The sequence below is a fragment of the Alligator mississippiensis genome, chromosome 10 (assembly GCF_030867095.1).
Source record: "Alligator mississippiensis isolate rAllMis1 chromosome 10, rAllMis1, whole genome shotgun sequence".
Taxonomy (NCBI): Eukaryota; Metazoa; Chordata; order Crocodylia; family Alligatoridae; genus Alligator; species Alligator mississippiensis.
The window spans coordinates 70,510,002-70,576,588 of NC_081833.1; the positions used below are offsets into that span (position 1 = coordinate 70,510,002).

General features: G+C 43.9%; 1 protein-coding gene and 1 pseudogene across 6 annotated transcripts; both read left to right on the forward strand.

The window, feature by feature from the left end:
* The first annotated feature begins 12,801 nt into the window (after positions 1–12,801).
* HSD17B2 (hydroxysteroid 17-beta dehydrogenase 2) lies at positions 12,802–29,129 on the forward strand. Of its 6 annotated transcripts, none has more exons than XM_019488223.2 (5): positions 12,804–13,305; positions 17,121–17,333; positions 17,632–17,817; positions 23,337–23,478; positions 25,548–25,696. In XM_019488223.2, exons 1-5 carry the CDS (start codon positions 13,020–13,022, stop codon positions 25,606–25,608), a joined length of 888 nt encoding a protein of 295 aa, XP_019343768.1. In that variant the 5' UTR covers positions 12,804–13,019; the 3' UTR covers positions 25,609–25,696. The 6 variants fall into 6 exon arrangements, with proteins under 6 accessions (XP_019343771.1, XP_019343768.1, XP_019343770.1 ...); XM_019488225.2 differs by having other exon boundaries at positions 12,805–13,305; positions 25,561–25,685; XM_019488224.2 differs by having other exon boundaries at positions 12,805–13,305; positions 23,337–23,474; positions 25,548–25,685.
* Positions 29,130–58,875: 29,746 nt separating this feature from the next.
* On the forward strand, positions 58,876–65,996 carry LOC109283375 (arylamine N-acetyltransferase, pineal gland isozyme NAT-3-like; annotated as a pseudogene).
* Positions 65,997–66,587: the final 591 nt, after the last annotated feature.

The following is a 66,587-nucleotide window of genomic DNA, read 5'->3' on the forward strand; positions in this document are numbered from 1 at the left end:
AACAATTACAGGTAGGCTGTTTTGGAGGGGTGGGGGGTTAATTTTACTATGTGCTCTGAGCAGAAAGGAAAATGCGGATAGCTATCATCTCGTATCAGTGATAGAAACCAAGAGGGAAGCTCTGCTCCTGGGTGTCTATGCTGCTTCCGCTGAAGCTAACAGGATATACACACATGTGAAAGAGAGTTTTGTTTCCCCCTAAAACCATTGGTGACTTTCTGGAATAGTTATTAGAAACATGCCAACTAGTTCTGTCTCTTTAGGATTTATCTCCTGCACTGGGAGCAGAGAGTTTGCAATATAACCTCCAGGGTGATTCAGTGGTTCAGGGAAGTGATAATGAGCTAAAGGGCTTTTAGGTGACCAGCAAGAATCAAGGTCAACGGCAATGAGTGAAAGTGTCTGCTTGCCTACGTGAAATAACTTGGGTAGTGTCTGTCCAAGAGACATTTATTTTCACCAGAACGGATACCCTTGTGTAATAAGTAGCCCTGAATCCCACACCTAAAAATGAGACGGCCTTGTTTGCAGGTCCAGCATGGAGCCTAAGAATTGGCCTAATTGTGGAGAAGGAACTTCCCGACAGACTTTCCCCATGTGAAGGACTGAGGTTGTGGGCTGCAACTAGCATTAAGAACTGATGCTTCCTACAGCATTTATGCAGCAAAGGTAGCAGGGCCACCTAAACATTTTGCACAGAGTCAGGTATAAAACGTATGACTTTGTTTTGCTACTTTGGGCTAACCAGATTCCTTAAAACGTGCCTGTACTTGAGAGCCTATGTACAGTGCCAACATGGCTTTTGTGGGTTAATTCAGTCCCAGTTAAGATTAAAGCAGAGCTTCTTTGCATCCAACGCCCAAATGGAGACGAGACGCAGAACGGGTATGTCATCTGACATTCCTGACAAGCTCTCCAGATTTAATCTGCCTCAGAGCTGCTGTGCTGAGTTTAATTATGGCAAGGCTGCATCTGTGTTCAAAGCTGTTGAGAGAAAAAGAAGAAAGTAAAAATGTCCACTAGGCTGGAGTAACTGCTTTTAGCTTGATGGATCAAGACAGATGGTTGGTTAATCAAGTATTTTTTAAACGCGTTTTGGAGCTTTGTTCTGTGGCTAAGTTAAAACTATAGGACTTGAACCTGCCTATGGAGATGCATGTGTGCCGTCCTTATTGAGGCCAGTAAGCGTTGCCTGTGAGCAACCTGTGGCTGCAGCACAATTTGTTAAAAAGAGTTGAAATGCAAGTTAAAAGGGAAGTGATATTCAAAGCATTTGCAAAACAGGTCACGACACAGTTCATTCACAGTTATGAAGGACTCTTCCAAGATCCTTTCTGTTCCAAGTGTATGCAGATACAGATATACACGTGATAAGAATGGCCTCTCCCCACTGAGCTCAGCAATTTTTTTTCTACCTATCTTACACACATGTAAAACCTCGTGGAATCTGTATGTCTTAAGTGAATATCTCCTGTTAAAATCAGAGCTTTAAGTACTGGTTAGATAAACACGAACCTTCCTTGAGCAAGGGGTTGAAACTGGGGGCCTCCTGAGGTCCCTTCTAACCCTATTTTTCTATGTTAGAGATGAACAGGAAAAATAGATGAAGGAATCCAGTTGCAGGATGGAGTGGCCTTTACTCAGGCTCCAACCTTCAACCATAAAAGCACTTATGACAACTTTGGGCTATGCTTTGGAGGCACATAAGGCTGCCCATTGAGGGAATGGGGGATCTATAGGATCATAATTCTTTTACCAAGTGATACTGTAGGCTTAGACGTCCAGTATGTAGAATAAGGATGCCTGATTAAGTGACTCTTTAACAATCAGCATACACAAAATGCTGCACAAATCAATATGGACGTGAATCAGCAGTTGTACAAAATACATCAATTAAATCAGCAAGCTGTAAACGTGAACTTTAATATTATTCACAGCCAGCATATTTCCTACAAAAAAGTATTATTTAACCAAAGAGCTACTTATTCTCATTGGCAGAGGTGGAATCAGATTGAAGGAGTCTAGCGGGGGTTTGTACTTCTAGTAAAAATACAGAAGATGCTCTTTAAATCAACATCAGTAAAGGATAAATGGGTGACGTGTTATAGTCAATCCACTTCTCGCACCATCAGGTGCATAAGGTATTTCACCAATCGACACTGTCCCAGGTTTAACTAGTTCAGGAGGATCACCTGTAAGGTTGCTGCTTTAGACCTTAATCCTCTAGATGGATCTTCTCCCTTGTTTGGCCTGACAAAAACAGGACTAAGAGAGGAGCCTGTTGTCTGGCAGTCTCAGGACCAAATTAAATTCACCTTCTCGTCTGTACTATTTGTGCAGCTGTTGGTGGCTCTAAGATCTCAACGTTCTTTATCGTATCTGATGGCTTTACTCCAAATATTTGGCACAGGCATCCACGCTGGAACTTGTTTAATTCCCCTCGCGTAGATGTGTTTATCTTCCATGACTACAGTCTGTACAGGCATGTGCATAGTACATAGCTGGATTTCAGGACCGGGGTAAGCAGCCGAAAAGCAGCGTTTGCCTTACTGAGAAAAGTTTAAAATGATAAATAGATAATTTTGAACAATAAATTAAACCATCCCTAGATTTTTCAGAGGCGCTGCCTGGGAAAGTAAAAACTCTAACTCTGCCTCCTCGAAGCGGTGAATTTTATTTCCATTCCTTCTAGCAACAGAGTTATCCATGCTTGTTTGTAATTTTGTGTTTTGACTTGCTGAGTGGAAGACCTAGTTGTTTAGCAGTTTTAACTAGGGTTTTGGTCTTCTGCTGTATTTTGCTCAGCAGTGCGTTCATCAGGAAGATTACGTCAAGAAAATACGGCTCAAAAAGGAACTTGGCATATCCATTGAATTCCAGTTTCCAAACGTCTTTCACATAGCAGAGTCAATAGTGACACCAAACAAAAAAAGGGAGAGAACACACTCTTATCTCATGCCAGAATAACATAAAGCTGGTTTGTACATTCCTGATTGGCGACCACAACACATCTGCTGTTGTGATAAAGATGCTGGAAGATTTGAATAATTTTACATGGGACTCCATTGATTTCCAGGATCTGCTACAACAGATCCTTGGTTGGTGCTTGTCAAAGTTTTCTTAGAGCTAATGACATTTCAAACAAGTTTGGTTGCTTGGTTAAATGGTATACTCTAGCCTGAAGATACGATTGATACAAGACCGGGCAGGATGAAAATCAACTTTCGTTCACTTTAAAATACACTTTTGAAGGTGCTGCAGATTCTATAATAATAATCGTATCAAAAAGCTTACCTAGGACTGATAGTAGGGTGATTTTGCACCAGGTTAACACTTGCTTAAATCCTTTTTCTTAGGCAGTTTTAGGATGCTTCTTTTCCCCCCATTCTTCGGGAGTGGATTCTGGAGTTAAAGCAGCATTTTCAAATTCCCTCTGCCACTTGCTTTGAGCACATCTGCAGTTTCTCTATCTATAGCTGGCACCTTAGAGTTTTGTAGTTTGTTGGCAGCTGCTTTAGCTTCCTCAAGGTGATCTCCTTGCTTCCAGCTTATGTTTTTGAAATTGAATTTTGTTTCAGGTGCAGTCCTGCGTATTACACAGATTTAATTAAAATAATGAAGTCAGTCATTGAATATACACAAGGTAAGATCAAGATCCGTTAATAAGCTACGTCATTTTACTTACCCCCTAGCTAATAACCAGATGACTTGCCTTTCAAGTGAAAGGCAGCCTAAGAGGTATCAGATCATTTCTGTTTTGTTATGGCTGATCATATAGGGATGGATGCTGATGGGGGGGGAGCTTTGCAAAGAAGAATAATGGTCCAAAGAAGAATGATGAGTTCTGGTCTTTGTATACATTAAACCTGTTTTGATTTCTCCCAATACCACTGACATCCTGTGGTATCTTCTGCCAGAGCTTGGGTTGGCTTGATATGGTACACAGTGGCATGGCGAAACCCTCTGTCAATTCACTATGCAGTTCTTTTGTAATGGACTGCAATGGCAGCCAGTCTCCATTTCCTAGCAGGCTGCTGGGGAAAGGGGAAGGAAGCCAGGGGGTAGCTGGGGTTTGCAGGTGTGAATCAATGGTCTGGGGAGAGAGAGCGTGGGAGCAGCGGGCTGCAGTTGGCAAGTCATGTGGCAGAGGCACAGGCTGCTGCAGAACTGATCCTGCATGGCTGCAGCTGGTGAAATGAGCAGCAGAGACTTAGGCACTGCAGTGGCACTATTCCTGTTACCTGCAGTTGGCAAGACATGCAGGAGGATCTGAGAGCTGTAACGGGGATGATACAGTGAACCAAAGCAGCGGGGTTCGAGTGGGGAGCCCATGCGTGCAGCAGTCGGGGCTCAGGCATAGCGCTGGGTGCATGGTAACTGGGTGCGGGGATCGGAGGCTGATTGGAGAGCCTCTTAGAGTTGAGAAAAAAATCCTTTAGTGTAAATACTGCATTGTTAGAGTCCCTACTTGTTATTTTGCTATCTGCTGCTGAAAGATTTTTACCACTGGGCAACTATTTACTGCCTGCTATCTAAGGGTACGTACCTCAATGCCTATTAGCCCGTTATATTTATCTCAAGTGTATGTATCCTAATGTATTCACCTGTGTGTTTCCAATCTCCTAAGCCCATTGGCCTGTGATCCTAAACCCCCAGTACCTCCCACACAAATCTTGAGAGTGGCTTCCGGGGCACGCTACACTTTAAACTCTCGGGTTGCATTCATACAGCAAGATGCCAGCTGTCTTGATAAGGGTGAGGAAAGGTCACAAATCTGCAAAAATGTAACAACATGGGCAGATATCTGGAGATGCCACCATTGATTTTTTTTTTCCCTTCAATGAAGGAGGGGAAGGAATGCAGCAAAGCCCAGAGATATGCAAGCCCCGCTAAGGGGAGTCAAGTGGAGGTCAGAGAACCACACGATCTATTTTGAATCTCTGGCCTATCAACTATGAATGACTCAGTAGGTGGAGGCCAGAATATACCTCCAGACTTGTAGTTTCAAGCAGTTAGGTCTGTACCTATGATGCAGTTGAAAGCGGAGAGCAGCAAAGGCGAGAATACCAGCATGATCAACCTAACACTGATACCCATAACAAACTTCACAAACTAGTAGTCCGAGGAATTGTGTTTGGTAAGCTTCCTGTAGTCTTTTTGCTGCTAATGGTATCTGTGTGAGTTAGTAGGGGTATGCTTACCTGCTTCAATGAAACCTCCAATTGCCTGGTTGACCTGCCTTTATAATCTCTTGTGCCTTAGTTCTCCATCTCTCTATGAGCTCTGCTGGGCTGCTTGGCCTGTGCTTCTTCAGAGGGGAAAAGGACATTTCCCTTTTCCCAGGGCAGTCGTGAGTATAATGTTCTTAGGACACTCAGATGCTACATTGATGGGAGTCATCTGAGAATATAATGCCATGAGACTGTGCCGCCTTCTGCTACCATTGCTAAAAGGGTTGAAGGTGAAACAGGTGTTTGATCTGGTCCTCTGTGCTTCCAGACTTTGAATAAATGTGGATGAAAGTTGAAGAAATAAGATGTTGAAGAACACCGTTACCGATTTGTATGTGGTCTGTACAAGGCGGCATAGTGGGGAAAAATGGGATGAAAAGAAAATTAAACTACATTTTGGGAAGTACTTAGTACTGGAACGAATTTGACTCTGTAAGGGGAAAGTGATGCGATTCCCATGGTCTGGGACATTTAAATGCAGCCATTAACCTAGGTAGCACTAGGATTTCCTTTTGAATGTACATACTTTAGGAAAAACTTTGCTGTTGCCAGGAGAAGGGGACAAGGATGAACTAAGCTGCTTTTTTCTTTCTCTAACTGACAGCTCTGTGAAAGCCATTTCACATTATCAGATGCCAGGGAAAAGGCAGCGGGATGTAATTTCTCATGAGAATAACCCAGAGCTGATTCCTGGCTTCATTCTTAAATGGCACCTAACCGCCTTTGGGTTTCTTGAGCCTATCCTCTTGTTGCTGGAAGAGAGTGATAATTGGGCTGATAAAAAATGAATTTGTTGTAAAAGAGTGCAATAGCTTTTCAACCATTCTCTAGAGCCCCGGGAAGGACAGGAAGCTACAATGCAAGAGGGAGTGAAACCTCCTTTGGAAATGTGAAGGAGTTTTCATATCCTTATAGACTTCGCTGCTTCAGGATGTTTTGTCTATCGCAGAACATTTGCCGAGGATGATCAGAGGTCACCTAAGAGCTAAGCAATTGACAGGAAGCTTGCTTGGATGGGCTTGAAATAGAAGGGGAATTTTTTTTCCTTTGAAATGTTAGCGCTGACGATATCAAAAGTGAGCAGCCACAGCTGCCATTCTTTGTAAAGAGATCCTCCGTAATGGCTGCCTACCTCTCAATTTAAAACTTCTTAATGCATTTCTGAAGATAAACTGTTAAATGACTGACCAAAGAGGGCCTTTTTTGTCCTTGAGTAGAAGGTCTAGTAGCACACAGTTCTCAACCTTTTAATTGATCGGTACCCAGCACTATAAAAGATTATAAGTGAACGTTAGCAGTAGAAGGTCAAGAAAAAGAAAAGGGCACTAAGCCATGTTTTCAGCTATGTATGCCTGTACTTGTGCCCACTTTTTCAACAGCTTAACATCCATGTACTTAGAGGCTTTGACGCAGCAAAGTGCTTAGGCACATATAACTTAGGCACTTGAGCAGTCTCATTGACTCCAATGGGGCTATTCTTGTTCTCTAAAGTTAAGCATGTGCTTCAGTACCTAGCTGAAGGGACTGATCTGAGCACTTGCAGGCAACGCCAGTTATAGATTTTATGTGCAAAATCTATTTGTCCAAATAAGCGTTGTGCATGCAGATTTAATAACCTGGTCTAGGAGGTGTGTGTCTCCTTTGAGTTTGGACACTTCACTTCACAACAGAACACGATCCAGTTTGTGTCGCGCTGGGCCACAGAGAGAACAGCAGAAGATGAACAGCTAGTCATAAACGTGCGTCTCCATGAAAGGTTGGGGGGAAGAAGGGTTTCAATATCTGATGATAATGGTTGGTTATTGATAAGCGTTTCAGGCCTGGGCCTTGGTGAAGTCATACACTTTTGCCCTTTCATCTTTTGTTTTTAATGTTCTTATAATAAAAATCTTTAAGAGGTAAGTAAGTAAATAAATACAAAAAGTAAGTCCTTCTGTGCACAGACGTTTTAGCTTTTCAGGTCCTCAGGCAACTACTGATTCACCAACATGTAAATGTATGAAGTTAGTTCTCCACAGATAGAAGCTGTGGAGAGGTCCGAATGAAAATCAGACTCAGTGGGTGCGTCTACAGGAGACATTAAATGCACAGTAGATGAATGCTGCGCATTAGTGTGTCACGGCAAAAGCTGTGCTAATGCGCAGTAGAATTAGTCTACTGTACATTAGCATCACCAAAAAAATAAAGGGTGTGCCAGTGCTGCTGCACAGTAGCACAGGTTACTTACTGCACATTCAATTTAGTACCTGTCATCTGCAAACTTGCTGAGGGTGCACTTTGTGCCATCTTCCAGGTTGTTGATGAAGACATTGAACAAAACTGGCCCCAGGACCGACCCCTGGGGCACTCCACTTGATACCGGCTGCCAGCTAGACATTGAGCCATTGATTACTACCCATTGAGCCTGATGCTCCAGCCAGTTTTCTATCCACCTTACAGCCCATTCATCTAGCCCGTCCTTCCTGAGCTTGCCTGCAAGAATGTTGTGGGAGACTGTATCAAAAGCCTTGCTAAAATCAAGGAATCATCTGGGACCTCTCTTGATTGCCTTGAGTTTTCAAATATGATGGCCAAAGGCTCTGCAGTCGCATCAGTCAACTCCCTTAGCACCCTTAGGTGCATCCCACTGGCCCCATGGACTTCTACACATTCAGCTTTTCTAAAAAGTCCCTAACCTGTTCTTCATATTCGGGCTCTGAGCAATCGTCTGGCTCTTTTACATAAAGTGCATCTCCTCCTCTTCTCCCCTGCCTGTCCTTCCTGAACGGTTTGTACCCATCCATGACAGTGCTCCAGTCATGAGAACTATCCCACGAGGTCCCTGTTATTGCAATCGCATCATTTAATATATTTTTTTTCTTTGCACTCATGGATATGTTCTAACTAACTGCACTAATAATACGTTCAGTGGAACAAGTTTCAATGCAATCCCTGACGATTTTCTTATCCAAAAAAAATACTATAGTCAAGAACCTTGGCTAGAACACAAAATTCAGATCCCCGGTCCAAGATGCACGGCATACTGAGCAGCAGATGTCAGCAGTGACCACAAATGTTGCATTACCAAACAAAAAAAGAAAACTAAGAATGACTTTAAACAGAAACTGGCAAAGAAAATCAACGGCGGCAAACTGAATCTGGAAGAGTACTGTGAGAAATTCCAGTCTGGACCGAGGACAGTGTCAGCTGACGAAGGCGTGGGACAATGTAACAGACTGGAAATTAAGGGAACAGGCAGTGCTCAGAGATGATACAGTTCAAACTGCAGTATTTACAGCTGGATGTCAACAGAAGCAGAGCCAAAATTGGATAAACCAAGCTCAGTGTGAGAAGAAAAAACTCCTGAATACAAAGCCTCACCTCAACACCAGAGTTTGACTCACTTTACAAACCCAAATGATTTGACATGAACACCAGTCCAGAATAGGTATCAGAAGGTTGCAACTAAAAAGCTGGAAAACACCATGGCAGTGGGAGCTGATCCAATCACAGCAAAAATGCTATAAGCATCTGACACTATCCAGCCAATGAAACTGATGGAGCAGGTCTGTGAATTCTGGGAAAAGAGATCCTCCCAAACGCTGGAAACATGGGATCATTGGCACAATATCCAAAACAGGAAACCTCACTGTAGCCTCGGCCCCTCATTTTTACAAGTACCTCTAGGCTCCTGAAAGATATGTCAAAGCCTAAAGGCATTTTCAAAGAGCCCTTTTTTTTTAACTTCTATTTTTGCAGAGGCAGTCACCTTCAAATAACCCTTTAAGACTGTGAACCAATATAAGAATAACCTTTTATCACAAAGACTACTGTTAACTATAGGGTTAACAGACTTTTAGACCACAGTATATTAAAAATAGCTGTATGATACCAGTGGAGCTTGAGTCAGCCTTGAGTAGTAAAACAAGCAGGAGATATCTGGGCCTAACCGCAACAAGGAAGAGAAGGGAAAACATATATAGAAGAAATTATAATGCCACGGTTAAGATTGATCATAGACTAATATGATGGCTGAAGCAGCAGAAGTTAAGGTCATGTTAGGGATCACGTGGAGGTCTAGGCTGGACACCAAACAAGGAAATATCTGTATGTGAAATAGAACAAATCTAGATGCAGGTTATTTGATCTGCAAATAACCTGCATGTGATTGTTATAAGCTTCCTAATTTGCTGACTATGCTTAAGGGCAGGTGAGCAAGGGGGAAAAAGAAGAAATAAAAGGAGGCACCTGGAAGACATGGAGAGATTGGACATGAACAGGGATCAACAACTGAAGAGATGGTAGACTGATTGGAGAGCAGCAAGTAAAGGAACCGTGAGGTATAAAAGAAGAGGTTACATGAAAAGTAACTTGGGTACACGACACCAAAGACACCACCATGCAGGTGTGCAAAAGTCCCCTTGCCTGGCAGCTTAGCTGGCCAGTGACGTTGCCGAGCAAGACTACTCATCCTCTATGTAATGTATCTGATCATTTTATTTTTGCTTTATTTAATCTGTCAATAAATCTGTTTCCTGTATGACTGGAATGGTCTGAGGTCTCATTTATTGTTGCTGCCCCAGCCCCCTCAAATCTACCTGCAGTTCAGGTGCAATACAACTAACTGGGACATCTGAAGAAAGCACAGCGTGGCCGTGTACTACTATACTGGATGAGATAAGCAGTGGAATATCAAGCTAAGAAAAGAAAAGACTGGATTTAAGCCTAAGAAATCCTATGTAGACCAGAGATTCAAACTATTGGCCTTCAGAGAAGAATCAAGTATTGTCAGACTTCTCTCATTAGTTTCTTTGCCTCTGAAAAGGCCCATGACAGATGTGCGGAGACACACGGCATGACACATTGTAGAACATCCTTCATTCCTATGGACTTCCAGCAGCAGCAGCAGGGCCATGCACAGAAAAGTAAAGTGCTATGTAAGGATGAGCAACAAACTATGTAGTGGTTCCACATGGACGGTGGCATGAAACGTGCCTGCATTTGCTTTCCATGGTTGCTTGGCATTGCCATACATTTGATAACAAGGAAGTGTGGTGATACAGTGGTTAGGTATCAAATGCCTAGAAGACCTAGATTTTACTGATGACTTTACACTACTGAGAGATGCCTCCAAAAACATAAAACAAAAAAGCAGATATTTTGGCCAAAATGGGGGGCTCATAAATCCACACAACAATGTTACGTCAGAAGGTAAAAACATTAGGAAAGTTGAACAATTCACTTCACCAAGCAGCACTACCCAAGAGAGACTTGCACAAAGCAAGTTTATGTCAAGCGTCGGCAAGGTATCCACAACATCCATTAAACCGAATGGATGGAAATCCAAGACATAACTAAGAACCAGAGCCAGAACCAGAACTAACTGAGCATTTTTAGCTTGGACAATCTTACCGCTAAAATATGGTTGCGAGAGCTGGAGATCTATCTAGGAAGCCAAACACCTTTGTAAAAAGCATTGCATAAGAGTGGATGGAAGGGTTTAATTGCCAACAAAGAGACATCAGAAAGCATCAGCCTGAAGAAGGACTCTGGCGGGGTGTGAAGCGGACACCAGTGAAACCACAGAGCGACAGCAAATGAAGGAAAAGGCTGAGACTAATTCCAGGCCATGCACCAGTGCTGGCACAGGAAGGAGAGATGGATGAACGGGCAGAGACAGTTCAACGCATTAACAGATTAAAACACATCTCTAGACTCATATTTGTGCAGGAATTACGACCCCCACCTATGACTTAACTGCATCTGCACTATGCTGTCCTTTCACAGCAGCTGTTGAGGTGAACTTGGGTTCATGAAGGTTTGTGCTCTCGTTATGGATCTTATTAAGTCTATAAAGGTGTATGTCTACCCTGCCTTGTGATTAACTGGTAATGGCTAATCAGAAGGCATTTTTATTAACTTTAAAAAGAATATGTAACAAATAGAACTGCTGTATCGTAAATCCAAATATGGATGAATGGTGGCAATTTTTTGCATCTGGTGTTGGACTTTGTCAGCGTCCCATGGAGCGGGGGTATATGCTCAGGACCGCTGCGGCCGTGTCTGGTGTCTGGGAGTGCCTCCCAAAAGCCAGCCCAGGCACGGCTTATGGAGTAGAGGGGGAGCTCTGGCTCCTTCCTGCTCTACGACCCTGGCCTTTTGGTCCTCAACCCTCCTTGGTTGCTCTGCGGCCCTGACTCAAGGAGACAGCTTCCATTTTGGCTCTTGAGAGAAGAATTTGATCTCTTTTGGGGAAGTTTCAAGCAGCAAAACAATAAATAAAGGCATTTGCTGGGGCAAAGGCCAGCCTGTTTGTCCATCCCTCCATATCCATTGTCATAGTTATCTCCCCCTGGATATCTCCTGGGTATTACCTGCAATCTCCGTCTTTGATGAACTGTCATCACAGCTATTCCAGTCTCTGTAGACGGATGCATCTTCTCTCACGTAGGCCACACACGCAAGCTGCATTGTCTCTGCAACCCATTTGTTCCTCCCTGCATAGGTTAGCTGGGGGGAAGACTGAGGCATATGCCACATCATGACAATATGAACAGTCAACACAGAAATATTGCAATAAACACCGTAGTCCATCACAGACCTAAATCCTGCCAATGGTAATTATCTGCTAGTCTCTCAGCTTCTCTCTAGACAAGAAACCGATGTGTTTTAAAATCAAATTACTTAAATGGATGGAAATACCACTTAGCTACAAGTTTAATGGTTTTTAAAATCATATTAGCCGGTCATGCGGCATGCTAGTCTCATCCCTCAGTCCACCTAACCTGATTTTAAATTGGATGAAATGTATGTCTCAGTGGTACTTCAACCCTGCTAGCTAATTTGATTTTAAAGCACACTTTCTTTCCCCTGAGTTTAAAAAGGCCCCACAGAGGCATTACATATTTCTGATCTAATTGATCGATTGGAGATTGCTTTTTCATTTTGCTAAATGCAGTTTTGAGCAGGCAACTCCTGCCCAAACTCAAGCTTGCTGGAAATTTTAAAGTAGTGCAGATCTGAGCTCAGGTGTGGTGCATTAAATACTGCTCCTTTGGGAAGACAGGCTCCAGAGAGCGAGAAGAAGGAGGCGAAGGAATAGGGCAAAATTCCTTGAATTCAAATCAACTCTAAACACAGTGGGTTGTAATCAGGGAATCGTCCCCAGAAGCATTCATTAAGCACTGGCAAGGCAAGCTTGTTTAGCTTTGGCATTTCATTGAGATAAAGAGGGTGGCAGCGGTAGGTTAGGCGCATAGATAACATGCTGGTTTTGTACTAGGAAGAGTAAACATCATGGGCCTGATTCTCACCGTGTGCCTGTGTAAATCAGAAGTACGTCTGCTGATATCAGCACACATTTCCCATCCACCCTAAGGAGGAAATGCCCAGACCTGAGTATCATGGAAATGATTTGTCTATTTGGTAAAAGATCATTGAAGGATGATAAAACATATAGCATGTAAAGTTTCTTTTAGGCCAGGGCTTGCTACATCATGCCCCTTCCCCGCTGTCAATCATTATCCAACAGGTTCATGGTTCAGAAGGTGGAGCTGCCAGGCAATAAAAATAGGAGGTCAGAAGAGGAAGTGTTCTAGTATTTATCCCATTGTCAGGGATGATTCAGATAATTCAGCTGTATGTTTTGTGATCTTTCACCATGCAATTTATTTATTCCACTCTCCTAAAGGGAGCCCCCTTTCTCTGCCCCACCCCCTTACCCTGTTCATATAACACACACTGCCTTTAGCAACACCTGCTTGCTATAGTGCTGGCTGTGTCGTGCATGTGTCTGCCTTCTCCAGGAAAATGGGCACTTCTATCTCTAAAGCTGACACTTCTGCTGCATTGCTCTACTTGAGTGTGACGGCAGTTTTTGGAGGAACAGTTTTTTACAAAGCCAGGAAGAAGAAGATGGAGAAAGCAAATACATTTGTCTGTGGTCTCCTGCTACTCTCATTGGAAATTCTCTGTTTTGCTATGCTGAGAAGTTATGCAGGTTTGCTCCTGTTCTCTGGGGCATGTCTCATCTCTTACATTTGCTTACCTGTGCGATCCATGTTACCTGTGGACAACAAAGCTGTGCTGATCACAGGTAAGGGGGAATGGGCAAAATTTGGGAAGTACAAACTGGCACTTCTGTCTGACAGATAAGCTGTGAAAGTTCCTATTGTCAGCTCTTCATCACCTGTGCAGTGCCAGTATTTGGGCAGGTGTGTGGTTTTTGTTTTCTTTTGCAAACTCACATATCTTTTAGCTGCTTTCATTCCTTTTCTCAGATTTTTTTTTCCAGGTTATAAAGTGTTCTGCAGTCATTTAGGAAAACATCCTTTGTGCTATTTCTTTTAGTGCTTTATATTTTGAAAAGAAATTATACAAATAGTTTTCTGTGCTACATTGAAAAATCTACTTCTGGTCTCATCTGGTTTCACTAGTGTTTACTGTTGAAATATGTAGATTAATAACCCTGACTTTAATAATTTAAAACTGAGCTTTCAAGTGGCAGGCATATTATATTATTGCAACGTTTTCAATACATTGTAGGTCAAAACATAACTAACTCTTTAATTACACATTTAAGCTGTACATGGTTTCAAAAAGTAGACACTAGATTGATACAATATAGTAAAATATAGACACATGCTATATGCATTATCTATTAACACTATTCATAGATGTTCTTAACTAACACAGGTTAAATGCAATGATACTAAAGAGTTTTGTTAATTTATAAAAGAAACTATGACCTGGTTTCTCTCTTCTATTTTTTGTGAAATTTTTTTTTAGCACATTTTTAGTGTAAGCCATCCCGGGCATTGCTAATCTTAGCTTATTTTTTCATCCAGAACGTTGGATTGAATTGTTTGGAGTTGTCCATGTAGCTTATCGCTCTGAGAGTTTATACAGAACGTGGAGTAGTCATTTTAATTTGGATTGACAGATGTCCACACTAGGGCTTCAAAGAAAAAGTTAAGTGATAGCGTCCGCAGAAAGTTTGCCTCCCCCATTTTAGCAGCTCAGCTGAGTTCTGCCCGCTGCATCCAGTCCTTGTTTGTCTGCTCTGATGTACCAAATGAGGATGGATGTAAGCCAGGGGTAGCTAGAAAATGCATGCCTGTGGCAGAAGGCAGAAACTTGAATCTGATCAGGCAAAGCAACAGCCTGTGCTTGCACTGAGACAAGTCTCTTGGGAGTTGTTTTTCTTTTCTGAAACTACCTTTTGCAAGATGCTGGAAGGTAATGTATCTTTAACAGCTAGCTTTCAGTGTCCCAGGAATCAGCCGTGCTTCACTCCCTTTAGGTGCTCCCATGCCAGTGCTTGATTGTCTTTACCCATAACTGGCTCAACCAGGATCTGCCCCACCTGTTGCCCCAGCTCCTCTCTGCTAATTTGAATCACTTGTATGATGATGCGGGGTCTCTTGCCACTCAGTTTTTAGCCTGTCTATCTAGTGCAGGCGAGGCCTGAGGCAGAGACTCAATTACCATTGTATTTCTTTTCCCTTTCTAAAACCACTGAGGAAAGTGGCTGGGTGCTGCTGGGTTTCCATGGAGGATGATGTTGGCTATGCACACCTTGTTTTTCAGTTTTTATAAAATGCTTTGCTGTTTCTTTTGGGATGGATGATGACCTTAATGGCAGCACACACTTCCTTATGATTAGTTTAGCACAGCAATAGGTGTGAATGCTCCAGTATGTATGTGAAGGATACTGTCTTTAGCACGGTCATGCGAGTAACTCATGCGAGTAACTGCAGTCATATGAATGGCTCCAATTGATCCACATCTCTCTATTGCTCTGGCTGCAGGATGGGGCCCTTTTGCTGTATTTAAATAGAAAGTCCTATGTGCACAGAGGATTGTATCACTTTCCTTTTTTGCCCCCATTTTGCCACTGGAGAAACTTTTCTATAGATTCAAAGACCCACATGGTCTGAAGTGAGTGGCAAAAATACTTAAACTGGGGGAAAGCTCTAAAACAGCAAAAGAAGAGAAGAGTTTTGTATTCTGGCATCTGGCCTTCCTTTCAGCATCAGAATTTCTGATGATAAGTAGGAGTTAATGATGCCAGTAGTGGGATTAGTGGTACATTTTCCATCTCTTGATGTACTGAAGACTGTCTTGGATGCCTTTGCGGAAAATCTGTTTTTGTCAAACACGAGTTTTAGGGCTTGCTAGAGGCACAACTGGAACAAACGCTGTGCTCTGGTAGGCAGCTAGCTCAGATGATCTAATGATCCCTTCTGGCCTTCACATCTATGGAGCAAGGGGCAAAACTTCTTTTGAGGTCAGAGGCCTGGATGTAGGTGAAAGGAATGGTGTATTTCCCCCTCGTTGTTACAATCTCTGTCCATCTTTCCTTTGCACGCTCCTTTTCCTTCCTTCAAGGTATGTAGTAAAGGTCAGCTAATAATTAAGATAAGCATAGAGCCATGCACTGCATGTTTATACTTGCACAACAGGCTGGATAGGGCGAGAGGGGATGTGAAAGATGGCACAAAGATGAGGTTTTACCCTCCCCCCACAAAAAAATCCCTGTTTGCCCAAAAGCTTGCAATTAAAGACCCAGTGAAGGGTGTTTGTGCCCAAAAGCTGGCAATTAAAGACCCAACAAAGGGTGTTTGTGCCCAAAAGCTGGCAATTAAAGAATTGCCTTTGCCTCTAGACCAATGCGGCTACAACCTGGATACCTGTTTGCCCTACTGACATTTGCAGAGTTTGTTTCCTTTGGGAATCCCAAGAATGTGTGTGCGTGTTGTGGGGCAGGGGTGAGGGAGGGAGATTGTTTGTCTAAGAGATATGGAAATCAGGTGTTACTTGAAGAGCTCTGATGCATCTTCAGCAAACCAGGGATTTCAGAGGCCAAAAAGCATTTTGCAAAGGGCTAATTCAGCAGGGGATGTTACCTTCTCGGAGCAGTTGACAGCAGGATTCAGTACACACCCCCAGTTTATTTCAGCTTGCAATTCACTTCCTGTCCATCCTGAAGGAACACTGCCTAATATAAAGTACCTCGGAGTCATAAAACTAAAAACATACATGTTGAATTATGTTGCTCTGCAGGAACTGACTTGGGGTCTTTGCTATTGTGGAGATGTTAGAATCATGGCCATTGATAATAATGATGCACTTGCTATTTATATACCACTTGACATAGATGAATTTCCTCAAGCCTCCAGTGAGGTTGATAAGCAAGGAACACTATTTCCATTTTACAATGGCAGAAGCAGAGGAGTTAAGTAATTTCTCCAAGGCCACTGTATGGATTGATGCCAGGACCAAAACTAGGGAATTTTTAGTTCCTTGGACTGTCTTTAGATTTCTAGATCATACTGCATGCTGTTTTTGAAGCCTTTTATCTAATAGATTTCCATTACAGGCAACAGCCTGGCATAACCCATTGATTTCAAAGTACATCATTTCTTTGGAGCAGATACAGCGTGCACAAATAGCGCAGATTTATAATGTGAAACATCCGTGGTCACTTCTCAGGCTGAGCTTGCCATTCAGCACGCAAAGGCTGACTTTCAACCCGTTTAGTACATGTCCTACCAGCACAGCCTATTTGGCCTCACTTCCTTCTCCAGGTTCTTGTCCTTAAGGTAGTGTTTAACAAGGAAAGAAACGTCTTAGTTTCTCTTTGGCACCAAATTGCTGCTTCTCTTCCTTCCAAAGTCAGTGGAAGTTACTTCAAACACTTTTTCCTTGTTGCCTACTGCAATGCTCAAGTCCAAGAGGTGATGGAATATGAGAGAGAAGGAAGGGTGGGAGTGGTGAACCCATTCGTGTTTTCTCCAATAAAGTATTTCTTGTCTTATGAATGAGTGGGACTGCACAGCTATAACAACAAACGGAAATTAAGGAAGCTGTATTTTGCCTAATGTGTCTTTCCAATTCTGGTGCTTTCAGGAAGCGATTCCGGGATTGGACATGCATTGGCGAAGCACCTGGATAATTTAGGTTTTGTTGTGTTTGCTGGGGTTTTGAACAAAGAAGGACCCGGGGCTGAAGCATTAAAAAGGAGCTGTTCCCAGAGACTTTCTGTCCTGCAGATGGATATAACCAATCCCACACAAATAAGGGAAGCTTATCTTGCAGTTTCAGAGAAGGTACAAAATGCAGGTATGGTTTCTGTGCCGTTTTCTGCAGGTGGTGCACAGGCATCTGTTTGCAAGGTGCATCCATTGTCTTGGTTGCAGCGTGGTCTGCATGGGATGTGTTACATATTTCCTTTTCTAAGCCTCTGAGCCATCAGGGCCTGCCTATAATAACATAGCTCCCCGGCTTTGTTTTGGGTGGGCCATCCAAACCAAATTTGGGATATACAGTCTATACATATTTAAAACAATCCTGTGTCCCCCTTGTAACAGAGCAATTTACTTACCTTGTTTAATGATGGGCATTTCCTTGTCTTCTTCAGGATTATGGGGCATTATTAACAATGCTGGAGTCCTGGGGTTTACTGCAGACAGTGAACTGCTTCCCATGAGCGTCTACAGGCAGTGTATGGATGTGAATTTCTTTGGGGCTGTAGAGGTATCCAAAATGTTCCTACCTCTACTTCGGAAATCCCAAGGGAGGCTCGTTAATATGTCCAGCATGGCAGGTGAGTTGAACTGAAGCTGCAGATCAAGTCCATTTACGGTGCAGTGCAAATGATGAATAGTGACTTGGACCAGGTTTTGGTCACTATATTGCTTAGCAAAATAATCCTCTGAAATCAATATTTGCTCGTTATATCATTATCTCCTGTAATGAACTGTCTCTTTTGTTCAGGTGACTGCCTATGGTAGCTAGTCATTGAAGAGTTCAATAAAGATCACTTCTCTAGAAAGCTCTTGTTTTTCTCTCTCGTCCCGAGAGAGACTCGTACCACAATGTAACGTGCTCAGGTCCAGAGTTGCAGATCTGAACTTGATAGTTTCCCCAAGAGACTTAAGTTTTCAAATGGATTGCTAAAACGTGTGCCAGCAGAATCGGAAACAGCTCCTGCTGTGTGTGCAGATCCTGTATTTGTGCATAGAGTTGCCTGTGTTGTCCTTTCATGCACATGTTTGAAATGGCAGCTTTGCATCAGCGGTGGTTATGACTCAGGCCTCTATATCTCTAGGGTAATAATGGAGTATGAATGACTTTCAGATGAGTGTGAGAGATCTGTCCAAGAAAATTAAAGGAGAGGATGTTTGGTTAACACTTAACTTTAGAGCAGAAAAAGCAAATGTTGCAAGTGTTATCTACCTCTAGTAAACTTGTTAGATAAGTATTTAAGCTGCTGTGGTGTAACCCTTCTTTCCTAGGACTTAGAACAGATTGAGCAAAGTATAGCGATAAAACATTTACATCTTAATTGGTAGGACACCTTCTACCCTTCCTAAGGAATGGATGCCCGTTTCAGTCTGTACACTTTTCTGCAGTGCTTTCCAGAAAGCCTGCCCTGCCTTCTGGCACAATGAACAGAGGCAGAAAGACAGTGCCATTAAAGTAGTCTAAACTCGCATGTGAAATAGACCTTTATGTCATACCCTGAATCAGCGTAGCCAGCTGGAAGAGTCACTAAAGATGGAACCAAAGTTTGGAAATGTCGTCTGTCCGTGTGATTTCAGCTGCTTGGATGTAGACTGGCCCCTGTGCTCCAGAGCAGGCCAAGCAGAGGCACGATGCATTTTATGATCTTTGTTTTTCCTTACAGCTTTGCAGGAGACAAATACTTTGATTCACAGTTATGAAAAATTAAAAAAGCACCAGCAATGAGAGAGAGAAATTCTGAATACAGCTAAACAAAGTATTTTACTTCCCAACACCTTAAGTTCACAGTTTTGTGTCTCTTCTGTGATGAAAAAAAGACAGGGTTTGGAGTCTAGAACTCTGCCCACGGACGGGAAAGGAAACTTAATTTTCAGCAGTCTTGATGTCAGACTAAAAGTGGACGCTTTGTTTGTGCACGTTCTGGACGTACATCCTGCCGAATCTGAATTTAAGCTTCTAAGTCTACTTGCATGAAAGATGGAGCTAACAGTCACCTTTAGTTTAAACTGCAAGCTGTTTCAAGAATCTTGGCTTTAATATTTTTGTCTCTTTATGCAGAATGGGCGATTAAAATATATCATGTCCTCAACTGTTGTTTAAAAAGAAGAAGGAAAAAAATGTCCTGTGGGAAAGTTATCTGCTACAGGTCCCCCCTAACTCATGTGTGCAGCTGTACTCCAATAGTCATGTTGAGACAAACATTACCCTGCCTAGCTTGAGCAACTGCTGTTGGCTTTTGCATTTTGTATGCATACATTTGGAAACTGGGTGACAAAGGTGATATATATGTAAATGCTGAGGTACATGGTGAAATCCTGATCAACTTTAGCTGGGTTTGGTTCAGGTACATAATCTGATTGCAATTCTGGCCTCACCGGAGCCCGTAGGAATTTTTGCCACTGATTTCAATTAAACCCATTTTTTATTCTCTGTTTTTGAGGGTGTCTCCACAAGCGGGATCATGTTTTTTCTCAGGGATAAGTAGCAGCGGCACATATTTGTGCTGTTGCTAGTTGTCCCTGGGCACGCCTCTGCACGCACACTGGTGCATGGCAAATTGCCCCAGGTGGGGTAGGGAAGGCTGGGGCCAGCACCTGGGCGGCCCCAGCAGCCTTACTGGGAGCTCTGGGGCCTCCTGGGGCTGCAACAGTGGTGATTTTGGGTGTGCAGAGCCTACTGCTAGTGGGTGTGCAGAGCCTAGTGCTGCCACGTGCACAGATCGCCTAGTGTAAAAAAAAAACAACTGCTGCACTGCTAAGAGATGCACTCGTGGAGATGTGCCCTTTTTGTCCAGCTTTTTTAGCAGATGCACTAAACTCCTCGACAGCTGGTGAATAAGTCTTACCAGACTTTTTTTTCCAGGCCATAATTTCACAAATTTGAACTATTATGGTTTTCCAATGAAAGAGACCAGCGCTTTGGGAACGGTAAGACCGTCTGTTCTTTCATGTGAATGATCACCTAAGATATGCTGGGAAATGAGAACAGGAGTGGAAATAGGGTCCAGCAGCTACTAACTCAGGATTTAGGACTCCTTCAACACATTGACTGCCTGATGGAGGATCCCTAAAGACCAGTTAAAGGCTTGCCATAATGGTTGGTTTAAAAATGTTCACCTTTACCTTGTGTTGGCTGATCTGACCTCCGTTTTCAATGTAACAGCCATAAGATTTATGACAAGAAGGGTTAAGGAAGTCACCGAAGTACAATGCGTGACAAACTGATATCATCATATCTATCTGTGATAACCACAAAGCAAGTTGCCTAGCTGGTTTATTGTTTTAAGCAGCAAGGAGCCATGCACACAACCCGTTTGCAGTTGTGTAAGTTAAAACAGTGTACAAAAGCTGAGGTAAGTTACTCCAAAACCTGAAGCGGACAGTCTACTGGTTATCTGAGAGTAGCCATGGCAGTAGGTGATATTATAGTACTTTGCCACTAGGGCTACGTACAGACATTCAAAAAGCCCGAGGCAAAATTGATCTAAGTTACGTGGTTTTCTGTAAGTGGTGTCGTTTAGATAGGTAGTGAACAAAACACACATTTGCCATTTGGTGGCGAGGGGCAGCAAATCTTAGACCTGGTTCTGCCATTTTTAAACCAGTCTACGTGTGACACACTTCTCTTCTGCTATGGGTACAGACTGGTTTTGTGTGCTGAACTTCTGTACAGACTGGCTGCCAATCAATTATACCAGTGAAAGTGTAATGTCTGCACCTGGCCAAGGTGGCAGGGGAACTGCTAAAGCTTATTTGTATTGAGCAAATGGCTATTTTAGGGAAAATCCATACTGGATTCTAGTTAGTTGCACTAGTGTAGGGCTGTGCATTGTGTGTTCACTCTTTATGTATGTGCCCAGGCCCTAAGCAAAGAGCTGGGGTCTTTTAGTTCATTCAAATATACTCTTCTCCCTACTTCACCTCAACAGAAATGTTATTACAGCCTTAATTTTGCTCTACAATCTTCAGCGTTTGTCACCACGGTGTATACTTTACTTTACGGTTTTTAGTGCCTCCGTTTACTGGAATCTGAAGTATTCTGTTGGCAACAGAAACCTCACAAATCAGTTTTACACTTTCAAATCTGACATCCAGTTTGGTGTTCTCCGTGTATTACAGACTCAAATGATAGAAAGCAGGCACCAACATATTTTATGAGCACAATGTTTGCACTGCACGCGTGCTCAGGTAGATGTCAGGATCCTTATCGCTTACGCCCAGAATTGATTTCTGGCAGAAAATGAAAAGGTTCCCAACCTCTAGTAATTTGACTTTGCTGGGGTTTTTAAACACGCCTGCTTTTACACATGGCCAGTTTTAGTAAATGTCTTTCCTTTTATTGCAGGGTGTGACTGTTAGTAAAATATTAGCTGAGGAGCTGGTGAAATCTCATTTTGCATGGCTTCCTCCTGTGTTCCTTGTGGTAATTTAACTAGATTTGAGGTTAGCCTGACCTCAAAGGAAAAGAATAATCGGTTTAAATGAGGATGACTTAGAATGAATTCACATCATGAAAGAAGAACGTGTAATTGGCTGGACTCATTTTAAAAGAACATTTTCCCCCCTCTCCCCTCGCCTCCCTTGAGGCTAACGTGATTCTGGTCATCGCAGTAAGGAACTGCGTAGATGACTTGACTTGAGCAGTTTATATTAAACCTGTTTTGAATCAGTATATTTTCCTTCCAACGATTGAATTGGCCCTTTAATAACATAATACATAGGAATATCATAATTGAATGGACTGAATGTACCAGCAAGAGTAATTATACAAATTAGGAGAGGGCTGACCTCGATGGCTTTATAGGAAGGTAGCTACCCTGTCAGCTTCTGCTCGCCGACCCGCTCCTTTCCACTATGGAAAGACTGGCCTGTGGAGACGGAAGTCTTTGAGTGAAGGAAGTTGACAATTTTCTACCAAAATGTTTTTTGACCAAAGGAGAGTCCCATTTCTTCCTAAAGGAAACCTGTACAAACTGTTCTCCCCCCTCCAAAACCTCCAGTATTTTGGTTTAATATTTATTCTTTGGTTTTCAGAACCGTAATACTTTGTAACAGGTTAGCTTCTTCAAGCTTCCATACACATGAACATTTGCATTTCTTTAGATATTTTTTCTACAGAATACACGTGTCCTTTCCCTCTTGCACACGCAATACTCCGTTTTGTTCAACGGATCCATTCCTATGGCCAGGTCAAACTGAAAGACTGCCTTCTGGGGCCGGCAGCCTGGTTCACGTAGTCAATCTTTTGTCTTTCAGACTTCTGGTGTATTGGGGGAACGGTTTCCAACTGAGCTAAGTTTGGTTTGGCCTAAAAGCGTTGGCGTACCTCCCATCTCCCCATCAATTCTCTCTTTGTTTGTCTTCATACAACTGGAACTGAGACTGTGTAACTTGTGGTAGCTGTTATTAGGGGCCTACCTAAATTGTGGTTTGATGAATTTCATGGAAACTGCCCCAAATAGCGTTGTGCTCAATCACTGGAAAATCCAGCGCTGTCTGTGATTTCCTGCAAAATCAACCAAAAAAAAAAGGGTAGATAGGCTGAGTGAAGGCGCCTTCTGCCAATCAGCAGCAAGGGGCACAGCTGCTGGGTCCCTCCGCCAATCAGCAGAGGGGCAGGACCACTGTGAAACGCTCATGAAATCGGCTCTACCTGCTGCAAACGGACCATGCAAAACCCGTTGTCTCGCCATGACTTAGGTATGTCCCTAGGTATTATAGATGAGAGGGATTTCAAATCTCTCTTCTGATTTTAAGCTGTTCTGCTTTTCCCAGCAACAGCTGCAGAACAAAACTCCATGACTTAATTCTTTACATCATGTAACATGTTACCTGCATGACTCCTGTTTCTGAACCCCAGAAATGCAATACAATTGAGCTTCTTTTTGCAGTTAAAAAGTGACTTCCGAGCAGATGTTACTGACTTCAGTATTTTTCAGTTATTGCTAACTTTGCTAAGTGTGGTGTGTGTGTTTTTGGAAAATACCATATGATTTCTTTGACTACTTGTGCTTTGCTGCACTGAGATCAGCATAATAAAGCCTCAGTAGCCTGGGAAGAGCTTGAGTCCAACTTTATCATGTTTATATTACTCCTGCAGGAGGTGTCCCAATGCCAAGGCTCTCTGCATACGGTGCATCCAAAGCAGCTCTGTCCATGTTTTCTGGAGTTATGAGGCAGGAGCTTTCCAAATGGGGAATTAAAGTGGCGGTAGTTCATCCATCAGGCTTCAGGACATGTAGGTATCTGACATTTCAGCTAGTTCTCCTCCCTCCCCAAGACTTTTCCCTATAGACCAATCTTCTCAAGCAGGAGTTCGAATGATTCTCAGCTGTCATGGTTCCTTCCCATCCTTCACTTTTATTACTCAAATTAAGTCTTAGATTGCAAAAGTGAACAAGAAACTGTAAACGCCCCCTCCATTGGTAGTGCCTGACTCTTTTGCTCCTAGAGCAGTGGTTTCCAGCCTGTGCTCTGCGTACCCCTGTGGGCGACGGACTATGCCTGAGGGGTCAAAAGTCTGTGAATACTCACACTTACAATTCAAAGGGGGCTGCACCTTCATGTGACATTTTTTAGGGATCTGGCGATGGAAAAAGGTTGAGAACCATTGGTCTAGATGGAGAGTATTTAAGCAAAGATCCTTATTGAGGAATGAGTGAAAGCCTTGGTTTCCCTTTCACAGTAGTGGGCACCGTTTCTCTTTGAAATCAGTCAGCCAGTCATTCTGATTGATTCTGATGGTTCTTCTCTCTTGTTTCAACTGCCTTGCCAAAAGTGAAAACCAGACTTCACTATCAGCTTGACTTTAGTAGAGCTTTATGGTTTCCTGACTTGAGAACATTAAAACTTACCCCGCACAATACCCGCTCCACCCTGTCAAACTGCTTTCCAGGGGCCCTGGTGCTGTGCCATCCGGCATTGTCCTCAGGTGGTACTCATTTTTATTAAGCAACTGAAGCTTTGTGTCTCCCAATACCCCTTTCAACGCTGAATTCTTTTCCTCATAAAGAATAAATACTATTTTCTACAGAAGTTTCCATTGCTAATTGATAACCAGTCTGGCTAGAAATCTTTAACATTTAAACACTGTAGAGAATTGGCTCTCCAGAGCACAGTGGAAAGACATCCTGAGGAGGCTGGTATTCCCATTCCCTAGATAGTCCTATTCTGGCAGTGAGCTGAAAGCATTCATCCCCAGCACCTTCTCATAGCACAATTGTGTCTACAGTCTTTTAAAAAAAAAAAAGCTTTCTATACAAACCTGACTTAGCCAGCTCCATGTAAAACAACTTATTGGAAATGTTCTTAAAAGACTTCATTCCAAAATATCTACCATACTTCCCTGTCTTTGTCTATGGTTTGTTAGGAAAGTATAGTTTAAAACAGAATGAACTCCTTCCTCCTTCAACCTGTCCTGTGCAGTAGGACACTCTTACTTCATGGTATCATGTTGTCTTGGGAGTGTAACTTCTGCTGTCATGATAAAGGTTATGAGTAAAGTTTTGAAGACCTCTAAGGAGCTGAGATCCCACACCTGGGGGACCAAATGTCGACATTTGAATGGTATTTGGGCACTTAAAAATGCAAATGGTGCCCAACTCCCAGTAAGTTTGTCTTATGCCTATCCACGCTGAGAATCCCAGTCATTGCCTATCTGCACCTTTAGGTACCTAACGACATTTAGTTGTCTTCCATGACAGGCAAAGGGAATTAGGCTTCTGAGTGTTTACATCATTTCTGAGAGCAGAGTTTGGCACTTCTCTAATGGACAATGATTGTGTTAGTAAACAGGTTTCCCGATTTGGTCCTTTGGTCCTGGTTTTAAACAAAAAGGTGTCCACTTCACCACCCCGTTACCTTAGTCGATTTTGTTAGGCATCGTAACATCCTTGTTAATCTCAGCGGAAAGGGCAAGGGCAGACCAGGCCATGGAGAATGAACTAATCTCTGCACATAGAGGCAGTCTCTTCAGGTCATGGCTGATATCAGAAATGTTTATATAACCTTGAGGCTTGCACATATTTGAGTCTGTTGGGGTTTTTTTTCCCCTCCTCCAAGAATGTGTATAGTGTATCTTGTCTCCTCTTAAGATAGGCATGACAAACTAGCTGGAATGTAGCCAGATGTTTTTTGTGCAGTTTAATCATTTCAATCATCATCAGCTTTTTTTTTTTTTTTGAGATGCACTTAGGCACATAGAGAACAACTGTGTAAAATGGAGAGGGGGGAGGGGGAAGACACCGTTTGTATTCACCGGTTGGACTGGATTATCAAAGTAATGTACAATGCTGCGTTACTCACCTCCCAGGTTGTTGTTCCAGGCATACAAGGCACACCCGAGCTGTGGGATAAGCAAGAAAAGCACCTGATGGAGAATCTCATGCCAGACGTGAAGACGGATTATGGTGAAGACTACATTCTAGCACTGAAAAATTTCCTGCTGCACATGCCTAGCTCTTGCAGCTCCGATCTCTCCCCACTACTAGATGATGTTCTCGATGCTTTATTGGCAAAGAGTCCACACGGTTTATATACTCCGGGCAAAAATGCCTACTTAGCTCTGTGTATCTTTTGCTACTTTCCTCTCTGGTTTTATGACTTTTTCATCGGTAAATCACTGTGTGTCAAGATTTTACCTAGAGCTCTGAGGGGACCGGACTCTAAAAGCAAGAACACGTAGGCACTTGGAAACACGGTCGGTATTTTAAATTCTACTGTGAGTTAATGAAGTGCTGTGTTAGGAAGTTACTTAACATGGCCCTTTGCTTATTAAATTACATTTACGCTGCTGAATGAATGGGAGTGAAGTGTAGTTTTGAAGATTTAAATTTATTTTAATATTCATGAAAAGCAGTGGACGGACAGCACTAGGAAATAAATGCCTCCAAATAGGCACTGCCTTGACACTAGCAATGCAAGCTTCACCCACACTGCCTGCCTTTTCCAGGTTTCTCTCTGGGGAAACAAGGGGCGACTTCAGTCTCCATGTGCATTCAGTCCATCACCCTTTGGCTGGGGCTAGGTACAGACATTCAAAAAGCCCACAGCAGAATTAATCTAAGCTGCACGGTTTTCTGTAAGTGGCGTAGTTTAGATAGGTAGCGAACAGAGCACACCTTTGCCGTCTGGTGGGGGTGCAAATCTTAGGCCGGGTTTTGCCATTTTTAACCAATCTATGTGCGCCGAACTTCTGTTCTGCGGTGGGTATAGACCGGTGTCTGATCACTTAGTGGTAAAAGTGTCATGTCTGTACCTGGCTTGAGTGTCCTTCATCCTACCAGCAAAAGCAGAACATTGCAAAGTGGATTAAGGATCCACAAAATATTCCAAAGTACTATTGGTATGTCGCGATCCATCCTGACATTCCCAGACGGGAATAAAACCCCACCTCATACATTAGCAGTCTCTCAATGTGGCTTCTGAAACGGTGAAGCCCGTAGAGGTGGACCACCTACTTGGTACTGCCCTGTGCTCTGACACAGCTGAGTGGAGAGAGGCTCCGATTTTCGAAGGAACCCATGCGATGGGCATGTTTATCATGAGAGTCAAACATTTCAGTCTGTCTAACCCAATGGCTGGTTTTGGGTGAACAAAGCTTAGAATTGGAGCATGCATAAAAGCGGGTGTAAATCTATATCATAGAATCATAAAAGTCAGGTTGGAAGAGACCTTGTAGATCTTCAGATCCAACCCCCTGCCTGGGCAGGAGGAAAACTGGGCTCAAGTGACCCCAGCCAGGTAGGCATCGAGCCGCTTCTTAAAGACCCCCAGGGTAGGAGCCAGCACCACTTCCCTTGGAAGTTGGTTCCAGATCCTAGCCGCCCTGACTGTGAAGTAGTTCCTACGGATGTCTAATCTGAACCTACTCTCCAACAACTTGTGGCCGTTATTCCTTGTTATCCCGGGGGGTGCTAGGGGAATCAAGGTCTCCCCCAAACCCTTCTGGGCCCCCCTAGTGAGTTTATAGACGGTCACAGGGTCCCTCCTCAGCCTTCTCTTGTGAAGGCTGAACAGGTTCAGGTCCCGTAGCCTCTCATTGTAGGGTCTGCCCTGCTGTCCCCGGATCATGCAGGTGGCCTCCTCTGGACCCTCTCAATGCTGTCCACATCCCTCTTGAAGCGGGGTGCCCAGAACTGGACACAGTACTCCAGTTGTGGCCTGACCAGTGTCGCGTAGAGGGGGAGGATCACCTTCTTGGACCTACTTGAGATGCATCTGTGGATGCACGATAGGGTCCGGTTAGCCCTGCCGACTGTGACCTCGCATTGTCGGCCCATGTTCAACTTGGAGTCAATGATTACTCCGAGATCCCTTTCTGCCTCCGTGCTCTCAAGAAGGGAGTTTCCCATCTTATAAGTGTGCTGCTGGTTACTACTGCCCAAGTGCAGCACCCTGCACTTGTCTGTATTGAAACGCATCCTGTTTTTGTTAGCCCACCCCTGCAACCTATCCAGGTCTTGCTGCAGTCTTTCGCTCCCTACTAGCGTGCCCACCTCACCCCAAATTTTGGTATCATCAGCAAATTTGAGCAGGTTGCTTTTCACCCCGTCGTCCAAATGGCTGATATAGTGGGATGATATCCAGTTCTGTATGGGTGCTTCTCTAGAAGTTACAAGATGATAAGATCTGTGCTCCTAAATGATTTGATTGCCCAAGTTGGATAATAGCAATAGAACCGGTAGTGCTCAGATTAAAACCCCCCCAACAATTATGTGACAGTATTTACTGCATGAGCCTGCTAAAAACACCCGCGCTGCCTTTCAGTTTTGCTATGCTATTTGCCTGTAAGCAAGCACGTATTTTTTTCTCCACTTTGAATTCCTAGGTAGAGGTAGGCTTTATTTTTTTGCACAGCATGGCCGGTGGGTTAGGTGCTTTCCAGACATTCCACATGTTTTTTCCTTGAAGCATTTAAGGTCTAAGTAGGCGCCCTATTTTTTTTCTTTCTCTTTTAATAACAACGTGTTTAGGAAGTTTTAACAGATGTATGCTTTGATGCACCACCCAAGATGAGGCAATAATCATAATAACACTCATTTTATTTGAGTCTTGGAGATGCATCATGCAGCTATATAATCAACTCTTTCCATTTAGCAGGTTGTTGAAGTGGAGATGTTCTTCTCACTTCTCACTTTGATGCTTGCTGTGAATCTGATTTTTTTTAACATTCATATTGGAACATAGAGAACTTTTAAACGCTGGGGAGAGATACGAGCCAGCTGTTCACCAAATAAATGTATTTAGCTATCAAAATGGATTTTTAAGTTTGTGATGACAACAGTCCCTTCAAATTGGGTATTACGTGTTTTAGCTTCCTAGAAAAGCTGATTTATGTAGAAAGCTAATTTTAATAAAGCCTGTGGCTTTAATCAGCTAGGAAACACAAATGTCTCTCTCATTGACATCCATTCTTGAGCACAACTTTTCTAATGTTTGCAAATGATGTGGCGAGAAAAGGATTTGCCTCGACAAACTGCCTGGAAGGAAGGAGCTTGGCACTGCAGGGTTGGAAGAAAGGATCGGCAACTTCAGGCTACAGCACGGTCAAAGAGAATTTTTTAAAGCGACTATTTCTATAAAATCTCACACCAGTCAGGTTAAAATATGTGTATGGTGTGAATGGGGTTAAATGCTGGGTAAAGAGGAGAGCTTCTGACTGTCATGGGTATGTCCAGTCATTAGAAAACATACAAAATGTGGTATTACAAAGAGTTGTATCTTTATTACTAAATGATCTCTTGGGAGCCGCCTGAGCCTTCTTCTTTCTTTCCATTCTGATGAGTACACTTCCACTCTCACTGAATATGAATGGTTGGATTTAAGATATGTACAATTACTGAATAAATTGAATGAATGAAAAAGGAATAATAAAGTCACTTGTCTTTCCAAGGCTCGCTTTTCCTTGGTTAACTCTTCCATCTTTACAGACAACTTGACTGATGGCAACCATGGGGCATTTTTCACTCTAGATGGTTATTCAAAGTGCTTTCCAGACTTCATAGTACACTTGCAGCTCTCCATGCACTTAATGGTCCTGTTCTTGCTTTATTGAAGTTCAAGGGAGACTAACCAAAGTTTTAGTGAAAGTAGGAGTGGTTCTTCCATGAATCACATCATCCATGATTAGAAGAGTCATCATTTTTTTCCGTTCTGTCAATTTGGTCTCAGAGGGGCTTTTATTTAGTGGACTTGGCCCAGCAGAGTAAGTCAACCTGGTTAGGATTATATAGCTAGGTCCTCTGTATAGGAAATAATAAGTGTGTCTAAATGTGCCAATTTAAGGCTCATTAGCCATTTTTAAGGTGCATTAAGGGTGCAGGTCTACATGTGAGCACCCTTGATGTGTTTTAAAAATGGCTCTTTTAGGCTATTTGTGCCTAAATTTGATACCTGCTGAAGCAGGTATCAAATCTGGCCACAAATAGCTGAAGCACCTGCCTTAACACACATGCAGATGTATTAAGGCACACTAACACTGTGTATGTTGATTGACTTAGGACTAAACTTTAGTCTGAAGTCATCCAGCACACCATGCAGGATGTTTATACATGCCCTTTAGCACATGCATGTATAAACACGTGCCTAAATCACCTTAATGCACATTAGGCAAATGCACATTAAGTTTAGGCACGCATAAAAGTGCGTGTAGACATGCCCAGTGAAAGGGAGGTGCTCTGAGGGGTAGCTGAGAAAGCCCAGTGGCAGCCACTAGGAAATATGAAACACAGGACTGTGTCTGAATTTTTCACTCCTCTTCCACCCATCTCAGGCCATACAGTAGGCAACTCTAGTACAGTCACAGTCCACAATGCCTAGTCTTGCTTCTGATGTAGGCAGTGGTGGTGGTGATGGTGTTGCCCATCAGCTGAGTAGTTAGGATGCTCATCCAGGCAGTGGGAGACCTGGGGGGATCTGAATCTACATCACTGACTTCCTAGGAGAGGCCCTAACCACTAGGCTATGGAATAGGCCTTCCAGTTGCAGCACAACCAGGCAAGAATCAGAAGGGAAGGAACAAAAGCAAAAGAGAGCTTAGTGAATACTGCACTACCTGGGAAAGAGGAGTCTTGGGTTCAGGTACTTACTTCGCGTGTGTGTTTGTGTGTGTTGTGTGCAAAATTGCATGGAGAGAGTTGGGAACAAGCACGTCTTCCTAGCCTAGCAGTTAGGGTACTTGGCTGCAAGAGGGGGAAAGTAGAGATCTTATCCCTGCTGCTTGGATTCTTAGTGCATTTTATATTAAAATCTGTATATAATCTGCTTGTATAAAATGCGTGTATGTAAAAGATTTATGTCCTGTTAATATCCAAATCCAGACATCTAAACACCCGCTGCCCACAAAGATTAGGTGAGCATTACAGCAGCCCTGTGTCAGAGGCGGGTGGTTAAATATTGCAGAGAACAAGAAAAGACCGTACTGATTTCAAGCCCTGCCAGGTTTAAGAGGTGTTGGAATGACAAACAAGGTCAACAAGCCCTTTTTCCTGAGTGTTTGAGCCCTTGGGCAATGTCTTTACACCTGCACATTTCCCACAGCTTTGAGACAAATTCTGTTTCAACAGCTATTAGTTTAAGGGCTGGTTTTGGGAGAGTTGTACAAGTAAACAGTTAAGTACACAAAAGGTACCTGGCCATGGTGCTACAAGGTGTGAAGAGGAAGCAAACTAAATGTTTGCGATCCATTGTGACATGGCAGTACTTGGCAATGGGGTTAATAAAGGAACGTATAAATATAAGGCAGATCTCACCTTTACACAGAACGTGGTACTGCATCATTACTGGGCGAAGTGTTGACCTGCTGATGTGAAAAGGAGTTTTGGAGACAAAAAACAGAGCATCAAATCAGGCATGGAGCAGAAAGCAGAGCAGCAGCTTGGTCAGGGAGCACGGAGTAAAGTCAGAGCCTCAGATCGGGCAACAGAAAGGGATCAGAGGGGCACACTGGGATTTGTGACACATCTGCCAAAAAGGTTGCCCCTGCCCACTGATCTATTAAATAATTTTTCTCAGCTATATACAGCAAAGACAGCTTAATAAGCCAAATAGTTTGTATGGACAAGATGCCTTGGAACAAGCAATGGGAGTCTGTCTAGTTTTGAGACAAAGGTGCGTCCTTCCCCTGGGCCTGGTGACATTTTGCCCAGGGCTGGTAGACTAGTTCGAGCTATATTTCAGCTGGTGATAGAGGCTAACTGCAGTCCCCAAATGACACAAAGCATTCAAGTGGAAGATGACCTCTCTCATGAGAGCACGAAGAAATCCAGTGATTAACAGAATAGCTGCTGTTGCACTGAGAAAGTAGGCTGAAGGAATTAGAGATTCAAGACAATCAGCCATGCAGCCATCAGGAAGTAAAATGACAGATCAGAGTATAAGTAGGCTCAAGTTCAGCCATTCCTGCAGAAACGTGTCGTCACCTGATCTCTGCTGCCTGGACTGTTGACACAACACTGCAGGTATTTCAGTAACCACATTTCATTTTTTTAAATGAAATCTTCATATTTTTCCAAGCAGGAAGCAACTGTGACCACCTGAAACCTGAGATCCTGCTCCTGCCTTTGTTTCTCGGTAATCTGCACCATCACAGATCCTCGCAGGAGGTGAGGGGCTCCAGACCAGCTATGAACTGCCTGCCCAGAGGCGTTTTCCATCTATTGACTCCTCTGTGAAATCCTGTGAAATATGAACTTTCATTTCTACCCAGGAAGACTTTTACAATCTTTTCTCCAGTGCCTCATGAAGGATGTTTGTGCTCGAAAGCTTGCAATTCAAGATTTTTTTTGCAAAAATCTTGTTGGTCTCATCTCTACTACGAGTCCTGATTGCCTTTTCAATAGCCACTGCATTTCCATTTGTGCTGAACATTAAGAGGTGTTTGCTAGTCATTTATAGTTATGTTCAGGCAACTGGGAGGTGGTGGGGGGAGAGGCAGGGGTCTGTCCACAGTAATCAGTTTAATGGCGTGAATTTTTGGAGGTGTGCCCGAAAACATAGATCAAGAATCTGACACTGTTGTAAAAGAAGGCAAATATTCAAACCCTCTGATGAGGTAACTGTTAAATCATGCTTTGTAGATCATTGTAACTTTAATGATTCTAGGCTTCTTGCAAAGAGTTAATTATAGCTGTTAAAAACTACAGCCTACCCAGGTTTCATGCCATGGCTTAAACATCCACTTGGGAGTTGCCTTCAGTGCTCATGAAAGAACAGCATGGAGAGAGTAATTATCATTTAAAGCCAAACAGTTCAGTCTCTCCAACCCAAAATGATGAGACTTTTGCAGCAAAGGATGGGTTACTGGCCTAACCCTCAGGTTCAGTTCCATTCATGCCGAAATGAAGCCCTTCATCCTGTCAAGATAAATGAAAGTGAGCCCATGAATTTTATGGCACGTGGCTCTTCAAGCAGGAGTTGTAAAGGAGTGAGTTCTGGTTTTGCATGGCCACACTTTATAATAGATCTGGACTGGAACTTAACTTCGAATTTCTTCCTCTCCTCTAATGCTCAGGTTGAAACATCAATTTGGTCTATTGTCAAGTCCAACCTCCTGCTGATGGCTGGCGGGGACGGGAGAGGTGGGCCAGATGAACTCATGAGGTCCTTTCCAGCCCTACTTTTCTATGGTGCACTGACTTTCAGGCTGATGGGTGTGGACAAGGGGCTGCCTGAATTATTTTTTATAGATACTGTTTTTAAAATAATTTTTTGGGGAACATTTTCCTGAGAAACGGCCCCATGTCAAAGATTCTGTGCTGCTATACATGAGGATCTCTGACCAATATATACACCATTGAGTAATACGTGGATACACAGATACTGGACACACTAGAAACAAAAGAGAACCCACCAGTACAATTGCCTACCTCATCTACCAGGACACAGACTCTTTGGGGTAGGCACTGGACGAGGGGCAGATCCTGCAAGTCCAGTCTCAACAGGCAAGCGGGACGAAGACCATGTCTTTGCGGTGAACTTACCATCCTTGAGTGACTGCTGCATGTGCACTGTGCTGCTCTGGGCAGGCTGCTTCCCAAACTGAAAGCACTGAAGCCATGTTGGGTTGACACCATTAGCAGGGTAATTATAATTAGAATGAGGCTCATTAGTGCTGTGCTAATTAGCCTACCAGAAGACTCCTGGAGCTATGGCTATACTGCTTGAAGGATTAGTCTGCCTAGAACACAGCCTGCTTAATGTTACCTGGAACCACCTATTGCTAAGCATGTTGTCTAGTAATTTAGCAATGTTAAGACAAGGTATGATGTCCAAGAAGTTTAAGATGAGCCCTTGTCTCCAGACTGTATCATATGTAGTCTGAGAGCTCAAGGAACTACAGTTTTTAGTGACTTTTCAAAGCCATTTTCTATATTGGCAGTCAGGGCCACTATTTGATCACAACAAATATGCGCACTTATGGTCTGAAAAAGTATATTAAGAGTTGACTTACACTGAACAATGGACTCCTGCGGGGATCAGTCCTTGCATCTCTGCTCTTTAATTTTTACATTCATGACCTCAAGAAAAATTCATATGTGCTGATGACCTAGCTGTTGTTACACAACAATCTTGTTTCTCCAGAGCAGAAGCAATACTTGCATCTGCTCTGAAGACTTTAGATACCTACTTTAAACAATGGCGCCTGTGCCCCAACCCTGGGAAAACAGAAGTGTCTACATTTCACTCGAACAACAAACACGCTCATTATCAACCCATTGCTGTGTTCAGAAATCAGTTTCTATGTTATCACGGTACTTCTAAATATTTAGGGTCTGATAAAAAGCACTTAACTATTACAGCAGCGGAGTTAAAAACCTGTCGTTTGCTCCAGAAATGCACTGGGACTTTTTGGGGAGCTGATGCTGGTGCAGAGAGAACAACAGCTTTAGTGCTGGAGTACCGTGCCTCAGTCTGGTTAGACAGTGCTCATGCTGATAAGGTTGACATACAACTCAACCAAGCAATGTGAATTATCGCAGGAACAATTCGATCTATTCCTCGTCAGTGGCTCTCTATTCTTAGTAACATACATCCTCCCCCATTAAGAAGAACACATGCCTTCAGTAAATTATGGGCTAAAATAAAAAATTACCCACAGCTGCCTATACACAAAGATCTCTTAAACTGACCGTGTCCAAGATTAAAATCTGGACATCCTGCTTGGAGAACAGTAATTCAACTGGAACAAGACTCATTTAACATCCAAGATGCCTGGATGCAAGAGTGGCTCAATTCACCTCACCTAATACAGAAATTATTATTAAAAATCCCTCCGTTAGACCATCTGGCTTTGATCTCCCAAGACATCTTTGGTCTTTTCTAAACAGAATTAGGACAGGGCACGGCAGATATGGATTTCTGCTGCATCGATGGGGCTGGACTAGCTCACCAAACTGTGACTGTGGCATCCCTTTTCAAATTTTGCAACACATCACCTCTGAATGTCCTCGTCGTGTGTTTAATGGCACGCTAGTGGATCTGCACAGTATTACACCGGAGGCAATTAGTTGGTTGCAAAATTTGGACATAAAATTGTCACTATGTTTCTCCTTGCTTTGTGATCACTGGATCCATCATATGCTAAATAAATACCAGCCTTCTTTAGTTCTGGGCTGGAGCATTGTAAAGCATTGCCCTTGCAGACATGGGCAAAGGGTGGGATACAAAGCAGAGGCCCAGCAGTGAAGTGATGCACTCAGGCAGCAGAATTTGGTTAAACCTGGAACAGGGATTACAATTTGCCAGAATTGAATCTCGGTGTCCAGGGAGATTTGGCTACCACAAACCCTTAGTGACCCTGTTCAAAGACACCTAGGTTGTTAGAGTTAGGCTGGAAAAACTTGATGCCAGATTTGTGCGTGCAATTATAGTTTCATAGATGTTAGGGGCTGGAAGGGACCTTACAGATCATTGGGTCCAGCCCGCCTGCACTTAGGCAGGAAAGACCACTGGGGTCAGATGATCCCAGCATGGTGGGCATCAAGACGCTTTTTAAAGATCGCCAGGGTGGGTGACAATACCACCTCTGGGAAGAGCCTGTTCCAGGTGCTTGCCATTTGACTTACAAAGAAGTTTTTCCTTATGTCCAATCTGAAGCAATCTTCAATTAGTTTGTGCCCATTATTTCTTGTCCTCTCCCAGGCGGCCTTGGTAAATAGATGCTCTCCCAGGCCCTGATGTACGCCCCTGATATACTTACAGGCGGACACCAAGTCCCCCCTGAGTCTTCTCTTCTCCAGGCTGAAGAATCCCAAGTCCCTCAGCCTCTCCTCATACGTCTTGGTCTCCAGATCTCTAGTCTGGACTCTCCTGAGCTTCTCCACATCCTTCTTGAAGTGCGGTGCCCAGAACTGGCTGCAGTACTCCAGTTGCCGAGTAAAGCGGGAGGATAACATCCTTTGCCTTGCTTGAGATGCCTCGGTAGATGCATGCCGGTGTTTGATTTGCTCTGCCAGCTGCGGCATCGCATTGGTGGCTCAGGTTCATTTTGTTGTCCATTATGACATCCAGGTCTCCTTCAGTTGTGGTGCTGGCAAGCAGAGCACTGCCGAGCCTGTAAGTGTGTTGTGGGTTATTTCTCCCCAGATGGAGCACTTTGCATTTCTCTGTATTAAATGACATCAGGTTGAGGGCTGCCCACTTCATGAGCCTGTCCAGATCGGTCTGTATTGCCAACCTGTCTTTGAACTTGACAACGCTCCCCCATAACTCGGTGTCATCAGTAAACTTTGCCAGATGGCTTGTAATAACTGCATCCAAATAGTTAATGAACATGTTGAAGAGCACTGATCCAAGTACTGACTCCTGAGGGATGAGGGATCCACTGGTCACCCTCTGCCGTGATGACTCAGTCCTGTCAATCAGTACCCTTTGGGTCCTACCATGGAGCCAGTTACCTAGCCACCGGACCGTGAAGTAGTCAAGCCTGCATTTTCCCAATTTGACCATGAGGACATTGTGGGAGACCAGGTCAAAAGCCTTTCTGAAGTCCAAGTATATGACATCAACCTCATTTCCCCGATCCAGGTGGTGAATAATCTGATGGTAGAAAGAAATGAGGTTGGTCTGACAGTGAGCGCACATGCGCATCAGATCTGTCCTAAATCAGAAGCATTTTTGCATGGAGCAGTGTGAGAAGATACACAGAGAGATTAGGCATATGCATTTCTGTGTTTCACCTACTTGACACCTAACCATTGAACCACTATTTTTTACTTCTTCCAGCTGCTTCATCTGCCTTCACTGATGTGGTTCAGCAAAGTTGGTTCGGAGATGGAGATCTCTGCTAGCTAGTGATGGGGTGGAGATCTCTCTCCAGCCAAAAGCAAAACTGTTCTTGTATGGTTTATATTGTGGCAAGCTCCCAAAGCTAAAATGCAAAATAAAAGCCCCAGCAGCAATGAGCATTTTAACCTCATGGCCTTTAACAGTATCATTTTCACCCTCTAGAAGATCGGGGGAAAGATTACTAGGATTACTAACGAATGTAGTCAGGACGATTGCTAACAAACAAGTATAAGAATGATGTAGCTGTGATGGTCCAGAAATTATGCAAGAAGCAAGGATTTCTAAGGGTGATATCTTTTATTGGAACAACAAGGCAGATAGGATAAACTAAGACAAGCTTTTGAATGCAAGGCAGTCTTTGTCAGGTCTGACAAAGGATGTCTTGCATTCGAAAGCTCAACCCTACACAATCAACCCTGCCATACAACTGCGAAGTGTCGCACCATCACTTGCCACAGCTAAAGCAGAGAGAGGAGGGTGGTCCGGGCTCAGCTGCTGCAAGGGTTGTTATGGGCTCAGAACTACACCGATTACCTGGGCTTCTTATCCCAGGTGCGTATACTCCTCAATTATCAATTCTGAGTACCTCTTACTATGCATGCAACCCTTTTTAAGGAATAAGGCTGTAGTTGTTTTAGGCCCTTTTAAGAGTATAGTTTCTGCTACTTGAACGTTTGGTATGAAGAAGTAGTTTAACCAATCTAAAGCAATTAGGTCATGCTGTAATTTGTGAGTGTTTTAGGTCTATTTCCTCTTACAAAACAGTTGAGAATATGGCATTATTTATTAACATGTAAAATGACCTAGATTTCTGTCTGCCCATATTTAGTTAGCAAAGACCCACTATCATTTCAATGGGCTTTTAACTGATTACTTGTAATTCATTTGTTTTTTCTTGCTGAAACGCAAAACGTCAAGTTATTGCAACTGTTACTTTTAACTATTGTTAAAGGAGGCAGAGTCCTGGTAATTGCTTTCTGGATAGCGCTCCTACTGATGGCCTTGACTAGCAATGGATTTATTTTTTATTTTTTTACCCTTAAGTTGCAGAAAATTTGTTTTTCCAGGAACTCTTATCAGGTGCAAAGTGAAACGGGACTTTGGCTCTTAGCCTAGCATGCTAGCTACTCCACCCTCGCTTTCTTTGTGGGTACTCAGCGTGCCATGCTAAGTCCACAGAAGTTATCTGTATTTTGAAACAGGACTAAGCTACCTGAACCTAAGCACACTCATTGCATGCCAAAAGCATTGACATCTGGGACTTAGACTAGGGTAGCTAGTGCTTTGTGAATGCTGACTCTTATTTAATCTGCACTGACTCTTTGCCAAGATCCTTAGAGTACATCGATGCTTCCTCCGTGTCACGCCCAACACTGCCAGTGAGAAACACTCCTGCCCAGTGCCTGCCAAATCCCAGACATGGGCTAGGGCAGCTGTTTCCAAATGTGCCTAGAGACTAGGGTGGATACTCAGGGTTTCTCTAATACAGTTACATGGCCTCATTGCTGGAGTTGCGCATGGGCTGATTGTGAGCAGGTGGGTGGGAGGTGCTTCTGAGTAGTGGTCCAGGGGTGGGAGAAGCAAGGCCTGAGTCTGCCTGCCACTTCTGTTGATCTCTGGTAGCTGGTAAAGCATGTATCTTCTCCCTCCCTTCTTCTCAGAGGTCCATTAACTAATATAAAATACCCCTTTTATAAATAATTTTTTTAGCAATCCCAAATCCTCACTAAGTGCCATATATATTTTTCAGCAGCTTTGTTTCTTCCTGTGGAAAAGTTCTTGTCATGTCTATAGTGTAACGCTCGCATAGAAGGAACAGGAACAGCAACCGCAGAAACCCCTCATATCTCCTGTTCTGCACATTTGTTGGTTGTAGCTTATATCTTAGCATTGACACACTGGGGACCTTATAGCTGGATGAACAATTGCATTGGAAGAGCAAGAAAGATTATTTTTGTCTAGAGAGCTGTGTATATTTCTTCTAAATCAGGTATTACTTCTCTTTTGGCAGCAAAGATAGTGGATTTGGGTTGCCTGATGAATCAGAAAGTTCAGCCTTTGGGAGCTGTTTGTTTTCCTGGGTCATAGATTTCATAGATTTCATAGACATTAGGGCTGGAAGGGACCTCGGAAGATCATCGAGTCCAGCCCCCTGCCCAAAGGGCAGGAAGTCAGCTGGGGTCATAGGATCCCAGCAAGATAAGCATCCAGTTTGCTCTTGAAGGTGTTCAATGAAGGTGCTTGAACCACCTCCAGTGGCAGGCTGTTCCAGACCTTGGGGGCTCGGACAGTAAAGAAATTCTTCCTTATGTCCAGCCTGGAACGGTCTTGTAGTAGTTTGTGACCATTCGACCTAGTCGTCATTCCTTGGGGCGCTGTGGTGAACAAACGTTCCCCCAGATACTGGTGGTCACCCCTGATAAACTTGTAGGTGGCCATCAGATCACCCCTGAGCCTGCGCTTTTCCAGGCTAAAGAGCCCCAGGGGTCTCAGCCTGTCATCGTAGGGTCTGCTTCCCTGACCTCTGATTATGCGCGTGGCTCTTCTCTGGACTCTCTCAAGCTTCTCCACATCCTTTTTGAATTGCGGATCCCAAAACTGGATGCAGTACTCCAGCTGCGGCCTCACTAAGGCCGAGTACAAGGGGAGAATGACGTCCCGGGATTTGCTTGAGAAGCATCTATGGATGCAAGCCAGCATTTTGGTCACTTTACTAGCCGCAGCATTGCATTGCAGGCTCATGTTCATCTTGTGGTCAATGATGACCCCCAAGTCTCTTTCTTGCATAGTGCTAGCCAACATAGCACTGCCGAGCCTATAAGGATGCTGCGGGTTTTTCTTCCCAAGGTGGAGAACCTTGCATTTATTGGCGTTGAACACCATCAGATTCTCGTCCACCCACTTGCTGAGCCTGTCCAGGTCAGCCTGGATCACCCGCCTGTCTTCTGGTGTGGATGTTTTGCCCCAAAGCTTGGTGTCATCAGCAAACTTGGCCAGTCCGCTTCTGACTCCAGTGTCCACATCATTAATGAAGATGTTGAACAGTATGGGTCCAAGGACAGAGCCTTGGGGGACACCACTGGTCACAGGACACTACGATGAGTGACTTCCATCAATTACTACCCTCTGGGTCCAACCCTGGCGCCAATTTTCCAGCCAGTGGATCGTGGAGGACCCAAGGCGACAATTGGCCAGTTTCTCCAAGAGGCGATCATGGGAAACCAGATCGAAGGCTTTTTTGAAGTCAAGATATATGACATCAATCTCTTCTCCCTTGTCCAGGTGATATATCACCTGGTCATAGAAGGAAATGAGATTGGTCAAGCAAGACCTACCCGCAACAAACCCGTGCTGGCTATCCCTTAAGATGTTGGTGTCGGCCAGTCCATTAAGGATGGCCTCTTTAATAAACTTTTCTAAGATCTTCCCCAGGATAGAAGTCAGGCTGATGGGCCTATAGTTAGCCAGATCCACTTTCCTCCCTTTCTTGAAGATAGGCACCACATTGGCCTTCTTCCAGTTTTTGGGCACTACACCAGAGCACCAAGAGCTTTCAAAGATCCGCGCTAGAGGCTGGGCTATGATGTTCGCCAGCTCCTTGAGTACCCTGGGGTGAAGATTGTCAGGGCCAGCTGACTTGAAGGTATCCAGCTTCTCAAGATGTTCCTTCACAAAGTCAGCATTAATGGAGGGCAGGGGATCACCCTCACCCGGACTTCCCCGTCCCGTAGCGGGCATGGGCGTCCCATGGGGCTGATGAAAGACCGACACAAAGTACCTACTTAATAGGTTGGCTTTTTCCTGGGCGTCAGTTGTCAGTTGCCCCATCTGGTTCAGCAGGGGTCCAATGTTGCCCCTGCTTTTCCTCTGGCTCCCCACATATCTGAAAAATGACTTTTTATTGTCCTTGATGCTCAAAGCTAGTTGGAGTTCAGTTGCAGCTTTGGCTTTCCTGGTATGCTCCCTACAGGACCGGACCAGTGCAGAATAATCCTCCTAGGTCCCTAGGGTATAGCCACACCCCAGACAGAAGCAACTTGGAAAGGGTTAATGAAGGGCCTAGACACTGGGCAGAATAGGGACAATAGACTTAGCGGCTGCTTTGGAGAAATACAAGTAGAACTGAAGAGCCAAGTGGAGAGGAAGACTCCTGAGCACAAATAATGCAAGCAAGACATGTAGGGAGAGATCATCTTCCATTGCTTAAGGCAGGGGTCAAAAGCTGGGTAGTGATAGAAGTTATAATTTAGGGGTGCTCCTGAACAGGAGACTGAGGGAGTTGGGAACTGGGCGATGATCAGTTAGGGAGCAGGTAGCTAGGTAGGAGGGGAGAGAGAGAAGGTCTGCAGAGATTGCCTACTGCTCCGCAATTAAAGTTTGTTGTTTGCTTCATACAAACAACTAGAACTCTTTGTTCCAAAATGATACCTTTTATGAGACCAACTGAAAATGGCAAGAAAATTGTCCTTTTCTGCAAGCTTTTGGGATCAAAGTCTCTTCATCAGGCTCTGGGAAAAGTGTAGCTGGTACAAGATGGTAAAAAGTCCCCATCGATAGGAAATAAACTTCATTTTTGCACAGAGGGAGCTGAAGATGGAAGGCTGTCCTGCTGGGTGCATGAGAGTGTCTTTGTGAGCTGTGTTGAGTAGCTCTTTGATGGTTGATCAGGTAGGATTTCTTCCCTGGAGGTGTCCGACAGCAGACAGGGAGGTAAAAAAACTTCCTTGTTCTGCAACGAAGTTTAAAATCCAAAATTGGCTAAAATTTGGCATCTACCATGTTTCAGGGGTGGTGTACTTGTTTGCTTCATCTCATTCATTGTATACCTGTATTTACTGAACCTGGTGTTCGATATAAGCTGGAGGCCAGAGGCAAAGGTGGAGGAGCTCAGTTCTACTAGCCACTGTGACAGAGCTGGGGGTGCTACGGACACTGATGGAGACCTCTCACAAGGGCTCCACAAGTTACTTCTGATCCAGTTTATTTCAATGTTTGCCAGCTTTTGTTAGTTTTGTGCAGCCAGAGAGGGGAGAAAACTGAGTCGCATGAAAAAGATGAGGGCATTTTGTTCAACACTATCTTAAATGCTCTGTTGAGTATTGGAGAACGAGTGTTTTTTTTTAACTCTAACTGCTCAGAGGCTCTTAGCTCAGATGTCTTACATTTGGCGATGTCAGCTCATCTCCCTGCGTTGCCAATTTCTACATGAGATGCTACCTGCACAGTTACTGAGCAGTCGTTCAGTACTTGTTTGTACAAGTACTAAGTCTGTGCAGTAAGCAGAGTCACCAGAGTGCTGAGGACCAGCTTTTTCGTGATGCTGACTACAAGAGTAGCTGGTGACTACTGCACAGGAGCATCACATCATGCTTCCTGCCACATGATGCTACTGTGCAGTAGTCATGGGCTACTGAGCAGTCAGTGTGTCATGTAAACGCAGCCAGCATCAATATATAAGCCAGGTAGGTTTGCCAGCTATATGTTACAGTGTGTATTTCCAAACACCAATTGCCCAGCCCCACAGGCATTTGGTTCTGAAGCCAGCTTTGATTTCAGCCACACTGGCACCACTGGGGAGGTTTCTATCTGTATGAGTGCTGTTACCCTAGAATTACAACAGTTTGCCTGAGAAGAGCATCTGGCCCTTTAGCTCTGTTGCAAATGTAACAAGAGACAAATCAGAAAACTCATAAAGGAGTGGGTGGAGGGAAGAAATCAACACAAAGCTTCAAACTCTAGCTTCCTCAGATGATTTGTGAAACTTTCATGGAGTCCTGCCTGAATTTTGGGTTCATTATGCAAGTTTATACTTGCAACAAATGCTTGTCCTAACAACTAAAATGTTAGGTAACAGAAAGCTAGGTGGTAGTAGTTAAGAGTTCTTGTTGTAACGATCAATTTAAGAACAGATAGCCAGCCAGCTTTTGTTAGTTATGTTTATAAGTCTAAAATTCATTTGTTATGTTCCCCAAAGGGGTCATAGAGGTTGTTCTATCACCACATAATTGCATCCCTTCTTCTTCAAAGCACTGCTTGTATCTTTGAAAATGTAATGATGGGGATGAGTATTCTTCCATGGTTTCACTCATGGGAAAAAGCTCCCGGCACTGCCCTTGTGTTAGAGTCACCCCAAAAGTTCATTTTCCCATAGCGTGGGAGAAGTTGACAGGTCTTGATGTAGATGGCATAACGACCACTTCCAATAAAACTTCTGTCTTCCTCATTGATATGTATCATTCAGAGAGTCAAATGCAACCTGGGACTGGTAGCAAGATGCAGTCTTGCATGAGCCGTGCCTCACTGCAACTCTGTTAAGAAGCTAGAATTGGTCTTTGTAGATAGAGAGCATTAACTGACCCTTAGCATGGCAATGGAATTGAGTTAATCTGCTCCACTCCATAGGGGCTAGGGACAGACATTCAAAAAGCCTGAGCCTGAATTGATTCAGTCTTTGCAGGTTAGTCTAACTTGGCTAGGCTAAATCACTTTGTAACTGCACGGACATCCCAGAAGTTCAGGTCCATGATAACAGTGCTTATAACCCCAAACTCAGTGTTTATCACTCCATTAGGAAAACAACAGAGGGACATTACCAGCTACCTGTTGATTCTGCCTGTCGATTCTACGTGTAGTTTCGGCACAGACCATAGCCAGCATGTGGTCTGCTAACTAATACACAGACACCTCCTCAGCAAGGCAGAGGGGAGGGGGGAATTCTTGCTTAGCAGGGCATTGGAGAGGGAGGTGGGGAAGCAGCCCGCAGTCTCTGCCAGAGCTCCAGCCAGGGAGCAGAGGGGAGGGGCCAGCCCTGCTGTGGAGCAGAGAGCCCCACCCCGACCAGTGCAGCCCAGCCCAGCCCAGAGAGCATGCCAGGATGCTGGGGGTGTCTGATTTCTCTTAAACCAGTAAAGGGTCTGGGACCATCATTGCATAAACTGATTTGACCCAAATCAGTTAAGTTTGATACTACATTCAATCAGGTTTATCTCAAACCAGTTTCAGCCGTGTTCAAACTGGTTTATGTGCACTGTTTGGATGTCTGTTCTGTCACAGGTTTAAACCAGTTTCTGAACACTTCAACCAGTTTACGTGTAATGTCTGTCCCTAGCCATGGAGGTTGAGACTAGTTAGGTAAACATAGGGAGAGCTTCTCCTCATGGGAAGCAAATGCAGGAAATTACTCTGCAGAGACAGTGCAATGAGGTACAGCAGCATTAATCCACATCAGAATATAGGTGAAGCAAGGAGAGGTGGAGTTCTCCTGGGAGATCTCCTCTGTTTGCTGTCAAGTCTTTCCCCAGCTTTCTGTTGGACCTATTCTGTGGGAGCGGAAGCAGCCCCAACCCAGCAGGAGGAAAATTCAGCTCCCTTAACAAACACAAGATGAATGAGTCAAGCCTAGGCAGGACAGCCCAGGGTCTGGGAGTTGGGGAGCCCAGAGGACCTGCAGCACATGTTGTTTATTACAGGGCAATCCTATAGCAAGCATTTATTGAAATGGAGACAGCATAAGCAATTCTTGGCTATTTTAAGTACATACTGGCATTGGATGGTCAAAAAATGGCTTGGCAAAACTAAGTTTAGATTAACATACCTACACCGTATGGGATGCAGGGGGATCCACTCCCTAATCCATACTGTATGCCACAAAAATCCTAATTTGGGTGTATTAACAAAGGAAATCTTTTACCAATATAAACTGTATTGGTACCTGGGTGATGTGGGAGGGGGAAGTTGCATCTAAATCAGGAAATCCTTTTAAATGTAGTTAATGCCTTTGCACGTAGCACAGGGTTTGATTGTTGAAGGTATTTGGGCACTGAACAACAGTGGCCTAAGGCTGTGGGTAACTTATTGCTCAATAGAAACCTCTCTTTAGCCTTCAAGTTATGCTCCTTTTTAATTTGATGATTGAGTTGCTTTTGTTATAATCCTTTAATGGAACTGTAGGAACAAAGTTGGGGTGTGTACCAGCAAACAGATCTCCCTGAGTTAAAAGGAGGCATTATTGCTTGCTGGTGCTTCTATGCCTGTTTCTGCACCTGAGAAAATAAAAATATCAAAATAATGTACATTGGAAGAGCCTCAGCCCTGTCCACCAGTTTATAAACAGCAACCAAAATATGAACCCCTGGGCTATAACATAATGCAAGCAGTTTGGGGTGTGCTCCATCCCTTTAAAAGAGTCAAACACCCCACTCCCATCACTAAGTGCCTTGTAGGCCAGGGTCCCTGGTGAGCTCCTGGAGCCCCATTAGCCCTACATGCAGCCTATCAGGCAATTCTTCCCTGGAGGCTCCTTCCCCTGGCTGCTGCCAGAGAACTAACTCCTGCTGGTCTCAGCCTTGGGGTTGATATGTGCCCAGGGTCCTGCCTCCTTCCGGTCAGCTGGTCGGGTGCAGGTGCAGGTACAGGTGCAGGCTAACCTGCACCCGTGGGGTTTCTGCCTGGCTCTTAGGGCCCTCTCCCTAGGCAGTTTCTGTTCGTAAAGGAGCAGGCACCTTAGTGCCCTGTGACATGCGCCATTAGGGTTGTACAGCTAAGAGACAGGTTTTAAATTTTGGGTGCCCAACTTGAGATACCTGAAAGAGAGCTGAGAGGGTGAAAGGGGGAAAGTGCAAGAGAGAAACCAGGTCATCATGCCTAGAAAGTGGATGAGAACATCTCCTCCCAAATACTCTACAACAGTGGCCTAGGGTCAGCTTGTAGGTGGAAAGAGATTAATCTCTGATGCAACGAGATGAATTAGTTGCATTGTATGCAATGAGTGGCTCCTGCTTGCTTTTGAAGTATTTGGGTATTCTCCTATTGTCTTTGGTGTTTCAAGTGAGCGAGCACAGGGGGTTCGGCGAGGAGCCGAGGGGTAATGCGATGGGCAGCTCAGGAGTTTTATAGACAACTGCTTTAAATATTAAATATAAAAGACAAAAGTAGTAGCGATATATGAATTACTTTGCTCATTAGTAACATATACAAAACCTGCAGTGTCCTGAGATTCAAGCTTATTTTTAATAAGTTTAATGAAATTAACCCTGCCGGACTTGTAACAGAGCTAAAGAACTAGAAAAGTAAGGTACGTTTGACTGCCTAGCAATCAGCTAAGCCTTCTGCTGAATCCCCTGAGCTACAGCTCCTAATTTTTTGCTACTGAATAAATGTGTTTAAAAAGGGATGGATTCAAGCTGATGTTAATGGAAGAATCTGATTACGAGCTGAAACATGGCAAAGCAGCTCTAAAATGGGAAAGAACAATGGTCCTAATGTTTGATCTACAATTAAGGTATATGTTATAAATGTTCAGCGAGACATGCTGGCTGGTCACTGGACACTTTTGGTGCATGAACACACAATTCTCCGAACTCCTCAGCTCAGTCGCCTGCACTTTGCCAAATCAGTACTTAGTGCAAAAAATCAACAGCTTAGATCCATTCCTCTTATACCAAAGCGGGTTGCTCATCTTCCCCACAGAAATTGTGGCAAGCCTATAAAAGGGCCTGCCTCTGTGCAGAGCATCATACCTGTCTGTTTGGGGGTGGGAAAGATCTGCTTTTTCCAGCTCAGCATAGTCCTATTACACAGTTTCATGCAGTTTCAAGTCTTTTTGCCTTAGGCCTGTTGAACCAGGTCGAATTCACGTGGCTTTTATTCCTCCTCTGTGTGTTGAGAGAAATGTGTCATTCTGTCCCTTTTGGGGATTTGTCTCAGTTATTCTTCAGCCCCATCCATGACTTTTTGTTTCTGCTGGGAACATACCTTCTCCTACGCATTTATCCAGGATTACAATTGTTAGCAAGCCTCTAAAAAGATATGGATATCATTTATGCAGTAGTCTTTTGAATAGGCCATGTTTTCCTAGCATCAGTTACAGACAGGTGTTATAAAAACAGCTTTCATGCAATTGGAAGGACAGCAAAATTAACTTCTTGCCATCTGCTACACGAGTGCAATTGAAAAGGCAGCTGGCAGAAAACTGGTATCGCCAGCCATCTTTGCAACTTGCTGCTTCCTCTCCTTCCTGAAAGACTCTCATTTATGCACCAGTCAGAAACCAAACTGATAAACACTGATGCATGTTTGGCAATTAAAGCCCTTACTACCCTACTGCCGCATGGAGATGACTTGTACTTGCACCATACTCTGGGTAAAAAAAGGAGGCTAGAATGTGAGAAATCCAGTATTAAATCTTTTCTAACTTTTTTGGACATGGATTTTGGACTGCTATCACCAGTGGGCTACTCTGGATGGTTTCCAGTTTCTCTTCCTGATTGGAAGGGCCCTCATATGTCATCTGGTCCAACTCCCGCACAAGAATGCTACCCCTGTGCAATGCTTAGCCAGCCTCTTCCTGAAAACCTATAGTGAGAGAGATGCCACAATTTCCCCAGATAGGAAAAACTTCCTTATGGTTAGAACAGGGAAGCAGCAGAATTGGCTGAGATCTATTCTTAATCCACTTTGCTGGAGTTTGGAGTGATTGCTTCATGTCCTACCTCTGCAGCAAAGGAGGCGAGTTGTTTTCCATCATCTTTATCACAACCTTTCCGATATTTGAAGACAAATACATGTGCCACCTTCAGTGCCTTTCTGCAAGTTAAACACGCCCAGCATCCTCATCTTTTTTTGTCACTCACCTTTAGACCCTTTCCAACTTCTCTACAACTTTCTTAAAATGTGGAGCTTGGCACTGCACACACCTTGATGAGGCCTACCCATCACCATCACCACCAAGCAAAGGGGCACTATCACCTTCTGTCTTACACAAAACACTCCTGTTGATGCATTTACTTTTTTTTCTGCAGCTGCATCACACTGAAGACTCATATCAACTCTGTGATCCACCTAGATCAGTGGTTCCCAACCTGTTTTTGCCACGATCTGCTGCTGGGAGTGGAGTGCAGTGGTGGCGGTGGCGGCAGCCCAGGGGCAGAGGCAGGAAAGCTCCTGGCATGCGGCACAGCTTGCCCTTTATGTGTGGCGCCGCCGGCATTGCCCCCGCAACCCTCATTTGGGTCATGACCCAAGGTTGGGAACCGCTGGCCTAGATCCTTCTCAGCAATGCTGCCACCCAGCCAGGTATCTCCCATTCTGTGCCTGTTCTTTTGATTATTCTTCCCCAGAGGAAGCACCTTGCATTTGTCTGCACTGAACTTCATCTTGTTTCTAGCCCAGCTTTCCAGTCTGTCTGGAGTCTACTCCTATTTCTTGATCTCTCTGGAGTCTACTCCTATTTTTTAATGGGTCTTCAGTCTTTCTCAGTTGTGTATCATCTGCAGATTTGCTCGTGAAGCACTCTATTCCACCATCCAAATCATTAATAAATGTATTAAATAGCACTGGACTCAGAACGGACCCGTTTGGTACCCCACTCAAAACCTCCTGCCAGTCTAACATTCGTCCATTTATAATTCCTGTTTGCTTGAGGTTGAGCTAATTGTCTCTCCACCTGGTAGTAATTTTATCTAGCTCACAGTGCTCCAATTTGCTTTTGAAGATGTCATGTGTGAATTGATCACAAGCTTTACTAAAATCCAAGAACACTATGTCATTGCATTCCCTTTATTCATGAACTAGTTACTTTTTCGAAGAAGGTCAGGTTGGTTTGGCATGATTTGCTTTTAACAAATCCATGTGGGCCGCTTCTGATCAGCCATTTCTCCTCCAGAAACAAATTGACTTCTTTATAATTTGCTTCCGCAACTTCTTGAGTATTCCCTGGGTCCTCCTTTTCCCTGTTTTAAAGAATGGTACTATGTCGGCCTGCATCCAGTCCCTTGCAGCCTTGCCTGTCTCCCATGACTGTGTCAATATTACTGCCACAGGCTCCAAGATCCTTTCTGCCGGGTCCTTTGGTGGCGTGGGGTGAAGTTCATCCGGTTCTGCGCACTTATATTCAGTCATTTGGGATGTGCCAGTAGCCTGGACCATGAATACTCAGGGAAACTGAGCAGCTCTGGGAATATTCCCGGCAAGATGCTGGAAGAGGGATTATTTTCCTCCTGGCATTTGGCTCCCTTCGCAGGTCTAGGATGGCTTCTTATTTTTCATTCCATATTGCATTGCTTTCGGCTGTGAACAAACGTCTCTGTTGTGAAATCCTTTCCTTTTGTTGCTCAAAGCCTTTCTGCTGTTTCTTGTTTCCCAACCGTCTCAGGAGCGTAGCGGGAGAGAGTAATATCTTATAGGTACTTGCAAGATCCTTCCAATCTCTGGCCGTCACCATGCCCTTTACGCTCGCTTTCCAGAGTCGATGGCCTCTAGAATGGCCCGATTAAGGATCGAGTCAGGCTGACATTTCTGAACACACAAAGGTGTCTTAGGAGCAAAGGACCCAGATTCTCCAAGCTATTCAGAGGCCTGATTCCTATTCTACAAATCCTTCTCAGGGCCCTGTCTAAATTCTCTTGAAAATGAGTCCAGCAGTGAGGAGCCTGCTCATTTCTAAGCCTGTTCAATTCCTTCCTATAACGCAGACATCCTAAGTTGCAAGCTAGTGCTCTAATCAGTAAGCCACTCTATTTACTGCCTCCTCCTACCATCTTCCAAGCTCTTACAGGGTGAAATCAATTAATTATACAGCCTTGGATTTAGTAAGAGGGAGGATAAGAAATCTGAGGTTAGGTTTATTATCTCAGAACACATGGACTCTTTCCAGAGGGGCGAATCAACTTCTGCAGTTAGAAACAGGCAGGTCCTCTGCCTAGATCTGTGAGAGCACAGTCCATGCTGCAAAAAGAGAGTGTTAAAACGTCTCCAATGCTCACTTTTGTTTTCAACCTTTTGTGGCGGCTGTTAACTATTTTCCACTCCCGGAAAATATTGAAATGATCACATGCTTTTGCAAAATAGAAAGTCAGCGGCAGGAAAATGAGGCACCAGTTTCTCTAAGGAGCTGGGACCCGTTTGGCAGAGCAGGTTACACCTTTCTCAGATAGAATCAAGAGCCCTTTCAGTGCTCCTTCACTTGGTTTGCAAAACTTTGCCAACTCGTTTTGGGATTGTGGATTTTGGGCTGTCTAACATCAGCTCTCAACACCATGCACAACATCCGTCTGTCAAGTATGGCCACGTTCAGAGACAGCAGTGGAACGAGAACATCTGCCTTGTCTCATAGCTGATCTACGGTGAAAATGTGGGAGTGCAATCGGTGGGTGCTGCGAGGTACAATGCGTTGTTGGATTGGTTAATCTGGAGTCGACTTGGTTTTGCACGGTTGAGGGCAATAAATAATGAACTGATTTGGAATGATCCTAAATCCCATAGTAATCTGTTCAATTAACATTACTAGCCTGCAATAATAAGCTTTTCCTTCTAAACCAGTAGAGAAGATTAAAACTTATTTATTCTTCCTCTAACAGAAAACAGCTTCAAGTGTTGTAAGAGCTATGACTTGAGGGCTTTCATTTTATTGTTCAGTCAAGGGCACAGTTTATGTCCCTCCTGAACACAGTCAACAACATGTATCAACATAGTAAAAGGCTATTTCGTCTTACAGAAGAAAACTTAATTGCTTGAAAAGCAAACAAAATAGCCCAGAAAGTAAATATTTTGCTGGCGAATTCACTGAGCATGACACCGACTCAGTGGCATTGGGACACGTAATGAAGGCATTGCATTCCTGCTGAAATGGGTATTATGGAAAATTTACTTCCACTAGCAGATGTTTTCTCATGACCTGTGCTGGCCTTCCCTTGAAATGCTAGGGTCATTATAACTACTCAATCTCCTCAGTAATGCCTGTGGGATACAGGAGGACATCTGAGGAGCTCTGTCCAAAAAAACCAGACCACAGAGATGAAATCAGACAGGGCACTGTGGAGAAGAGAATGATTCAAGGGAGGAAGTTTTGCAGTCATATATCCAATTAGCGCTTCCTATTGTTTGCAGCACGGGGAAGAAGGGAGCTCACCGCTGGGCTCCGAATCTGGAAGGAGGAACATGCCACCCTCCTGGCTCCCTGTGTTTTAGAGACATGGGCCCCAAATCATGGCTTGCAGGCACCGTGTTGCCCACAAAAACATTTTGGATATTGTTGTGGCCACAAAAAAGTTACAGCTGAGCTCAACCAGGACAGCAAAGCATATTACTTGCTCGGTAGTGCCCATGGGCCAGTGAAGGTTGGGGGGACCATTAGTCCAGAGTCACTTAGGAGCTGCTCTAAGCTGTATTGGACTATAATGCAGACTATGCTCATCCCATCTCTTCCTGTACCCAGAATGCTTCCATTCTGTAATATATAGAGGAGGGGCATATAGGAACCAGCTTTGCCACCTGTATACGTCTTACAAAAGCCATCCTGTATCTACCTTGTTCCACTTTGAACAATAAGTGTCCCTCTAGAATACATATCCCCAGTTAACTGACTCGTGCCAATCCCAGAAATGGGTGGCATGAAAAAGCTGGCTGCATTGTTTGATCTCCAAGTCACTTGATCAGAGCGGTTATGCATAATTTGTGAGAAATTTCATGCCCCATTTCTGCTGGATTGAAGTCGTTGTCTCTCTTTGAACTTGAGCCTTAAGGTAAGAAGCCAGTCATAGTGTTAGAAATATGGGTTCGTGTTATGATGCCAGTTGCCGGATGGCGAGGTTGGCAGGAACTCAATTCTGGTCTTGTGCAAGAGCTGTTTGGAGACTTACAGCCTTGTCCCAAACCCTGTTAGCAAAGCAGCTGCTTTTAACAACCAGCATGACTCTTCTTTATGCTTAGATCTTCAGCTTCAGGACTGAGGAGAAGGTCTTGAAATGCTGCCACTTGCCTTTGGAGGTCATGTGCAAGGTCAGTTGGGCAGCCTAACATTTCTGGGGGTCTTCACCATGAGACCTCTGTACTCTGAGCTACGCCAGTGCCTTTGACAAATGCTAAGCACGTGTTTTGGGAAGTGTTTCCTCAGAAGCTGGGGTCGGCCACTCTTCTAAAGGACGGACTAATGTGAGGCTTGAGAGAGACCAAGCACCTAGAAAACCTGGTGCCACCATGAGCGAAGATACTACTCGATAAGTAGGGTGTGTATATATGCAAGTACCCACAATGAACGCCAAATAGAAAAATAACAGAGCCTCGGAGAAATGTTATGGATGTATTATGAAAGCACTGCTTGTGGATTAATGAATTAGGATCTACGTGCTCCTCGTCTCATCCCAATATCTCCATTTCTGCAGATATTTCATTGGGTGTGTGTCCTCACTACTTTCTTCTCGCATCCTGCCATGTGCTGTATCTACGCCCTCTAAATACAGTTGGCTTCAATAGTGATTTTGGCATTTTGATGAAAAATAGCTCTGCTTTCCATTTCTCTGGAAAATGATTCACTCGAGCTACATTTTTCTTATTTTTCTTATTGATCAAGCCACAGCCAACATGATTAATAAAAATGTTAAAAAATTAAGACCCTCTTTTGTGATTTTTTTTTTTGGTTTTGTTTCTGTTTATTTTTTTTTTTAATGTATGATCTCAGTATTCTTCTTATCACAAAACTTCCCTGACAAACTAAAACTCTCCAGCCAGCGACAAGGGATAAATGCATGATTTAAAAGCAATGGAGCAACAAACAGTAATTACACACTAATTGCAATATAATTGCACATTTATTATTCATTAATGGAAAAGTATGTGTGGCTTTAAATCAGATCATAACTCAGCATTTTGCAACATGAGTCCAGGACTTTATTTAACTTTGTTATTTAACTAGCTGTGGTCCTTTAGTTTCTTTCCAATTTTTTTTTAAAGCTATCTTGATGAAAAATGTTTCAATACTGTTCCAAGCAGTGTGACCAAATGGAAGGCTGATGTAATTGCAGCCATCCATCATGGGCGTTGGCCCTTTGAGCTGCAGAATGGGCAGATGCATTTGTATACAGCTGGAAAGCCTTGATGCTACATGTAGTGTGTGGGAGAGCAGTTCTCAGGGGGCCCTGAAGGCTGAATTTTGAATGGAAAAGTGTGAAATGGGCTCCAGACCCCCAATCACTGACAGCTAATAATGTTATCAGCTCTTACCCAGCATGTGTCATCTTCAAAGTGCTTTGCCAGCATCAGCTAGCTATTTATCTGGTACCCACAGGAAACATGCCCGAATCCCAGAGGTGATGTACAAAGCTGCATCTGTCTCTGATTTACACTAGAGTTCCCCTATCTTGCTTTATATGACCATGCTGATAAATGAGATGAGTCAGACTTGCCTATCCTTCTTGGTATAAATTATTCACGGTCAGTCTCAATAAATCTGTGCAAGGCAGGGAAAATTATTCCGTGTACAACAATCCAGCCCCACTGTGTTATTTTCCTACCCAATTCGGGTCCACGGTGGTCGGTTCTCTGCACTGAGGTGTTTAGGAAAAAGCCTGTTGTCTGCAGGAACTATGTGCAATGCACCTGATGTAGGGGGAAGGCAACAACTTGTGCTGGACTTGTGTTGGACGACCTGTAGTATAGCAGGCTTCAGGCACCCCATGCTTGGCCCACCCTGCACAGACCATCTTTTTATGCAAGGTGCCAGAACCAGACGGCTTACAGATGGCTATCCTGACTTAACACCATCTGCCGAGTCTCAGAGCCAAAAAACAATCCCAAACCAGCTCAACAGGGCACATTACTGAATGCTTTCCATTGTCTGACCAGTGCAAACAGCCAGCAAGAGGAGACCGGGTGGTTCTCTGTTTTGATGCCTGAATAGGAGATCTTCCTTTTCCCCAAATATCCATCATTCAAATCTCTGTGGTGTTTCCTTCCCTTACTTTCTAAATCCAGGGTGTGCCGAGCTAGTAAAAGAAATAGAGTAGCAGCACCCACTTACATTAGACCTTAATTGAGTCAGAACATGGTGATATTATTGATAGCGGTGAGTCACAGCAGAGCACTTCGTTAAAAGAAGTAGCATTGATAGGCTGAGTCATTGAGGGCAAGAGTCTCAAGGGGAAGTTAGAGAGGGCCCAACTCTTCTCCTTCCCTTAAAGTTTCTCTGGGACATGAGTGACTGGTATGTCCTGAATCTGGGGGGGCACCCACAGAAGTTGCCAACCCTGTCAAGGTGGGCACCAGCCCTACCGATAGCATCAGTGTCGGCCGTCAGTGGGGGCACCGGCCCCATTGGGGGGCACATGCACCCCTGTGCACCCTCTACCAGTCGCCTATGCTCAGGGAATTAGTGTAGGCCAACAGTTCTGTGGTTTTGGGGTTTTTTTTTTGAAAACCTACCCTAAAAGACTGATATAGGAAACATTGGAAGCAATGATCATGGATAACAGCACTGCTAATAGTCATTCATATGCTTTTTCCTTAGGTCATATTTACTTAATCTGACCACTTGACATTGCTCATTAAACAGAGCCCTGTGTGTCAGAATGGAGTAAATGTATAGTGAAGATTAAACTGTCAACTCCTTCGGCAGTTCTGCAGCTATATAAATTGCCTATTGAGACAAACTATTGATCACTTATATAGCCACTCTGTCCTGAATCACAAGTAGGAACCCAGGCAGTAAAAGAACACGTTTCATAATAAAATGTACTGGGGTAGCTGAGGTGGATAGGGTGAATATAGGGAGATATATATAACCTGAATGAGGAATAGTGGGATGCATATTGCTTTGCTCCATTATCCAATAGATTAAAAGTACCTTCAAACTTATTGGGGGTGCTACCCCAATTCATAGCATCAGTTGGTTTCTGTAGTAGGTAACGTGCTCATTAGGACGGGGTTTGCATTGGTTTTTGGTACCTAACTCCTTACAGTTTCATCCCCTGTTGCTTCTAGTCTTCCAGCTAAGAAGAGAACCCACTGAGAGGTCGTATTCGCAGGACAAGTTATTTCAGCAGTGAATCTCTTCACTCAACAGGCTGAATGCTAATGAGGAAGATAAAAAAAATCCATCCTTTACTCGTGATAGCTGCAAAGAAAGCGATAAAGATGGCAGCTCCTAGGAAACCATGGTCCCTCCCACACGAGGCTGGGAGAAGTCCAGCCACGAGGAATTAAGATTCCCATTCCTGTGTCTAACTTTGCCTCTCTCCTTTTGCAGTCCTTCCCTGGGGCAGCCCATTTATGCTAGAGCACTATATGTATGCAGTAGTCTCTGCAACCCCAGGAAACCTGGTTCCTCGTTCTTATTGTGGGGACACCAGGAATGGAAAGGAGGGGAAATTAACAAACTTCGTTAATTCCTTCCCTAGCAGATTAATGTTCAGCCAATCAGGGAGGAGTGGGGAGGCATGTGGTCCAGATCCTGTTATCTAGATCCAGGTACATCTAAATGCAGCTCCGATTTTAAATATTTTATGCAGCAGCTATATTAAAATCTTAGATCCAGGCACCCTTCACCTTTGGAGCTGACATGCAGATAGGATGTTTGGGAGAAGAAGTCTAGGCAAGCTCACTCTATTCCCCAATGTCGCTCCTGACAGCTTAATTGCTGGGCACAAGATCCTACAAGGGGAAGAAGAGCTATGCTAAAAAGATGGGTGTTAATTCCTGGAAACCGTGACTTATTGCTGCAGTTGTGCCATATGATGTTGGAAACATTTTCAAGCCTCTGGCTTGCTCTTCACACCACAGTGATTTTTGGCTACAGAACGGTAACACAATTAAAGGAAGCTACAACCAAACGAAGTAAGCCTATTGAGAGAAGAATACAGCTCAAGTCATCTGTGAATAAGCTCCCACTCCCCCAACACCCTTTTCTGAGGGGAAGATCCCAATTCATAGCAAAGACTATAGCTCAGAAGCAGCTGGGAGAAGCTCATCCTCTTACTTTCCCTCTTTTACAGTGAGGAAAATCTACTTGTGGAAAATAGAGTCCAGGCACATGTGCTTATTGGCATATAAGACTCCAGGCAGAAACTGAGTTTTCCTGTGATTCAGCATTATCGAGTGCATCTACACAAGATGCTTACTGAGGAGCTGCCTAATTAGCTCAGCTGTAAATATCTTGGTGTCTACACGTGTGGGGCTATTAGGCTGGAGTAAACTAAGAAGCTCTGCAGCAGGGCTATAAACTTAGACAATCCTGCTGCACCTTTTTTTTAATCCTCAATGTGTAGATGCTGATGGGGCTGGCTGGGGCACGAGCGTGCTTCCGTGCAGGGGCTGCCTGCCGGCTAGTCCGGCACTGGAGCACCCTTGTGGCCCACCCAGCCCCTCTGCAGCACATTTAGCTGGGTCACAGCTACTTTGACCAGACCCCATGTGCTGCTGTCCCAGGTGCACGTGTAAACGTGGCACCCGGGAGCAATAAACTCCAGCACAAATTGTGCCGGAGTTTATTGTGTTGCATTAATATGCTCTCAATATACCTGAAGAAGGGTGTTTGTACCCAAAAGCTTGCAAAGAACATTTTTTCCAACTATTTAGTTGGTCTAATAATCGATACCACATTTACCATATCTGTCTGTCCTTAGACTGACACGGCTACAACCAACAACCCTAAAGCATTAATATGCACTGAGAGGTAGTTAGATAGTTAGCCATGCCAATCTGAAGTCAGGCAGAAGGCAGGGCAGAACAGTACCTTGGAGACTAACTGGTTGAGAGATGCCTGAGATTCGATAGGCAACTTTTTGCAAGTCCATTCATAGCATCTCACAAATAGGCTGTTGCATACAAAAGATCAATCCCTCTCTGAGAGAGCCTCTAAGAGGTGGCACCTTGCCCTGCCCTCTGCCTGCCTCTGATTATTGCACCTGACTGCTGATGCTTCCAGTCCACTTAAATCTTATCCGCCAGTGCCTTTTGCCAAGTTCCCCATAGTACACAGTAACGTGCAGGGAAGATGATCCATATTTTTAGTGGACCGAGGAGTGTTATGGTGGCAACAGGAAACCAGAGCAGAGAACTACTGTGATTAACACAAGAGATGGTGAGGGATGAGGTGAGAGCTTTTGATGTAGCGAGGTGGAAAAACAGTTCAGCGCTTAGGATGATTATGAAGCAAGTACTGGCAAGAGTCGGATACTGCCACTGAGCGTCGTATAAACTTAGACTGAATTTAACATGCCTGGCAAACAGAGAAACTGGGGTTTAAATCAGGATCTCAAGCCCAAGAGAACACATTGTTGGCTCCAGAGGAAAACAATAATATAGAAGGATCAAAATTAGCAATTATTAGCAGGCAGGAAGGGGACAAATGTACAGGTTCAATCTGAATATATTAAACAAGCAACCCTTTGGTCTTCTGTGCCAGAACTGATCTAATGTATCAGCAGTTCCTTGCTGGGTACTTTCTGTCCGGAGGGCAAACTGTATCTAATTAAGCTGTGTGTGCTTGGACAGGAACCCCTTTGTTTGAAGAGGTCATCATAACACTGAACCTAAACATCTTTCTGAGTGATAATATTGGCAGTAAAAGTAGCCTGTTGAGATAATTTTGGACTGTCTGATCTTGACTGAAGTCTGAGCCATGCACACTTCTCTTTTGTACTGAGGCTATTGTGTGTCAAGAGCAAATGAAAATAAACTCAGCTAAGAGGTTTCCTTTAGGCAGCCAGCTAATGCTTGTTTTGTTTGAATTGTTTTTTGAGAGGCAGCAGGACCACAGAGCTTAAAAGGATGCTGAGCAACAGGAGAACTGGATATGTCCTTTAAACAAACAAGGGCAGAGTTCCCAGTGCTGAGAGCTGGACCAAGAGGAGATGGACAGGGAGGGAATCTTCCTTTCTTCGAAGCAGAGGGTTACAAAAGTCTTAAGTCAAATGCATTTAAGAAGCTGAAGGGTTTGGGGAGGCTCCTGTGTTAAGGTACTGTGATGGCAAGCACAAAACTAAATGATCCATAGGCTCTTTTAAGGAGGTGGTTGTGCAGTCCAGTTATACCACTGTGATCAAAAGGGGAGACCCACCTCTCTTATGCATCTGGCTGCTCAGAAACAGGGGGTCAGTAGGCTGCAACAGGGAAAGGAGGCCTTGGATTCAGTTTCGAGGTATAAGAAATTTCTATAGGAGGCCAGTGTTGGCCTAAAGTGACCACATACAATTTACAGCCATTGCTGAAACTGGTTTTGCAGGCACCTCGCTTCTAGGACTATGTATGGTTCAGTTCTCACTCCGGGTGCTTGTGTCACCATTTAAAGCACTTTGGGCATATGTACACATGTTGCGCTGCGTCGCATTCATTTGGGTAAATGGTGAAATGTGTGTCAGCGCTGAGAAAATGGCAGCGGCATGCTTTTGAATTAAAACACAAACATATTTTAGTCCAAAGCTTTCCAAAGCGCCTGGCATTGCAGTGTGGTGCAAGTAGGTGTACAAATGCCTGAAGTGCTTTAAATGGTGAAAAAGCACCCTGAGTGAGTGTTGAACCATGCATAGTTCTAGAAGTGAGGTGCTCGCTAAGCCAGTTTCATGCATTTGTATAAGCGGTAAAGGTGTTTTAGTTCAAAAGCACGCCACCACTATTTTCTCAGTGCTGGCATGCATTTTGCTGTTCATACAAATACACGTGACACAGCGCCACGTGCATCAGCTTGCGTGCAGAGCAGACTTGATTCATTGAGCCTGCTCTGATGCGCCAGATCTTCGGTGCATCGGAGCAGACATATATGTGTATAAATGCCCTTCATTGCCATGACTTAACAGAAGTGCATGGCTTTAAAGCACTTCAGAAATGGGTACAGTGCTTCAAATAAACCTTTGTTAAAGGAAGTATTAAATTTGGAGCACTGTAGCAACTTACAGTGCTTTAAATAACATCAGCATGCTGGTCAAATTTCTGACCAGTGGAGAAGCCCCAGGAGGCTGCGGAGTACCCCCTGCCTCCTAGCCTGGCAAGTGCAGAGAGGCTTAGAGCCCCCCGCCACCAAGTACAACATTTCTGTCATGTTTAAGAGAGCTGTAACTTTATAGTGCTATAAAAGTGCTCTAAATTACAGCACTGTAAAACATGCAGGGAGCACTTCTGTACACGCCCTAAGTGCTAAGTGGCCTGACAGAGGTCTCTGGTATTCATGGCGAGAGTTCTAGTTGCCCAACATTGGGTGCATCTACACGTGCAATTAGCATGCAGCAATAAACTCCAGCACAGTTCTTGCCGAAGTTTATTGCTCCAGGATGCAGCATTTACATGTGCACCTGGGACTGCAGCATGTTGAGCCAGGATGGTGTAGCCCTGGCTGGCAGAGGGCCTGGGGGTTGGGGGTGGAGGTAGGGGTTAGCCTATTAGCCTGCTCCACCCTGGCTCAATGTGCTGTGGAGGGACTGGCTGAGGCACCAGGGTGCTCCAATGCGGGGCTAGCCAGCAGGCAGCTCCTGCACTCTAGCAGCCTCATGCCCCAGCCAGTTGGGTCAGCGTCTACATGTGCATTGCTGCACCAATTGCTGTGGACTTTATTAGTTTCCTACTTAATAGGGCCACGTGTAGATGCCGAGATGTTTCCTATGGAGCTAATTAGGCGGCTCCACGGTAAATGTCTCATGTAGAGGCGCCCACTCAATGCTAAGTAGCCTTTTATTCATGGTGTGAGCTCTCATTGCTCAGCACTGTATAACACAGGCCCCTGCACAGCACGACACTTGGCTCCAACTGAAGTCCTGGCAGACCCTCAGAGATCCTTGGGCTCTGATGAGAGCAAGGGGTGAAGGGACACATCTATCCATCTGTGGAGTGATTCTGGCAGAGGTACACATTGCACCAATGTCATGCATGCACACAACAAAATTAGTGTCAGGTTCAACCCTCTTGGGGAGTTTTAAAAGATAATAATGGTTAAAAAAATAAGGACTTTGATTATTCAATGGTGGTGGAGACATATAGCTGACTGTCACTTGTATGTATACAAGCTAGCATGGGCCTCAGTTTAGGTTGGAGAGTCGGAGTAACTTTCTGACTATGAGGCTGGTCAAGCATTGGAAGGGGCTACCTAGAGAAATTGTGGACTCTCCACGCACGGAAGTTTTTAAGAGCAAATTAGACAGACACTTGACTGAGATGGTTTAGTCAGGGACGATCCTGCCTTGCGCAGGGGGTGGGCTGGATGACCTTATGATGTCCCTTCTAGCCCTACTTTCCTGGTGCTATGAGCCCATTTCTATGCCCATATTTTGGTGCGTGCCCATCTGAGAGATTTTAACATGCAAGTTTGCACGTGATTAGAATGTGCATTAACAACTGGATTTCAGTGTATGCCCCTGTATGTGGCTGGTCTCTCTCACACACAGAAGGATCAGAAAGTTTGGCTCCAGTATCATCTTGCAACACGCTTCACAAATCTACTGCAGTATAGTGCTGCCCTCGTGTGATCTCATGCGAGTTGGGACTAAAGGTCAAACACAGGTTCCTGGGGGACTATGAGCAATATTTATAATCTTTATACTTTAGGTTAGGGTTGGCATGGTTGCAGTTTAATTATTAATGTATCAGACAGAAGGAAAATGAACCATTTCAGTATAGTGCACTGATCACCAGACTTTTTACTTTCCTATAGCTTCTAGCTTTTGTTTTTTCGCTAACTGGAGCTGTTTGTGTTCCTTGTGTCTGCTTTTGCTTTGATGATCAATGCATGTGTGCCTATGTGTGCGTGTCACTTATACTACCTATAGGATGTCACTGATGGTTGATTAAATACTCCTTTGAGGGTCTACAAATGTCCATGAATAGTTTAGTTTGTTTCAACAACTGAATGGGGCTAAGCAATAGTTTACAGTCCCATTTTTCTTCAGGTTAATATGAGAATAAATCCTCCCACAGCATGTATAGTGCCCATCATAAGATTTGGTACTCACTTTTCATATGCTTATGGTTTCCCCTACAGTCCTTGCACCCATTACTGCCATTATTGTACCAAGCTTTAGATCTTCAGAGGTAGTATAGCTAATATTTGATGAACTGAACTAATCTCTGTAAAGAAAAGGAAGACTAAGTTTGATTTCCTAGAAGTTCAATAAAGATCACATTCAATAAACAGAAGAGGCTGAATCTGCATTTCAAACACACGGAGAGGAATATTTTTTGCCCTGGAAATTCATGTTCTGATTTAAAAATAAGTGAAGTTTTAAGAAAAAAATACACAGTAAGTATGTTTAGACAAATGAAGCACAGCTATTTAATCTCTTGCTCTTTTCTGCTGGAGCAGAGATCTTTTCAAATGTAAATAGCTCCTTCCTTTTCCAGCACCAGCCCCGAGTCAACCAGCTGACACGAAAGGGTATACAAAGAGTCAGGATCAGAAAAGTAAATATTCATGTAGGTTATGATAATTGAACTCATAATAAGTAGCAAAGTGCCTGGAGCTGCATTCTGAGTTTTAAAACACTGAATCATTGAATCATTCAAAATGTGGGTTATCAGGTGCTTAAACCACCTCTCGCCCCTTGCAGATGGAAGCCTCCTACGCTTATGCCCTCAAAGCCAAAAAACAAGCAAGTGAACAAACAAAAGCAAAATTAAAAAAACACCCAACACGAAAGTGTGTAACCTCCCTTCTGTAAAGCCCACATTGATACATCTGAGTGTGAACATTTTTCTGCCTAATACTAATTTGTTTTTCAGAGGCGGTCAATACGAGTCTGCTGGAGAACAACAGAATATCATCAGGTCAGGAGGGGGGAAGACCAAGTCAAATTATAACGACATCTAGCAACTGTAAAATTTCATGGTGATTGGAGCATGGGAAGAAGAAGACATTTGCTGTTAGCACTGTCCACCGATGGTGCTCCACTGGGGTGCTATGGCCAGAGATAAAAGTGCCTCGTGCACCTTGTGCACCATCAGACCAGGAAGGGCTGCAGCTCAAGTCTAGGTCTGCATTCAACAGTGCTGGGATCTCACTGCTTTTGTGAGACTTTGGCCTGAAAGAGTAGAAATCTTGTCAGATCCGTTGTCCAGGGGATTTCTACCTTTAACAGCAGCTGCTAAATATCCAGAAGAACCTGCCATCCTTCTGTGTTGGAACTTGTGCTGAAACAAGGAAAAGCAGCCTTCCCACCCTCCCTGGTCCAGAAGATGCATATGACTGAAAAGATAAAGCACCCCAGTGTTTTAACAACAATCTAATGTGAATCCTTGTTACCTTAGCATAGCTAGAGTTTGCTAACTTGCTACACCTGAACTCTTCCCTCCTCAGGCTTTTACACATCTCTGACCTGAGAAAAGACAGTGTTCCTGGAGAGGGGCAGGAGAACAACCATCTCTTCTGTGCACGTTGTTGCATAAAGACAGACAACTAAATTAGCTGATTTAGCCCCAGAAAAGCAGGAGAATAAGAATTAATACGTTTGCAGTTGCACTTATTTTACAGGGAAGATACTTTTTCAACCTGAAATCTGTATGGTTCATCAGGTCATAAATAGAGAGTCAAATATGCTGGTTGAACAAATTTTGTCGATATTCACTATATTGCCCGAGGTTTTTCTCAGCTTAATGTAAAAGAGAAGCTGTCTTATCTTCATACTTACCAGCTGACCACTGAACAGGTTTTGTTCACATACTGCAGTGAGAGGTTGCTGAGAAACACTCACAAATAACAGACAGGTTGGGGAAAAAAAAGCACAGGTGCCATACCTGGCTTCAATAGTTGTAAGCAGTAAGCAGCAAGTCTTATTCAATAGTTGTAAGCAGTAAGTCTTAATTTTTGTACTCAAGAAACCAACATACCTCCAAATAAATTAAAAATAAGGAAGCAACCCCTCCATACTATTTCCCTTGAAATGAAAGAAACTACTCAAGACCTTTCTTGTGAAAAAGAAACAAAGGGAAGCGAAGATTGATGGTAGTGCTGATAACACGGGCAGCGGGTTCTTAAAGCTCCCACTGCTGACACCACGTTATTCCCTGAAAATCTCAGCTCACTTTAAAATCCATCTAGTCTTCATGCCTGCAAAAGAAATTTGAAAATATGAGCCCGCATTGCTCCAGTATCAGACAGCAAAGACGTGTACACGCATGGTTGGCAAGACTGAAATAATTACACCCTGGTTTACCCTGCATTCTGGGTGGAGATGGTCTCTGATCCTGACTGTTCATTGTCATGGAGGATGGTATATTTTTGTTGCTCTTGTATTATATCTAATCTATTTTCCCCTCTTTCTCTCCATTGACAGGGTGTTCGTGCTGCACGGTAATGTAATTACATCTACCTTCAATCCTTAGGCCCCGATATGCAGTAAGATTTTTAAATAACATACGAAAATCAAGGAGATGGGTCTATTCTGCTCCTACTATTTGTCAGCAGAGCTTAATAACTACATTTTACTTTGCATTCAGGGAGAATGTTAAGTTCAGATCCAGAAATTATTTGCAGCCTGTGATAAGAGTCATTCTGAATCTCATAGTTTGTGTTGCCTGATGTTTAGCGATTCAACCTCTTTGGACCCTTCAAACAGCCGCAACATCCTTACTCCCTTTCCAGCCACTACAAGCCAGGAAACCCCAGTACATCCCAATGAACGCCGGGCTTGCCCACATTGCTCATGAAGTGCTGTAATCTTAAATGGTTGCCTCTTGGTAAACCTATCCAAAGAGACAGATGCAGGTCCAGCCAGCTAGCCTGCTGCCCTTGAAGTGATTTTGTGTGTAGTTGGCTTGCTTGTGTTTCAGCCCCGCTACAATGGGAAGCAGAAGGGACCTCCTTGTCTCGGTATCCTTGAAGTCCAGAGTGTGCTGAGCGGATGGTGGGAGCTTTCCGTAACTCTGGGCTTCCAGGAATTGAATTCCTGATGGGTTGTATGCCTAGAGCGACAGGGAAGATGGAGAGAGTCATGCTCTCTTAGTCGAGGAGGTTGTAAATCAGCTTTCTTCCCACCAGTTGACCTTGAAGGACAGGATCTTCTAATCACTTGTAACGTCAGAACAATGAGACTTGTGTTTGTATTCTTCCCTATTTAGGCTGTAGGCTCACCTGAGCAGGAAATCTCCATTACATGTGTTCCTGAAATAGCCAGGGTATAGGTGTAGCCATGTTGGTCTAAGGACATAGGCGGACAAGGTTCTTTGGGTAAGTGTGATATCTTTTATTAGGCAAACTAAATAGTTGGAAAAATTGTTCTTTGCAAGCTCTCGGGCACAAACACAGTGGAGGCCTCGAGACATTGATGTAGAACAAACAATTAGAACAACTGTGTAGTTGGAAACTATTGGATTAATCTGTTCCTGAGATTTATACTCGGTTCGCCATAGGAGTGTGCAGGGAGTTTGCTCATTTCAAATGGTATCAAGCAAAGGAGCCAGGATACATAGACTGGAAAGACTCTCATTTGAGTTCTTCAAACATAAATGGTTATCTCCTACTCCTCATGAGTACCAGGAACATCCAGGAATATTTCACCTGAATTTCTTACAAATGCCCAAGAAAAAATATGGACTTTGAGACCTTTATTACAATCTTCCAGCACCTTGTGAGAGCCTCAGCATGCACTGTGGGGAGACTATTGAGTTGGTTAGAACAAGCGTACAACAAAACAGTGAGGAGGAATCGTAGTGGCTGGTACTTGGAGAGCAACTGGCTGTTGTTCTGGGCTCTGAATACACTGGGATATAATGTCACTTTTGGAAGGAAAAGTGTACGACCCTGAGGATAAGGCACATGCTGATCACATGCTGATCATATGAATCACCTTCTGTTAAAAGTGGTCCTTGCTAGCAAATCCTATGTTGTGGATGGTGGGCTTGGGGTGGTCTAGCAAATGTGGGAGCCCGTGGAGCTGATTTCTGGGACTTTTTGCTTCCTGGAAGATTCCTGGCACCTTTTGCATCCTCAGATTCCTGGCACCTTTTGCTTCCTGGAAGAAAAAGGGACCTAGCACCTGGAGAAGAGCAAAGGCAGGCATACGTTCCCAACCACAGCGACTCTAAAGCTCATTCTCTGCAAACGAATAACTACAGGAAGGTTTACATCTTTATCATTGAGCAAAGAGAGAGAGATTTCAGGCAATATGGTTTAGCAGACATGTCCTGATTTTGTCAATATAAGAAAGTCGATCTGCAGCCTCCAGACCACCAATGGGATGTGGGTGGAAATACAGTGAGATAAAAAATATAACTACAAGGAGAACATGGATCTGGTAAAAGCCATAATTCTTCCCAATGAAGAGGTGGAGAAGACACTCAAAAATAAATTGGATATAACTCTAGATAAGAAACTTCAACCAGTGAATACAGGCAAGACATCTGTGTTTCACCACTTGGCCAGACTATAATCCCATATGGTAACATCAGAAAGAATTTCATTCAGCATCCTGTGGCTTTCCTAAAGCCGAGGCTGTCAGTTTTCATCTCGTGTGGTGTAAATTTGGTACATCACACTGCCACCCAGGACAAAGCCAGTGGGGTGCATTTGTTTCCCTGCTCTGCCCATTGCTCCAGATATTTATGCCACTAAAAGTTTGCTTCACACTCAGGTCAAGCTCAACAGCACTGGCTGGTTCTTTGGGAACTGGTTGAAAGACTCTGTCTATTCTCTGCTTATCTCTCCATAGAGATGCTCCTTGTATTCACAGAATATCAATGACCTCCCCAGCACTTGATGGGGATGACGTTCCTTGAATCCACGACTTGGTGTCAATGTGTTGCACATCAGGCATTAAGACAGCTCACGGTCAATATGAAACAGTAATTCACAGCCACGTTAATGGCCAGGGAAGCAGATAGCTGGAGCAGCGGTGGGAAGTTTGCTATCCTTCTGAATCTTCAACAGCTGCCAAGCCTTAATGACCCAACCATGCAGTGACCGCTCTGGGGAGCAACGTTGGATAGAGAGGTGAAGTTCGAAAACTTTTGTGCTTAAAATACTCACCATGGGGAACTGGGAAGGGCTACATAAAAGACCAGGGTTCGATTCCGAGATGCTTATACAACTACAGTCATGGAGGCGCCAAATGTCTGGACTTGGTCTGGCCTTTGGATTCTCAACAGCCTAAAGCGGGCGCAGAAAGTCTGGGCAGCTGCCAATCCTCCATACTCCTGCCTAGGCATGTGTGTTGAAGGTCTGGATAACCTCTCAGGCATACACCGTGATCTGAAAGGATTGATGATTGCCATCATGTTACTCATTGTTGCTGAACTAGGTGCATGAAGCTATTTTTTTCCAGGGTATCTCTACTTTCTTGGAAAGATGTTTGCAGTGATTGCAAATGAGAATAAAATGGGTTGCTTAGAGGGTGAGGATTTTGAGGGAAGAAGCCTGCCAAATGTGGTCAGATTTACCTTTGTTATGCTTCTTGCTGTTCCTTTAAGTATGAGTCCTAGAAGCTTCAAAAGTATGCAGATATTATCTAGAAAAATTCAACTAATAAGAACAAACAACAGAGTAAAAAAAAAAATCAATAATAATAATTTAAACAGTTTAAATCTTTTTTTTTAAATGACAGAATGAACTTCAATTTCTGCCCCCATTCAACACTCATGAACATTCATTTTCATTAATCAATACTTTTCTTATGATTGGTTCATCCGAAATATTTGAAGACCATCTGCCTTTTAAAATAAAGTATCTCACTGCTCCACTGCCATTGTGTAGTAGACATTTCATTTGAAAAATTAGCCATTGTCTGTAGTCATTCACTCCAGTACTTTCAAATTGTTTAGACATGACAATAACGAGGGGATCATACATGGTGAGATATGACAATAATGAGGGAATCATACAATCCTTACAACATCCTTGCAGTTAGGGAAGTGCTGCTCTTTTCATGCACAGTTTTCATAGCTTTTTTATACGCCCGTTCCCTTTGATATTAAGGCTTGAGCACCTAAATCTCTTTTGAGACTCAAGTTTTAAATTCCTTCATGCAGTGGGTAAGTCTGGCAGTGGGGTGGGAGGGTGCCCAGTCAAGCTGCCTGGTGCAGGGGGATAAGCCTTGTTCCCTTGCCATTAACCCTGGCAATGAAGATATGAGGCACTTTGAGCCACTTAGATGACTTTTAAAATCCTCTGCCCCCTGCACATGGTCAGCAGACCTACTCCTAAAGGAGGAGCTGTCAGGTGGATTCATCTAACTTTGGAGGAAGCTGGGGCCAGACTCCTCAATGATGACTGCCAGGGTCCCAGGCGTTGATCTCACCAGGAGTTGAGTGAGGCACATATCGTCCTTCAGAAATCTGAGCCTGGGGCCTCAGGCTTTTGGCCCTGGGACACAAGACCTCCTCA

Bases quoted from the DNA above. Each gene is read 5' to 3' on its own strand.
- HSD17B2 (XM_006273972.4), top strand. From the start codon at position 13,020: ATGGGCACTTCTATCTCTAAAGCTGACACTTCTGCTGCATTGCTCTAC. The intron at 13,306-17,120 runs GTAAGGGGGAAT...TGGTGCTTTCAG, and splicing joins CAAAGCTGTGCTGATCACAG to GAAGCGATTCCGGGATTGGA. The intron at 17,818-23,336 runs GTGAGTTGAACT...TTACTCCTGCAG, and splicing joins TAATATGTCCAGCATGGCAG to GAGGTGTCCCAATGCCAAGG.